This window comes from Haliotis rufescens, unplaced genomic scaffold, assembly GCF_023055435.1.
Source record: "Haliotis rufescens isolate VD_foot unplaced genomic scaffold, xgHalRufe1.0.p SCAF_10, whole genome shotgun sequence".
NCBI lineage: Eukaryota > Metazoa > Mollusca > Gastropoda > Lepetellida > Haliotidae > Haliotis > Haliotis rufescens.
The window spans coordinates 35,447,872-35,508,819 of NW_025963780.1; the positions used below are offsets into that span (position 1 = coordinate 35,447,872).

Consider the following 60,948-nt stretch of genomic DNA (forward strand, 5'->3'; position numbering starts at 1 on the left):
GATTGCTTGACCATATAACATTATATTGATGTCACCAGCACTTACTGGGCCAAAAGTCAATAGTTGGCTCTTGGAAAGGGAAGAAGTAAACCTCAGTTGTCCAAGATGTGTTTCACAAATGGACACCAATAAGATCAATGTACCAGGGTGGCCAGTGACCTGTGACGTCCACGAGGGGAGCTATTCACCTATGACTGCCCATTCTCCATGTACCAGGGTGGCCAGTGACCTGTGACGTCCACGGGGGGAGCTATTCACCTATGACTGCCCATTCTCCATGTATCAGGGTGGCCAGTGACCTGTGACGTCCACGAGGGGTGCTATTCACCTATGACTGCCCATTCTCCATGCACCAGGGTGGCCAGTGACCTGTGACGTCCACGAGGGGTGCTATTCACCTATGACTGCCCATTCTCCATGTACCAGGGTGGCCAGTGACGTGTGACGTCCACGGGGGGAGCTATTCGCCTATAACCGCCCAGTTTCCATGTATCAGGGTGGCCTGTGAGTGAAGAGGGGAGCTTTTCACCTACAACTGCCCATTGTAACATTGCATGAGAAGTTGTCATTTAAATATCTTGGTAATATTTGTCAAAGTTTCTGAAATTTAACAAAAAAGAAATTTGATGATAAAAAAACAAAGCAGATGACAATAAAACCGATAGCCCAAACGCATCACGGCAACGGCCATGGTAACCCGATGCACGTGAATTCCGTGCATATTGAAATGCACATGCGTTCCCCCATTTTTTGCCCGATAAAAATCCACCCAGATCGGACAACATTCATTCGTTATTGAATTGCTACCACATGCCAAGATTGACAAGAAATCAGCGACACCAAGCCCTTGGACGGTTGCAAGATTGCAAACTGGACAAATCACCCGGCAAGTAGCCAATGCATTTCAAGTCCACGTAGGGACCATATACAGGCTCCAGCAACGGTACCAGACCACCAACACTACAGATGACCGGCCACGTAGTTGAAGACCAAGGGTCACCACCCGACGTCAGGATCGTCAGATTGTGCAAGCAGCATCTTCAAGATCGCTTTGTTACTGCTGCGGAAACTGCTCGACAGACCATGGTGACGCCGTGGGGGACGTTATTCGGATGCTTGTGTTGTTGAGAGAGACTCGTGGGGTGGTCCGAGCATCATGGTGTGGGGTGGAATTGGTCTTGCACAAAGTGTCGGCCCTGTAGTCTTCCAGAACCTCGGTCCAGGGAGAGGCAATGGTGACAGCAGCTCGGTACATTGGTCTTGAGACCACACGCCATACCTCATTTGGCACGTCGCCGCAACCACGAGTTTAAGCATGGTAACGCCCGTGCCCACACTGCGAGAGCAACAAGAGACTTCCTCCAGCAGAATGGCATCAGAACCATACAGTGGCCTGCCCTCAGTCCCGATTTAAATCCCATTGAGCACATGGGGGACGAGATTCAAAGACGGCTGAATGACGTCCGACCAAGGCCGACAACTGCAGCTGAACTGCTTCAGGCGTTCCTCAGAGTGTGGGCTCAAGTGCCTATGGCCTTCATCAACCGCCTCATCCATTCAATGTATCGACGTTGCACGGCAGTCATCAATGCACATGGCGTACACACGAGATACTGAATTGTGATGCCATTTTCTCAGAGACTAGTGTTGTGTTTCACTTTAAGAACATTTGACAACCAATTTCAACCTTGATGATCAGTTTTGCCAAGTTACATCTTTTTAATATCTCTCATAGCATGTTTACAGTGTTAGGACAAATAAGGTTTCTCATATATCTATCCATGGTGACGTTTCTGTTGCGGTTCAATATATTTAAACATGTTTACATGTACTCAAAATATGCAGTCTAATGTTACGTCTGTGCCTGCTCACATGTCAGAGAATATAATGTTTCTTCACAAGGTCTATATATGTCCTCAAATGGAAGAGACCGTTTAAGGCATTTAATTTAAAAAAGGATCCTCAGTTAGATGGGAGATTCGGGAAACAGTGGACAATCTAGACGTGCTTAAATTTTGGCTTTATCATTACGGGAAAAGCGGGGCGGAAGAAAAAATAATACGGTTCAGGGACTGTGAAACAGGCTGTCTCCAGTGCGGCCCACACAAGTATGACAAGAGTTTTGAAGAGCCACATCCGCAACGTGTGACGAATGCAGCATGTGACGTTGGAGAGCGGAGATTGTCTGATGTAGGTAACTGTCAAGAGCAGAGATTGTCTGATGTAGGTAACTGTCCAGAGCGGAGATTGTCTGATGTAGGTAACTGTCCAGAGCGGAGATTGTCTGACGTAGGTACCTGTCCAGAGCGGAGATTGTCTGATGTAGGTAACTTTCCAGAGCGGAGATTGTCTGATGTAGGTAACTGTCCAGAGCGGAGATTGTCTGATGTAGGTAACTGTCCAGAGCGGAGATTGTCTGATGTAGGTAACTGTCCAGAGCGGAGATTGTCTGATGTAGGTAACTGTCCAGAGCGGAGATTGTCTGATGTAGGTAACTGTCCAGAGCGGAGATTGTCTGATGTAGGTAACTGTTAAGAGCAGAGATTGTCTGATGTAGGTAACTGTCCAGAGCGGAGATTGTCTGATGTAGGTAACTGTCCAGAACAGAGATTGTCTGATGTAGGTAACTGTCCAGAGCAGAGATTGTCTGATGTAGGTAACTGTCCAGAGCGGAGATTATCTGATGTAGGTAACTGTCCAGAGCAGAGATTGTGATACAGACAGTGTTGTGGACGTAGTGAGACTACCACTGTGATGTGATACAGACAGTGTTGTGGACGTAGTGAAACTACCACTGTGGTGTGATACAGACAATGCTGACGTTGTGAAAATACCACTGTGGCGTGATACAGACAGTGGTGTGGACGTAGTGAGACTACCACTGTGATGTGATACAGACAATGCTGTTGTGAAAATACCACTGTGATGTGATACAGAGAATGCTGACGTGAAAATACCACTGTGATGTGATACAGAGAATGCTGACGTGAAAATACCACTGTGGTGTGATACAGACAATGCTGACGTTGTGAAAATACCACGGTGGCGTGATACAGACAGTGTTGTGGACGTAGTGAAAATACCACGGTGGTGTGATACAGACAGTGTTGTGGACGTAGTGAAAATACCACGGTGATGTGATACAGAGAATGCTGACGTTGTGAAAATACCACGGTTGCGTGATACAGACAATGCTGACGTTGTGAAAATACCACTGTGGCGTGATACAGACAGTGTTGTGGACGTTGTGAAACTACCACTGTGATGTGATACAGACAACGCTGACGTTGTTAAAATACCACGGTGGCGTGATACAGACAACGCTGACGTTGTGAAAATACCACTGTGGTGTGATACAGACAATGCTGACGTGAAAATACCACTGTGGTGTGATACTGACAATGCTGACGTGAAAATACCACTGTGGCGTGATACAGACAATACTGACGTTGTGAAAATACCACGGTGGCGTGATACAGACAATGCTGACGTTGTGAAAATACCACGGTGGTGCGATACAGACAATGCTGACGTTGTGAAAATACCACTGTGGTGTGATACAGACAGTGTTGTGGACGTAGTGAAACTACCACTGTGATGTGATACAGACAATGCTGACGTTGTGGAAATACCACGGTGGCGTGATACAGACAATGCTGACGTGAAAATACCACTGTGGTGTGATACAGACAATGCTGACGTAGTGAAAATACCACGGTGGTGTGATACAGACAATGCTGACGTGAAAATATCACTGTGGTGTGATACAGACAATGTTGTGGACGTAGTGAAACTACCACTGTGATGTGATACAGACAATGCTGACGTTGTGGAAATACCACGGTGGCGTGATACAGACAGTGTTGTGGACGTTGTGAAAATACCACTGTGGTGTGATACAGACAATGCTGACGTTGTGAAAATACCACTGTGGCGTGATACAGACAATGCCCACGTTGTGAAAATACCACGGTGGCGTGATACAGACAATGCTGACGTGAAAATACCACTGTGGTGTGATACAGACAATGCTGAAGTGAAAATACCACGGTGGTGTGATACAGACAGTGTTGTGGACGTAGTGAAACAACCACTGTGATGTGATACAGACAATGCTGAAGTGAAAATACCACGGTGGCGTGATACAGACAATGCTGACGTGAAAATACCACTGTGGTGTGATACAGACAATGCTGAAGTGAAAATACCACGGTGGCGTGATACAGACAGTGTTGTGGACGTTGTGAAAATACCACTGTGATGTGATACAGACAATGCTGACGTTGTGAATATACCACGGTGGCGTGATACAGACAGTGTTGTGGACGTTGTGAAACTACCACTGTGATGTGATACAGACAATGCTGACGTTGTGAATATACCACTGTGGCGTGATACAGACAGTGGTGTGGACGTAGTGAGACTACCACTGTGATGTGATACAGACAATGCTGTTGTGAAAATACCACTGTGATGTGATACAGAGAATGCTGACGTGAAAATACCACTGTGATGTGATACAGAGAATGCTGACGTGAAAATACCACTGTGGTGTGATACAGACAATGCTGACGTTGTGAAAATACCACGGTGGCGTGATACAGACAGTGTTGTGGACGTAGTGAAAATACCACGGTGGTGTGATACAGACAGTGTTGTGGACGTAGTGAAAATACCACGGTGATGTGATACAGAGAATGCTGACGTTGTGAAAATACCACGGTTGCGTGATACAGACAATGCTGACGTTGTGAAAATACCACTGTGGCGTGATACAGACAGTGTTGTGGACGTTGTGAAACTACCACTGTGATGTGATACAGACAACGCTGACGTTGTTAAAATACCACGGTGGCGTGATACAGACAACGCTGACGTTGTGAAAATACCACTGTGGTGTGATACAGACAATGCTGACGTGAAAATACCACTGTGGTGTGATACTGACAATGCTGACGTGAAAATACCACTGTGGCGTGATACAGACAATGCTGACGTTGTGAAAATACCACGGTGGCGTGATACAGACAGTGTTGTGGACGTTGTGAAACTACCACTGTGATGTGATACAGACAACGCTGACGTTGTTAAAATACCACGGTGGCGTGATACAGACAACGCTGACGTTGTGAAAATACCACTGTGGTGTGATACTGACAATGCTGACGTGAAAATACCACTGTGGCGTGATACTGACAATGCTGACGTTGTGAAAATACCACGGTGGCGTGATACAGACAATGCTGACGTTGTGAAAATACCACGGTGGCGTGATACAGACAATGCTGACGTTGTGAAAATACCACGGTGGTGTGATACAGACAATGCTGACGTTGTGAAAATACCACGGTGGTGTGATACAGACAATGCTGACGTTGTGAAAATACCACGGTGGCGTGATACAGACAGTGTTGTGGACGTAGTGAAACTACCACTGTGATGTGATACAGACAATGCTGACGTTGTGGAAATACCACGGTGGCGTGATACAGACAATGCTGACGTGAAAATACCACTGTGGTGTGATACAGACAATGCTGACGTAGTGAAAATACCACGGTGGTGTGATACAGACAATGCTGACGTGAAAATACCACTGTGGTGTGATACAGACAATGTTGTGGACGTAGTGAAACTACCACTGTGATGTGATACAGACAATGCTGACGTTGTGGAAATACCACAGTGGCGTGATACAGACAGTGTTGTGGACGTTGTGAAAATACCACTGTGGTGTGATACAGACAATGCTGACGTTGTGAAAATACCACTGTGGCGTGATACAGACAATGCCCACGTTGTGAAAATACCACGGTGGCGTGATACAGACAATGCTGACGTGAAAATACCACTGTGGTGTGATACAGACAATGCTGACGTTGTGAAAATACCACTGTGGCGTGATACAGACAATGCCCACGTTGTGAAAATACCACGGTGGCGTGATACAGACAATGCTGACGTGAAAATACCACTGTGGTGTGATACAGACAATGCTGAAGTGAAAATACCACGGTGGTGTGATACAGACAGTGTTGTGGACATAGTGAAACAACCACTGTGATGTGATACAGGCAATGCTGACGTTGTGAAAATACCACGGTGGCGTGATACAGACAGTGTTGTGGACGTTGTGAAAATACCACTGTGATGTGATACAGACAATGCTGACGTTGTGAATATACCACGGTGGCGTGATACAGACAGTGTTGTGGACGTTGTGAAACTACCACTGTGATGTGATACAGACAATGCTGACGTTGTGAAAATACCACTGTGGCGTGATACAGACAGTGTTGTGGACGTTGTGAAAATACCACTATGGTGTGATACAGACAACGCTGACGTTGTGAAAATACCAGTGTGGCGTGATACAGACAATGCTGACGTGAAAATACCACTGTGGTGTGATACAGACAATGCTGACGTGAAAATACCACTGTGGTGTGATACAGACAATGCTGACGTTGTGAAAATACCACTGTGGCTTGATACGGACAATGCCCACGTTGTGAAAATACCACTGTGATGTGATACAGACAATGCTGACGTTGTGAAAATACCACTGTGGCGTGATACAGACAGTGTTGTGGACGTTGTGAAAATACCACTGTGGTGTGATACAGATAATGCTGACGTTGTGAAAATACCACTGTGGCGTGATACAGACAATGCTGACGTTGTGAAAATACCACGGTGGTGTGATACAGACAATGCTGACGTTGTGAAAATACCACTGTGGCGTGCAGGTGATACAGACAATGCTGACGTGAAAATACCATTGTGGTGTGATACAGACAGTGTTGTGGACGTAGTGAAACTACCACGGTGATGTGATACAGACAATGCTGACGTGAAAATACCATTGTGGTGTGATACAGACAGTGTTGTGGACGTAGTGAAAATACCACTGTGGTGTGATACAGACAATGCTGACGTTGTGAAAATACCACTGTGGCGTGATACAGACAATGCTGACGTTGTGAAAATACCACGGTGGCTTGATACAGACAGTGTTGTGGACGTAGTGAAAATACCACTGTGATGTGATACAGACAACGCTGACGTTGTGAAAATACCACGGTGGCGTGATACAGACAATGCTGACGTTGTGAAAATAACACTGTGGCGTGATACAGACAGTGTTGTGGACGTTGTGAAAATACCACTGTGGTGTGATATAGACAATCGAGTCAACGTGATGTTGCAAGACAATTTGACGTCCACAGAAACAACATTTGGTGTTTATGGCAACGTTGGCAACAGACGAATGCAGTCAGAGGCCATCCTCGGAGTGACAGGCCACGCGTAACCAATAATCGACAAGACAACTGGATTCCAACAACACACCTACGAAATCGATTCCAGCCAGCATCAGTGACTGCAAGAAGCATACCTGGCCTTCGACAAATATCTTCACAAACGTACGTCGCCGCCTCAGATGTGTAGGGATTGTCGCCAGACGTCCCATTTTGACAGGAAACCACCGTCAAGCACGTCTACAGTGGTGCAGACAACGTCTACGCTGGACGGCCATGCAGTGGAGACAAGTTCTATTCACTGACGAGTCTCGTTTTCGCCTCAGCCACAGCGATGGACGGATTCGAGTGTACCGACGTCGAGGTGAACGTTACGTCAATCATTGTGTCATGAATGAAGATCGGTTCGGGGCGGCAGTGGGATTACAGCAAGACAGAGGACCCGTTTGATAGAGGTAGAGGGAAATCTCAATGGACAGCGCTACCGCGACGAGATCATTGGCCCTGTTGTTCTACCGTCTTTGCGTCGTCATGGCCCAGGCATTACCTTTCAACATGACAACGCCCAGCCTCATATTTCTCGACTTGTTCAGGACTCTCTTCAACAAAAGAACGTTAATGTCATCCCCTGATCTCTCGTGACTGGAACATGAATCTGTTATATAGCAATCCAAATACATACACAGAACACACAATAACTTCTTTTTTTCTTTGTTTTTTTAACCCCGCACTCGATCTATATGACGGCGGTCTGTAAATAATCGAATTTGGACCAGACAATCCAGTGATTGACATCATGAGCATCGATCCACGCAATTGGGATCGATGACATGCTTCAACCAAGTCAGCGAGCCTGACCACCCGATCCCGTTAGTCGCCTCTTACGACAAGCATAGTCACCTTTTACGGCAAGCATTGGTTGCTGAAGACCTATTCTACCCAGAATCATCCAAGGAATACCCTGATACGAAAACAGGTGGAATAGGTATACAAGTTCGATTGTAGAAAAGTCCTATACCTCACCACATACATGTCACACTTCCATAATGCATAAAGCTTTGGGTGATAATCGATTTAAAAAAATAAACAATCAATACATCTTATCATTTCCCCGCGGATTTCATCATTTGTGTTTGCTAGATCAAGCGTCCAACATCTCGAGTAATTAAGCGTAGTGTTACAGGTACAGAAAAACATTCATCGCCAAGTGCGTCAGGTTAAAGTAATTAAAACCGGTTTGGTGTTGATGGCTTATCATTGATATTTGTTGCAATATCGATTCTTTTATCATGCTTTATACATGATGCATGTGGGCCAAGTGGTGAACGCGTTGGCTCGTTACACCAAAGGGTCGGGTTTGATTTCCCTCATGGATGGAATATGTCTCGTGTCCCCTGCCGAGATATTGCTGAAATATTTCTAAAAGCGTTAATAAAAGCGACAAAATCCTTTCTATGATCATAGAAACTAATAGACTAATAGAAACTTAGACTAATACAATAATAGTCTCCGAAATATAGTTGTGCATAATGTTAAATTAAAAATGTCTATAAAGTAACCCTCGAGTGTTATAGTATCATTGAATCTCTGAGATTGGGTGAGTGAGTGAGTTGGGTTTAACGCCTTCTTAACATTATTCCAGTTATGTCACAGCATGTCAGCTTAATGTGGGAGGAAAGCCCGAAGTGATGCAGGTCTTAGACGTTTACCACTTCGGTGAAACCCACGAGCACGGGTATGGTGCTGACAAACCCAAAAACATAATCGGAGCGAACCGGGATTCGAACCCACAATCATAGGTTTCTGGCGTACCCAAGGGACGCAACTCTGCACAGCGAATCGCGGCGCCTTAGACGACTGGGCCACCCATGTCCCCCTCTGAGATTGGTAAAGAGAATAGAATGAGTGTTGGTAAATGTTGCGTTATATATATGTAAGAGGGTCTGTACGAGCGACTAGACCATATCATAAGCACATGATTATGAATCAATAAATGATGGTACCAGGTGTTCCCCATCCGTGGCACCCGTCACAAACGCATGTAACGGCAAGTCAAGTTTTCACCTGAACACAATCCGTCACGAGATAGACCAGTGAAGATCTGGGTTAGAACAGGTCTTCAGCATCCCATGCCTGTTGTAAGAGGCGGCTATGTTTTTCGTGAAAGGCGACTAACGGGACTCTCTGACTTGGTTGATTCATGTCATCGTGTCCCACTTGCGTGGATCGATGCTCATGATATCAATCACTTGATTGTCTGGCCTAAACTCGATTATTTACAGACTGACGTCATATAGCTGGAATACTGCTGAGTGCGGCGTTGAATAACAAACAAACAAACTGTAACTAACTATAAACTCATACAATCCTCCAAAGCATCGCCAAGAGGAATATTAAGCTATTACTCAAGTGTGAATCAGTATGAGCGCACTGTACACCTTACAAAGCACACTATGTTTGCTTTCGGGTCTTTTCATAATGTACGAATGTTTTATTAAGATTCCCTTAAGCTGAAGGGTGAAGATTGTCATTCGCAATATAATTATCACCTCACCTAGCCAGATATTCAGTCGCCCGAGATATACTTGACAATATCCTTGTGATTTCATCAGCGCAGGAGTGTGTGACTGCATTGCCCAAGTGACTCAAAAACAAGCGTGTTTACTCGGTGCTGATGCAAACTGCACCCACGACGCCCTCTGAAACTTCACACACAATCAACAAAGACTGCTCGTCTTTTTAATCAAGACCAGTTTTGTTACAATATAGATCGTGATTATCGATCAGATCGTCTTCACTGAGCGCCGCCACTTTGTTTGAAGCAAATGCAAGTGATATCAGAGGTGCAATCTGATTGGTCAATAGGGGGACATAGAAGGGACATAACTCCCTACATACGATCGAACCCATAAATTCCAGCCTATTTCGGCAAGGGTGGAAACTGGACTTTAACAGTCAGTTAACTCCCTTGCCTCGGGAAGATGATTTATATTTTATAATATATCAAGTGTGTACATAGCAAATAATCGTGTATATTCTACTCATCTTAGTCTTCTAAACCTACGTATAGAGTGGCCCGTCTGTATTACATATCATGTTTACCTTTTTAATGTAATTGGGATGAAACTTAAATAAACAATGTCTGTCTGTAAACGTCTGCATCACTCCGTTTTCCTTCCACACTAAGCTGACACGCCGTCCTTTAACAGAAACACTGTTCAAAGCGGCGTTGATCCCAACTTAAACCGTAAGAACAATTACTGTTTGATTTAATAGGAAATGGAATTCAAATTCAAATTATATATCGTTTTACCTTCCCATTTGTTTTGAAAAACAGAATTTCATGTGAAACAGGGATATATTTATGTGGCTTGATAGGACATGTATAGCAGCCCATGGTGCCCAGTTATCTGTAAAGCTCCCGATCAATATAAGCTATTGATGTGTCCCATTGTAATAACCAAGCTATAGTTTTACATCAGGAATTCACAGGCAGTAGAGAGCGGCGGAGAAAGTAGTTGGACGTAGGTACAGTCGGTGTTTTTGCTGAGAGGGTAGTGTAGAAAAACCGATTGGGTGTTCAAACATTACCATTTGTGTTTGTAGTGTTTATGTGAAGTAGAAATTCAATAGGAGACCCATGGGTTGTTCAACATACAGTTCCAATGGAGAGGGCGTTTTAAGGGAAGGATACATAACACTTTGACAACGCTGTGTTCCTTAGATGTTACATTTCGACAGAAGACGGATCTAAAGTTTGGTTTCGAATCAGTGAATACGCCCTGGAATCTGACAGTTTGGCAACACTTTTTACGCTGACCATTGGTATGCTATCATGATGACGGCACTTACTGCCACTATTTGGAGGATACAGGGCAGTTCAGTGATTTATTCCTGTCGTGTCTTCTCTCTACTTCTGATACTCACTGATATGAACTGGATCTCAGCTTTTGTTCTACAACAATCCCCGAAATGTCGCGTCGACTACCGCAACCTTCCCACTTCCGTTAGCCTTGACCCTGGTTGTAGCCGTGTGACGTGCGGTTCCCAATGTGGCGCCCCCTGTCCCTCATCACGTGACTGTCAACAAAATGGAGTCCTGGTGTGTAAGGTGTCTGCCCTGCCTGTCGCCTTCACGTGTGGATACGATGACAAGAACTGCTATATATTTCAGAAGGTATTATACGGTGTAAATTAAAATACAAATTACAATAAGAAACAATTGTGTGATATTGGCGTCAAATTATTTAATCGTGATTTTTATTTCAGAATACTTTATTCTGGTTGACCAAATATGGCTTTCACATCACTCTCTCACTCATGCAACTGTATCACTTCCCAAATCCCGGTCGTCGAGCGGTTCCAAACAGCACACTTACCAAATATACATTGCGAAATGCAAATTTCTGTTCCTTGAATCGTTGAAGTATAATTGCCTACTCCTCTTGATTATAATAAATATGATAAACAAATAACTGGATTCAGTACGTTTGTATCAATGACAGTGATAACGTGTTCATCGTCACAGACTGTATGTGGTTTCTGCCTACAGAAACTATCCGCCCAAAAACTATACATTTAGAAATGGCTTTTATTCCGTCAAACTGAATTATATACTATTTCCTTTTGAATGATAAAATTACCAATATCCTTTGATACGTGTGTGCCATCACTAGGTGACCAGCTGCACTAATGGGGCCACGGCGGCATCTGACGGAACCTGTATCTGCCCTGCCGGTTTCATGGGGCACCTGTGTCAACACTACGTTCACAGTGAGTATCGCATTTATTCCGTTTCATAAGCATAACAACGCATAGCAACGTGTCATCTATTGTTCCTTAACTTGTTTACGGTTTGTCATCTTTAACCATTTTTCCTGCCCTCAACAGCCTAGACAGTTCATCAAACATCGTCTCTTTCGTCAACTATATACCAACGACATGAGAGTGAATTAAGTATATGCTTGTAGTAATGTTCTTAAATTGTCATTTGAGTGAGTGAGTTAATATTTAACGTCACATCGGCAGTATTTCAGCCATACCGTGACGAGAATTGTCATTTGAGGTGAAAAGGAAACTTGCAATATTCAAAGAATAACATATAGAGAAATAGTAGATACCTCTTCTTCATGAGCTGAGAACGGACATATGAGGAGTGTAATCCTGACATGATTCAATTTTTCAGCCTGTCACGATATCTACCAGCGTGACTCTAGCAGTGCTGACGGCGAGTATACTCTCATCACTTCCCAGGACGCTGTCATTAACGTATGGTGCCGTTTCAACAGCAACGTAATCACGACCTACTTCTCAAAGGCTGCTGTAGCTAGCCTCACCACCGAGGAAATACGTGTCCACTACAACTCCGACGCTGCAGTCGACTTCATCGCAAAACTGAGTGACGGGACGCAGTCAGAATCGACCTTGACCCAGCTGACCTCATTCTCCTCAGTCCCCCTGAGAATCCTAGTCAGTGAATATACTGACTATACAGCGCCCAGTAATACAAACTTTGGGGCCTATCTATACCTAGGGTTCCTTCCGAAAGCAAGTATACACGAAGATTTCAGGCATGGCTACAACGCCAATGGTGCCGATAAAGACTTCCGAAACTGTGACGGAAACCCTAACAATTATTTCACTCTCTTCACCAACATTAACAACCTGTCGCCACAGAAAGATAGTGGTGGTATGCCTTCAACCGGCATCATGGCACACTGGCAGACTAGTGCCCGGATCTTACTGCCTGGAGACTATCTTCCGGACAACTACATCTACGACACGGAAATGCACTTTGGCGGCTGTGGCGGTTTTGGCGTCACTAACAGCTGGAACAATGTGGATGGCTTCGGACTTGGCGTCAAATTTGGTAGGGTGTTTTCAGTTACATCTCAATTACTGATTGACCGTTTTCTATATATACTGAACCGCAAAAGAAATGTCACCATGGATAGATGTATGAGAAACCTTATTTGTCCAAACACTGTAAACATACTTTTAGACATGTTAAAAAGATGAAACTTGGCAAAACGGATCATCAAGGTTGAAATTAAAGTGTCAAATGTTCTTAAAGTGAAACACAACACCAGTATCTCCTGTGTCCGCCATGTGCATTGATGACTGGCGTGCAACGTCGATACATGGAATGGATGAGGCGGTTGATGAAGGCCATAGGCACTTGAGCCCACACTCTAAAGGAACGCCTGACGCAGTTCAGCTGCAGTTGTGGGCCTTGGTCGGACGTCATTCAGCCGTCTTTGAATCTCGTCCCCAAGGTGCTCAATGGGATTTAAATCAGGACTGAGGGCAGGCCACTGCATGGTTCTGATGCCATTCTGCTGGAGGAATCTCTTGTTGCTCTCGCAGTCTGGGCACGGGCGTTATCATGCTGAAACTCGTGGTTGCGGCGACGTGTCAAATTAGGTATGGCGTGTGGAAATCTACCGAGCCAATTCAATACCTCAACATGATACTCGGACCACCCCACAAGTCTCTCTCAACAACACAAGCGAATCCGAATAACGTTCCCCACGGCGTCGCCAGACTCTCTTTCTCTGCCATCTGCTGTTGAGATACAGTAAAGGCTCTTGTCTGAGAAGAGGACTCTTCTCCATTGCTGGTGGCGCCAATGCTGGTTCTGTGTTGCCCACTGAAGACGGTCCCGGCGATGACGTGGTGTCAGAATGGGTCCTCGGTGTGACCTGTGACAGTGGAGGTGTCTGCTCGTCAATCGTCGACGCACGGTGTCCGCACTAATGTGTCGCTGGTGTGTCCCCATGGGTTGTCGAGCAGTTTCCGCAGCAGTCACAAAGCGATCTTGAAGATACTGTCGCACAATCTGACGATCCTGACGTCGGGTGGTGAACCTTGGTCTTCCACTACGTGGCCGGTCATCTGTAGTGTTGGTGGTCTGGTACCGTTCCTGGAGCCTGTATATGGTCCTTACGTGGAATTGAAATGCATTGGATACCTGCCGGGTGGTTTGTCCAGCTTACAATCGTCCAAGGGCTTGGTGTCGCTGATTTCTTGTCAATCTTGGCATGTGGTAGCAATTCAATTACGAATGAATGTCATCCGATCTGGGTGGATTTTTATCGGGAAAGAAATGGGGGAACGCATGTGCATTTCAGATTGCACGGAACTCACGTGCATCGGGTTACCATGGCCGTTGCCGCGATGCGTTTGGGCGATCGGTTTTATTGTCATCTGCTTTGATTTTTTAGCCTCAAATTTCATTTTTCCGGACAAGTTAATGTTAAATTTTAGAAACTTTGACAAAATTTACCAAAATATTTAAATGACAACTTTTCATGCAATGTTATTTTTGGTGACGTGTTGTTTTTTTGCGGTTCAGTGTATTAACACATTACAAATGCGAAATAGTATTCTTCAGATACAAAAATATATAAATATATAAGTTTATATGGATTTCCTGTTTTTGTATAGATGAGTGTGTGAGTTATTTTTATACCGCTACAATTCCGATATATCCCCGCGGATCAACTTTATGGGGAAGGAGGAAATCCAAGTGACGTTTCAGGTTTAACAAATTTAATCAGCCCATTTATATGTGATCAGATGAACGTTTTAAATATTCTAAATATTCTAAATATGTAAGGGATACTGCAATCAAAAGGAATTTCATAACAAGAATTTCATTTCCACAGTTTTTCTCTGAAATAGTGTTTATAAATTTTCAGAAATCCTTCCGAAATAATTATTGCATGTTTGAGAAACTACGGCACGGGTATTTTTCAGAATTTGTGAGACCTTATCTATTATCAAAGTGATGAGCCGTGCTTGTTTATAAGACTAACAAGTCAAACAAATAACAAAAACATAATGCTTTCTGAACGTAAACAAATGGGAGGTATCAGCCAAAACAAAGTTTCCCAAAAAGTCTTACGTGATCTTGTATCATCACACATCATGTCTGTAACTAGAGTAGACTGCCCTTGTACCATCACACATGTTTGTAACTAGAGTAGCCTGCCCTTGTATCTTCACACATCATGTTTGTAACTAGAGTAGCCTGCCCTTGTATCATCACACATCATGTCTCTTACTAGAGTAGCCTGCCCTTGTATCATCACACATCATGTTTGTAACTAGAGTAGCCTGCCCTTGTATCATCACACATCGTGTCTGTAACTAGAGTAGCCTGCTCTTGTATCATCACACATCATGTTTGTAACTAAAGTAACCTGCCCTTGTATCATCACACATCATGTCTGTAACTAGAGAAACCTGTCCTTGTATCATCACACATCATGTTTGTAACTAGAGTAGCCTGTCCTTGTATCATCACACATCATGTTTGTAACTAGAGTAACATGTCCTTGTATCATCACACATCATGTTTGTAACTAGAGTAACATGTCCTTGTATCATCACACATCATGTTTGTAACTAGAGTAGCCTGCCCTTGTGTCATCACACATCATGTTTGTATCCAGAGTAACCTGTCCTTGTATCATCACACATCATATTTGTAACTAGAGTAGCCTGTCCTTGTATCATCACACATTATGTCTGTAACTAGAGTTGCCTCTTAATTAATTAATGTTTCTTCTTTCGTTTTGGGGTAAATTGGTTTTAGATAATGATTGCTAGTGTTAGTTATTAGAGTGTTACTTAGAGAAATTGGCTCTAAGGAAATGAATGTTTACAAAAGCAAATGGGAGGAACGGCGTAAGGTCAATTATTATGATTAAGCGAGCTCCACGCGTGTTTAGGGTTATTACTTAAGGAGTAATTACAATACAATTATAATTTATTTGCTTTGTCTCTGTAATAACTTACGACTACTTACAAGATACGTAAAATGACTTACAGTTACTAAATCGGGCTTATAAAGCGATTCATAAACACATGACTCAGACACAGTAAACTTTGTTTCGAGCCGACCAGTCCTTGTTTTAACCCCTTAATGCCGAGCGCCAGACAGGGTAACAACAAGTACCACATTTTAACGTCTTTTGGTATGACGCGGTCGGGGATCGAACCCCGGACCTTCCGCTCTCCGGGCGAACGCTCTACCACTAAACCACGGAGGTGGTCCTGCGGATATGGTTATACTTAGAAAAGCTTCAAAAGGTTTTCGGTAGACATTTCCACGTAAGGCGCGTCGGTAACATGTCTCATGCAGTTCCATGTTTTTTGTTGTACCGTGTGTTCCCGTGTATTTTTTCTGTTGAGCAATTGACTTGCCCTTGCACGTGTTTGTAATGGGATCCGCTGGTAGAGCAGGATACGCTCAAGCTTACCTTTTCGTGAACACCTATTTGATAGTAATTCTTTCTTGTAATAGAATAGGAATTTTACAATGGACTTGGAATGGAGTTTTGTAAAGGAGGTTTTGGGTTTTTAACAAGTAAATTAGACGTGAAACTGAGAAATGAAGGTGGCCAAGCGGTAATACATTGTTATTCACTGGGTAAAACCGAATGTCCTAGACATGACAGGATCCTTTGGTAGTGTATCGGATCCCAGAGTGAGTGGGTTGGGTTTAACGCCACTTTTAACATTATTCCAGTTATATCGCGGCGTGTCAGCTTAATGTGGGAGGAAAGCCCGAAGTGATGCAGGTCTCGGACGTTTACCACTTCGGTGAAACCCACGAGCACGGGTATGGTGCTGACAAACCTAGAAACATTATCGGGGCGAACCGGGATTCGAACCCACAATCATAGGTTTCTAGTGTGCCCAAGGGACGCAACTCTGCACAGCGAATCGCGGCGCCTTAGACGACTGGGCCACCCGTGCCCCTTCCGGATCCCAGAAGTAATTAGAACATGATGACTGCTTAACAGTCAGCACCAAGGTGCCATCGGTCCGGCAGGATGTTCCGTTTTTCACGAACACCTGGTAGTTACACTGTTTGAGTGAGTGAGTGAGTTGGGTTTAACGCCGCTTTTAACAGTATTACAGTTATATCGCGGCGTGTCAGCTAAATGTGGGAGGAAAGCCCGAAGTGATGCAGGTCTCAGACGTTACGGAAATGTTTTAGTCGCTTGTGTGTAAGTCATGCCAAGCAATTTATTTGGCGATGGAGATACAGTTGGACCCGGTTATGTCGAGATCCAAAATTATTCTCTGGTCCGAACACCTCACTGTAGGTATACATGTAAATTTAACCTTTTAGCTCGTATTCGAGATGAAAATATATAGCGGAATCTAGAACCATGGACTCGGGCCCATCTTGAAATGGTGTGCCTGTATCTCGAAGACGGCATTTGCCACTTTAACAGTTTTGTGAAGCGCAAATAGGCGTTTCACAAAGCTGTGAGCAATTCTCCTAGATACAAGCTGTGTAATCCGAAATGAAGTAAAAAACCGAGATCCTTGCAACATTGTCTTGCCTTGTTGCAACCACAGAAGCCATGGTATTAAGTGCAAACAATCATCTGCATAACGTAATAAATAAAAGTGCTACGTTCAACTCACTCAGGTGATCCTATGCGTAATTCACCTGTTCATTTGTCACACTTTTTATTGATCATTTCCTGCGAACAACAGTCCAATTAGTTATGTATACTTAATTAATGGTGTATGCAATCGTATTGCTATGGATCTATAATAAGGTGTTACTTGATCTGTCTGTCTGGCCGGTGTCACGAAATATATTCGCCCCCAGAATAAAATCTCCCCCCGTTGAATTTATACCGGTACAGTTCCGCCCCTCTGTTTGTTTGGTATGATTATGTCTTATAATTGTTTTAGGATGGAAGGTACAGTTACCAAATAGAATATGCTGAAATATCAATTCATTATGACCATATTTCATAATCTATTTTTTAAAGTAACCCTCCTTACATTAAAGATAACTATTTAAAGAATATAGTACTTAAAGACATTGCAACAAACCGAATAATCAGGGGGGAGACTTTATACTGAGGGGGGCGCGAAACATATCCGCCCGGGGGAGATTTTATTTCAGAACAGATTCTCCGGGGGAGAATCTGTACCGGTATAAAATCTCCGGGGGGAGAATTTGTACGGGGGAGAGTTTATACCGGGACACCGGCACTCGCTATCCCGAATGTCTGGATATCGAAGTAACACCACGGTCCCGCTAGGTTCGAGATACCGGGGTCCAACTGTAGTTTAATAGTAACAACCACAGACCTGGTGAGATGTCGAAATATATACAACTGCTTTTGTGGAATATCAATTCATTTATTTATTCATGTACATGTGTAGGCCAGCGGCCCATGGTACAATATTTGGTCCATCATTAACATTTATAGGCTTAGTGTTTGGAGTCTAACATTCATAGCATGGTATATAAAACTTGCAACATTTCTAATAACAGTTTCATTGTTTACCGCCATAAGCATATTGAATTTAGCAAGAGTAGGATGTACAAAATACTTCTGTGGTAAATACTGAAGACGAAGTTCATCATAAGCGTTACAAATTAATAAAAAATTATATTCATTCTCGGCATATCTTTGGTTGCAACTATTGCACAACAACTGCTCTCGTGGAGTATTAACGTATCTACCAGTCTCAATGTGGAGATATCTTTGCGATCAATGAACCCCATAAACTTGGTGTAACAATTGGTTATATGTCTAAAAGAGGATAAGCCACACACACGAATTCGATGCGTATACGTAGTCACTTCCAAAACCACGCTACGAAAAGGTTTAGATTCACGTTTCCAGATGCGTGAGTGTTCATGTTTTTGTTTGTTTGTTTGTTTGTTTGTTTGTTTGTTTGTTTGTTTGTTTGTTTGATTGATTGTTAGTTTTCATAATCCACGCAATTGGGATACGTTTTGTCTCTTAAGACAAGCATGGGTTGATGAATACCTCTTTTAACCCGGGTCTTCACGGGTCGAGTGTTTATGTACAAAAACATGGCTGCAAACAATTTGGCACTTTATATGTATAGGAAACTGAGCTATTCACTCAGGCATTGTATTCCTTAGGGATTTCAAAATTGACCTTAATCATTGCAAATATGCCAAGAATTTCCACCGTTTGTGAATGCATATCCCTGCCACCATGTGATGTCCACAACAAAATAGTTCATTCTTTCGCAATTCCTTCTATTCATATCAGTCAGCCTCGTAGTATGCTCCCCTGAAGCTCATGGAATTGACTGTTTCGGTTTACTCGTTTTAGCATTTCATACTTTTCATTCCTTGTTACAGATGTCTAATAGCACGGAACGGCGGTTCCCGGAAGCCTACTGTTGATACCAGTACGACCTAATGGATACCAGTACTGAACACACAGAATGGATTAACGACTATAGCTGTTATATTGAAGCTGACATTATCGGTGATATCAAATATCTGAATAGACACGCAGAAAATACTTCGGGCCCCTACGTCTATGAGGAAATCAATCAGCGATCAATCCTAACAACCAGCCCTTTGTAACGATCATTCATCACACCCATTTGTGTACATATTTACTGTATAGTAACGAGCAGGCTGTGTTTTAATTATTTTTAAGCACGTAGGATGACATGGTTATGTAACTGTTAACCTAATGCCCCCAGCGGGCCGCTTGGGTTGTATGGTCCCCAGGGAGCTGAGAATGAAAATTGTTACACACTGAACCAAGGAACGGGGAAATAATGTAGCGATTTGAGCAAGCTTTTATTTTCATGTAGGGATTAAAATATAACAATGCAGCACAGCGGTTTGGGGGTGATCCTCGTACAGTCAGGCTGGTTAGGCTCATCATCAGCTCAGGGTCCTTGCCCCCCTCTACACGAAGCCCAGAGAGCGAATGGGACTTCTCCCAGGAAGCGCTGCCTATGCGAACCAAACCAGAACTTTTCGGAGAATGTGAAGACTCCCCAACACTGCAGTCTTCTGCATTACCAAGATTGTCAGAAGGGATGTATTCCTGGTAGCAAACCCGGGTACTTTCCCAATGTCAGTCAACAGATTGGGAGGTACCAAACCTAAGGCATCGAGGACAATGGGGAGTTGGACAATTGCTACTTAGGGTGCAAGGGTGACATTTCGAAAGCGAAGTCTGCATATCTGCCATGTTTTTCCCGAATCTTGTCAATCACATCAGTGGCAATAGAGAAATAATAATATTATTCAATAATATAAACGATTTCATTGGATTTGTCAAAAATGACAAGATCAGGTTTGTTGGCCTGGATAAGTCTGAGGTTGTATACGGGCCCATTAAATTTTGTATTTATCACTTTCCATGACGCCCTCTACATATTCTGGGTCGTACCATGGATGGACCTCTGTGTCAAAACCACAAACATTGCGAAGTCGGTAATAAATTGAGTGAGCCACTCCATCATGTCACTTTAGATACTGTGTTTGTGCCAAAGCTGGGCATCCACTGACAATGTGTTGGACAGTCTCATTAAATTCATTACATAATCATACATTTCATACATTTTGATCCAAAATCATACATTGACGGTTTCGAGTGGGAAGTGACTGGTCCTGAGCAGGAAACAGAAAGCCTTCTGTTTCACTTTTCAGGCCAGTCGACTTCACCCAAGCGAAGGACTCTGCAGGGTTGATGATCTTCTCAACACGCTGCACATAAACTCGATGCAGTGGTCGTTCAGATAGCCTCTCCTTGAAAAACTGAGTCGGGGCCGACTTGATATGGCACTTCGTTTGTTTGACACTCATTTCTGTACCTTCAAACAGTACAGTACCATCAACTAAATCAACATTGACATTGAGATTGTGTCCCACATTTTTGGGTCGTTTACGAAAACTGTGGAATGCCTTGTTTTCATCATACATTATTATTATTGTTGTTCTTGTATATACACATCCAGAGAAGAACGCGATCTAACCTGTAGTGAGTGAGTATGGTTTTACGCCGCTTTTAGCATTATTACAGCAATATCACGGCGGGGACACAAGAAATGGTCTTCACACATTGTACCAATGCAGTCAATAGAACCGGGTCTTCAGTGTGACGAGCGAACGCGTAAACCACTGGGCTACCCTACTGCTTTATCACAGCTGGAGTGAAACGTCTGACAGGCCTTCTGTCGCCGGAACCAAGTATATTATACTTGACGTAAGGGCTGACAATTGAGGATTGTTCGTGCTTTGTGATTTGGCTGATGGTATGTTGGAATATCTGGAGTGCGGCGTCAAACGACATTCAGTCACTCTCAGAAGTTGCTCATCCTCTACATTGTGCCGTCATTGATTTCTACTTTGTCGGTGGATGTTCCAAGAGAATCAGCAACTGGACGAGACACAGAATGGATTTATGCTAAATGCAGTAGTTAGCGGGTTATAACTACCCATCATTCCGATACCCATTTCTTATTTTTCTTTTCTTTTCTTTTTTTTTTTTTGGGGGGGGGGGGGGGAGGGGGGGCAAGTTTGGAAATAGATGTTGTGATAATGTACGCACAAAATCATTAGCTATTAAATTTGAAGAACCGGACACATTCAGACTCGTCTCGAACATAGAATTGATTTAGAATGAATGCAGGCGTCAGAGGTTACACCCACCGGACCCAACCATTGGACAAAAGAATTTAAGGTCCGAGAAAGTGTTGAAATAGATATTGCCTCCGGAAAAAATATCAATAACTATAAAAAAGGATTATAATAACGTCCCGAGGAAATCGTTTTTCAATTCCGCTGATCAATTGGAAACAGCTCTGTTAATTACATTTCTTCTTAAAAGCTTTAGATCACGTATTGTTATTTTTCTAGGGAATCAAGAACGATTGGTTAGGTAACGTTCTCCAAAGTTACTCTCAGTGTGAATATCGACCAGACTATACAGAGATTAAGTCACGCGATGAATTGTCGTATCTCAAGTAGTGCTTGTCGTATCATTTTAAGCCCAGTCACAGTTTGATTCACCACGTGTCTATACACTGCTATACTATACTATACTATACTATACTATACTATACTATACTATACTATACTATACTATACTATACTATACTATACTTATTTCACCTCTCCTTGTATTGAATTTATTGTATTGTACCCTGATTTTCTACTTATACTGTACCATGTATTGCTTTGATATATACAGTAAACGAATTCTGTACCATGCGATAGATAACCTGTTATACCACATATCTTATACTATGACATAACAGGTTACGCCACGCAATCTATGCCATGTGCAAAAAGGGATATGTCATGTGTTTAATACCTTGTGATGCCCTGTTATACCACGTATTTCAAACCAAATGATGACCTGATACATAGAAGTTATCACGCGGGTGTGTTTGGGAATGGTAAATATCCTGCATTAGGAATAAATATTGTATTTAGCGAGCCTTGGCTGGTTGTCAGTGTATTAGTCTGTTCTTTTGATAAATTGAATGATATCATTTAGACTCCCGATGGTTAATTCTGACTCGATCGCCGAATGACAAGAGCGACGACCTGAGAATCTGTTGTTTAGGTACTGTCCCAATTTCATGTTAGGGGTTTTGACAAAATAATCTGCTTACATCTATAGAGTCTATCCAAAAGCGTTTAGTCTTGTCTATCGCTGTCTATCGCTGTCTATCGCTGGTCCCATGTGTCATCGCATTCCTGATAACTTTAACTTCCTCAATTGTCCAATTGTCGGAGCATAGACTTGCACTTTTTTACTTTCGCAGCCACGTGAACTGAGCCGTCTTTGTTTGGCTTCACCATTAGGAATGACGTATTATATATCTGACATGTACCTTGACGTTTAAGATGTATGTGCTTATTTGTAAAACATGTTTAGCTCATCTGGTCCGCAGGACCAAGGTGAGCATTTGCCTTACCGTGGCGACTTCTTCTGAACCACTAATTGGAATTTAGCGAAATTTGATTGGAAGCTGACAGAGTCCAAATTACGTAATATTTGCAGTATCGTATACATGTACAATGCAAATGTATATTTTCTCATGATTGCGTAAATATCCAGGTGAGCGACAAATGCCGTATTGGCCTCTTGTTTAGTTTGCGGTTTTCACTAGTTGAAGCTGTTTTCAGCTTCACATATGTTATGTGATTTAAAATTGCCAATCCATTATTTTCATACTATGTCGGGAAATGATACTCCAGTATTATGCACATTTAAAGACCTCGGCCATGTATTTCTAGAGAAACATGTTCGGGATGTAAACAACCTGTAAACAACTTGCAAAAATTAAAATATTATATTAAACTGTAATCTGGAAAAGTAAGATGCAAACACAGTAATCAGGGTAATCATCTGTGTTTATGATGATCATACAGTACCGTGTACATTACAAATTATAATTGTATAGTGTACAAAACACTTGACTTGTTATGGAATTATGAAGCGTGTCCATGTGACCTTAACCTTTTTACAATCGTATGTATACAATCAATCACTAAAACATATATAAAGTAACCTTTAACGCTATCTTCGATTAATTAACATATAGATCATGGTTACCATGGAAATACCCCACAAAATCTTATTGTTCGACACCTGTCATCGTATCAACATTAGATTTTTTAACGGACTCTTTTCTCTAAAACGATTATGCTGATTTTATATTTTTGATATTTCGAAATAGGTGCGAAATATTCAATTTGAGTCCAGATTATCTACACAACTGATGCATATGCCCTTTATCCTTAAGATGTTTATCCTTATGTCCTTATGAGTGAAGGATGACACGAACACTTGTAAACATCATTGAAAAGCAATATTTAGTTAGAATGTCATGATATGACATGATTTAATGAGGTTTCGTATGATACCATTGAATTGCAAGGAAGAATAGCCTACTTGTATATATACCTGCCAACCACACTCTGTATATCACTTGCTTGATAACGGTGTTAGAACCTACACCGAAACGTCGCTCTTGATTGTAATAAAGAAGTTGTTCATTCATAAATTCTTATCCTTACTTAGTGCTCCAACTTCCAAATGCCTATCAAAGAAGATACTTCTTTTACATGGTTCAAAGGAAAAGCAGTGCCAGGATTAACGCAAACATTCAAAACGTTAGTACAATATTTGTATATAATGGAGATTTATCCATGTATGTGTGGTAATGGTGCGCTTTCCAAAATAGCACGATTACCATGGAAGCGCCCCAAAACGAAATATTGTATGACACTTTCAGTGTGGATACATTGGTTTCGTACAACCAGAGATTCCCAGCTATCAAGCTATACCACGTACGTCGTGATATGCCTCCGGTAGACCTATTCCGCATTTTGACACCAGAAAGCACTGCTCTAATAGTGTCGCGTCTCAATGCTACGTTTTATGCACGTATGTTCACATGTTCACTTTGTACACGTCTTGATTGATAGCGATGCAAAACTCTACATTAGAAACGTGGCTTCAAATATAATAAAGAATTGATTACAATACAATCTTATCATTACTTACATACCCAACTTCTAGATGCATGCTCCATAGAACCCTACAAGAAGCTGACAAATCTGTGTCCAACTCAGATCTACAGCTTAAATACTGGCACTCTACCCAGATCTGCAGTTGAGATATCGACGATCTACCCAAACCTACAGCTGAAATATTGACACTCTATCCAAACCTACAGCTGAAATATCGACCCTCTATCCAAACCTACAGCTGAAATATCGACGCTCTACCCAAACCTACAGCTGAAATATTGACACTCTATCCAAACCTACAGCTGAAATATTGACACTCTATCCAAACCTACAGCTGAAATATCGACCCTCTATCCAAACCTACAGCTGAAATATTGACACTCTATCCAAACCTACAGCTGAAATATCGACGCTCTACCCAAACCTACAGCTGAAATATTGACACTCTATCCAAACCTACAGCTGAAATATCGACCCTCTATCCAAACCTACAGCTGAAATATCGACGCTCTACCCAAACCTACAGCTGAAATATTGACACTCTATCCAAACCTACAGCTGAAATATTGACACTCTATCCAAACCTACAGCTGAAATATCGACGCTCTACCCAAACCTACAGCTGAAATATTGACACTCTATCCAAACCTACAGCTGAAATATCGACCCTCTATCCAAACCTACAGCTGAAATATTGACACTCTATCCAAACCTACAGCTGAAATATCGACCCTCTATCCAGATCTGCAGATGAGATATCGACGTTCTACTAAGACCTACAACTCAAATATCAGCGCTCTGCCCAAACCTACAGCTGAAATATCGTCGCTCTACCCAGGCATACAGACAGTTGAAATATCGACGCTCTACCCAGCCCCGCAGCTGAAATATCGACGCTCTACCCAGACCCGGAGCTGAAATATCGACGCTCTACCCAGGCCTACAGCCAGCTTAAATATCGACGCTCTACCCAGACCTACAGCTAGTTGAAATATCGACGCTCTACCCAGACCTACAGCCAGCTTAAATAGCGACGCTATACCCAGGCCTACAGCCAACTGAAATATCGACGCTCTACCCAGACCTACAGCCAGCTGAAATATTGACACTCTACCCAGACCTACAGCCAGTTGAAATATCGACGCTCTACCCAGACCTACATCCAGCTTAAATATCGACGCTATACCCAGGCATACAGCCAGTTAAATATCGACGCTCTACCCAGGCCTACAGCCAGCTGAAATATCGACGCTCCACCCAGACCTACAGCCAGCTTAAATATCGACGCTCTACCCAGGCCTACAGCCAGCTGAAATATCGACGCTCCACCCAGACCTACAGCCAGCTTAAATATCGACGCTCTACCAAGGCCTACAGCCAGTTGAAAAATCGACGCTCTACCCAGACCTACAGCCAGCTGAAATATCGACGCTCTACCCAGACCCAAAAGCTGACGTCAAGTTCACAAATTCTCATCAACCTCAGACCTAACGCTGACAATGTACGTCATCTCCAGGCTAGCGTTAACCCTACCCGAGGAAATATCGACGCAAGCCTGACCCATGGACACGAGTGATGAATGATAAAGAATACGGAGCTTGATGTAGCTTGAGCTTAATGTAAAACAACTCCTGTCATTATACATCGATGACTGCAGTTGTTGTTGATCAATCTGAAAAAATAGTTCCTCTAGATCTTTGTTTAGTTTTCAATAGGATGACATCACGTTGCACAGATTCATACATTATTTATATAGGAAATTGAAAACATAATTATAGTAATCGGACACTGATACAAGCTTCCATTCAGCATTCCGTTTTTTGTGGTACATAATGTTTATTCTTGTCTAAGAAAGTTGTGAACAAATTATGTAGAAATCTTTATTCACGGGAAATCTTTTGTAAATGCAAAATGTCGACGCCAGAGAAACAATCAGTCTCGATTATCTCCCGAAACCGATCAATTTAGGTGACAAAGGCAAAAAAGTATTTGAATTGATCACTGAAAAATCAGGTGTTCGCAAGAATAGTCAGCGTGTTCTGCTTCACCGGTAGCATTTGCCAATAGTTTCATTAAATAGTAAGTGTTTATTTGTTGTGTAACTCCGTAGCCGTCAACCAAGTCACCAAATCTTGCCACCCGATCCATTAATTTAAGGACCAGAGAGTAAGGTGTGACAAGTCCCTGTAGATGTCACAATGTGGGATTGTACCGCCAACACAAACGGACCAAGCAGCTGTGAAGGGTCGCTGTTACGTAGTTCAGTGACGTGTTTCACTACACATCGGTGGGACGATGATTATGCTCGCAAAACAGACATTCAAACACGTATAGTTTTTAAGTGAGTGAGTGAGTATGATTTTACGCCGCTTTTAGCAGTATTCCAGCAATATCACGGCGGGGGACACCACAAATGCGCTTCACACATTGTACCCATGTCGGGAATTGAACCCGGGTCTTCGGCGTGACGAGCGAACGCTTTAACCACTAGGCTACCCGACCGCCCGTATAGTTTTAAAGACTCTACAGTGTAGACTGTGTTGTTTGAGGTGGTGTATCCCAAAGTAGGTACGTATCCCCTTGTTGGTATTTAATCACCTTTATAATTGTTTTAAGGATATAACAATATTCCAGGTTCATAAACTGTAGAGAATGTTTATGCGAAACGTTCCCTTCCGCCCGATGCCCTCGCATGTCGCATGTCACGTGACTTTGTCCCACACCTGTATTCGGCTTGTCCCGGAATAACACGAGTTGGTCACGAATGCCACACCTATAGCGGCTCAAAACTCCCGGCAGTCACGTGACTCTGTCCCACACCTGTGGTGGCGCATAATCTTTCGACCAACCGTCCCTCCCTTCCGGTGCTTTATATTATTTGAAGGGAGGGCGCTGTGTGCATTGTCAATTGATATACAGTCAGACTTACATTCTGCTCAATAACATCAATACCCAGGTTGTAATAGGTCTTCAGCTATCCATGCTTGTCGTAAGAAGCGACTAATGGAGCAAGGGGGTCAGGCTCGCTGACTTGTTGCATGTCATCCAATCCCAAATGCATGGATCGATGCTCATGATGCCAATCACTGGATTGTCTGATCCAAATTCGATTGTTTACAGACCTCCGTCTTGTGGCTGGAACATTGCTGAGTTACACAATTAACAAAAATTCTGTTAAAACAATGACATTGAAGAGGATAGCGAAACAGTTCGATTTAACTGGCTGGAGTATATGGGATCATCACAGAGTGAGTGAGGGAGTTTAACCACACTGTCAACAGTATTTCCGTTACGTCATCGTGTCAGCAGAAATGTAGAGGAAACCCAGATGACGCCGAGAGTGGACACATATATGACTTGGTCAAACCCACGAGCACAAACGTTGAGTGAGTGAGTGAGCATGGTTTTACGCCGCTTTTAGCAATATTCCAGCAACATCACGGCGGGGGACACCAGAAATGGGCTTCACACATTGTACCCATGTCGGGAATCGAACCCGGGTTTTCGGCGTAACGAGCGAACGCTTTAACCACTAGGCTACCCGACCGCCCCTCACAAATGTTGAGATGAAACCTGAGAACCAAAGACCAATCCTAAGTTTTCTCAGCAACTCTTTCCGACCCGTGAAGATCCGGGGTAGAAGAGTTCTCCAGCAACGCATGCTTGTTGAAACGGGATAGGATGGTCAGGCTCGCTGACTTAGTTGATGCATGTCATCGTATCTTAATTGTGTGGATGGATGCTCATGATGTCAGTCACTGGATTGTCTGGTCCAGATTCGATTGTTTATAAACCTCTGCCATATAGCTGGAACATTGCTGATTTCGGCGTTAAGCAACAAACAAACAAACAACTCTTTCCAGCACACTGTGGTACCGTGAACAATCTGTAACGGAGGCCGATGTAGGTAAAGACTCCAAATACCCAATACAAACTATCACGTGAAAGTACGTATATGGCGATCACTTATCGATGTAGTCATCGACATGTAAAATTCAACCAAATAATTTACAGAATTAGTACAGCATGCTTCTTTTGTTATTCCATGTTTCAGCTGTCCCTTCCGAAAACAGTTTTTAACTAAGATATAAAAATACAGTTCTTTTAACGTTTATCAATAATTGTACACTTAATATACGGCTGGTGCACTTCATTCATTCCACGTCCAGTGCTCAGTCTTCACAATTTGTTGTTTAGGAGCAGCCCGTCTATACATCCCTTAGGCTGTTACGTGTCGACCAGGAATATCCAACAATGCAACACTCAAACTACAATAACACATATCTATTTAGCTTTAACAAAATCTCTGTTTGTTTTATTGTTGTTTTTATAGGTGTTACACAACCTGGTATTGATCCTAATAGAAGAAAGGGAACATGAATACAGGGAGGCATTTGTTTCGTACAACATCTCGTATTTATTCGGATGATGACGCGAGCTTCCTTTGAATATTGTGAAATACTAGATACCATCTGATCAATCACTGTGGAGGAACAGGCTTCTAGCCGAGACAGCGCCTGCTCGGATTACGGGAGTATGGCAAGCCGTTTCCACATTTATTACGGAATTACAGATATCTTCAATTGTTTTAAGGATATTGGTATTTTATTTAAAGATATCAATAATGTTTTTAAGATATCAAAAAATAATTAAAGATATCTAAAATTCATTTCTGATGTCCATAATACAATTACTGATATCTTAAAATGTTACGGTGATATCAACAAATTAGTTTGTGATATCTCTAAATGTATATAAGATATCATTTAACAATTACCATCCTACAGTACATAAATATATTAGAAATAAATTCAAGATATCTTAAATTCAATTCAAGATATCTTGAAAATAAGTTATACATATTCACAAATGCATTACAGATATATTTAATTCAATTAGAGATATCTTTAATTCAATTCAAAATATCCTTAATTCTGACCGTTACTGATATCAAAAATCCAATTAAAGATATAATTAATAATTTGGATGATATCTTTATATCAATTATTGATATCAGTTATCTAATTTAAGTAACATTATTAATGTAAGATCTTTAATAATGGCAACAATTGAAGATATCAATAATTAATTATTGATATCTGTATTTAGTTTCAAGATATCAGGAATTGAATTATTGACATCATAACAAAACATGATATTTTGATAACTTTAAATCATATTTTGATATCAATAATCGAATTTAAGATATCAGCAATTCTTTTCAAGATATCAGTAATACGCTTCACCATATCCCTAATTCATTTGGTGATATCTTAAATTTTATTGCAGATATCTACAATTATCTGCATTAAAGATATCTTCAATTCCATTCAAGATATCTTCAATTCCGTTCAAGATATATTTAAAACAATTGAAGATATCTGTAATTCCGTAATAAATGTGAAAACGGCTTGCCATACGGGAGACGTTAAAAGATGGTATTTGTTTGTATCATGCCTGGTTCTCGGCATTCAATGAATAATCGGCTCGGTGTCAATATACTGTGTCTGGGTGGGTATTCACGTTGTTTTAATACATTTGTGCGCATCGTGAGTAATCTATAAGTAAGTGAGGGAGTTAGTTGGGTTTAACGTCGCTTTGAACAGCGGGTGGTTTGTTGTTTAAGGCCGCACTCAGCAATATTCCAGCTATATGACGGCGGTCTGTAAAGAATAGTCAGAAACCTATGATTGTGGGTTGCCGTAAAAGGCTATGCTTGTTGAATAACGGGATCGGATAGTCAGGCTCGCTGACTCAGTTAATGTATTTCATCGTATACCAATTGCGTAGATAGATGCTCATGATGTCAAGCACTGGATTGTCAGGTACATACTGGATTATTTACAGACCGCCGTTATATAGCTGGAATATTGCTGAGTGCGGCGTTAAACAACAAACAAACAACATAACAAAGACGCTCGGGATGTTAGCCGAGTCCTGATAAATCGTTTGTAACCGAACACTACTATGTGAGCAGACCCTTCAGCGTGTTGATAAACTGCGAATATATTCATCAACCAGAAAAAAAACGCAAGTCGTTGGGGAGGAATTTCATAAGCTGGCCTATTGATATGGATGTAATGTTGATTTTTGATTGGATAAAAGTCATAATTTGTTTCACATGAAAATTCTATGAGGTGAATCGAACCTGCAACCCCACATAGCCTAATAGTCATAGCGTGGTTAGTTACTAACCCACTGTTTTCCCGCTGCGCCACCGGGGCTGGTGAGATTCAATCTTACATGTCATGACTTCAGTTGTGTGCATGCTTGACGTGGTCCTTCTCTTGCACGCGTTCACCGAATTCCTTTTATACTCCGATGCACTGTATTGTTACACTATAAGGAATCCTGATGTTTTCTTATTCTTTCTAGTATTTATTCCATTTAAATGGCTTATGAGTAAAAACCTCCTCCTCTGTCTTGACTGAGAATGTATACCCGGGGTTTCGGGACAGTGGGTCGAGCCTTCGGCCCTCCCCAATATCCCTGTGCCAAATCCTCAGTCAAGACCTCGAGGCGGTTTTTGTCCGTTACATATCATACGCACGACGAAAACACAGGTTGCATGATTGCTGTGAGTGGTGTCAAACAACAAACAAATATAAACAAGTGACTTTACATAGTGTGCAGGGTGATACTTTGACATGACGTGCAGATGATGCATGTCTTTTGCTCCCACGATCCACCCCTAAATGCAAATTAGATCAGAATATGTAGGGCAATTACAACATATCACCTGCATCCGGAATATTCAAACAAACAACAGATGTTTATCCTTATGAGCGTCATATTATTCAAACTCGCAAAATCCACACCTCTCAAACAGTCTAAGACTCAATTTATAAGATCATTTATCGTGTCCGTGTGGTTCTTCCAATGAAAATAGCTTTCACGATTTCAGAGAATGTGTTCATTTTAATTCCATAAGAAAAAATATTGTCAACAAAGTTTTACAAGAAGGACGACAACCAGAATTAGTACATTATTATATTGCAATATACATGTTAGTTACAATAATAATAAAAGTATCTTTCAAACAGTTGTGAAATTAATGAACAGATTGTCTTATTGATTAATATCATGATCTAATACAACCAATTCATCAAATGTTAAAACATTGAATAATAGCGCTCTGTACCTTTTTACAGCTACCTGATTGTTGCAAATGTATGCAATTGCAAATTATTGATGAATAACATATATATATATATATATATATATTTGTGTTCACATACTATAAATTTACATATAATTATTGTGTATGTCTGTGTATATACTATGTATCTTAATTCAACATTGTTTGAAGAGAGGGCCACGTAAGTTAGGACGTTTTTCCCGATCTTTTTGTACAATATTATAATTTTGTTAAACCCACTCATCTTGATCCGCTCGTTTCTTCTTTAGCATCAAATAAAAATAACTGAATCAAAACATTGTTCCATTAAAATCGTAAAAGTACAAGAATGGGGAAGTTTTCGGTAAAGAATGAAAGTGTTACACTAAATATGTTATGGTGTTGTCGCTACGAGGAACTGTCAGAGCGACAAAACTTTAAAATATACGATGCATGGACCTGCACCATTGCTTTCGGTATGATAACGTCACAGGTCACCTGACTCCACCCACACCTGTGACGATGACCTGGTTTTCGCCAATGAAACGTTGTCCTACCCCCCGGCAATTTCCCATCAAATAAGAACCCCGCCCCCGCCCCCAAAATATCATGAAGTGTTTATTTGTCTTTTTTACGTTACACGAAGGATAAGAAAGTTTTGTGAAAACATCCTGTACAGTCAAAGTCTGTGTATGAATTGAATTATCGTAGTGACACTAAATAGAGAACTGCCCATTTCCAGGTTGACTGTAAGATGGTGTACTGAATGCCTGATGGGGAACTAAAACATTGTCCTATGTAATAAGGTGTTACATCATCAGCTGAATTAATTGCAGCCTTTTAGGGTCATTTGTTTTTTTGTTTTGTTTTTGTTTTAATCTTGACATTTCAAGATACTAAGTTCAAATTTCAAGATACTGTGTTGAGGTGAGGTGAAATTGGTTTCAACGTCGCGTCCAAGATTATTGCACTTACATAGGGACGTGCATGCACGTGTATGTGTGCGTGCGTGCGTGCGTGCGTGCGTGTGTGTGCGTGTGTGTGCGTGTGCGTGCGTGTGTGTGTGTGCGTGTATGTGTGTGACTGCTTTTGATAGTCTGGACAAATGTTGGTTTTGTTGTTCTAATCAAGTGAGATACCAAGTAGCAGTTTTAAAATCAGTCGCAGGATACTGACTCCGAGCCGACCAGTCCTTCATTAAAGTCCTATCTTTAATGCCGAGCACCAGGCAGGATACCAACAAGTACCATCTTTTAACGTCTTTTGGTATGACGCAGCCGGGGATCAAACCCCGGACCTTCTGCTCTCCGGGTGGACGCTCTACCACTAGACCACGGAGGCGGTGAGATGCTATGTTGAAATTTCAAGATACATACCAAGTTGAAATTTCAAGATAATAAGTTGAAATGTTAAGATGCAACGTTAAAATTTCAAGATGCTAGGCTGGAATGACTAACTTGAAATTCAAGATATATACAAAGTTCAAATTTCAAGATATATACAAAGTTCAAATTTCAAGATAATAAGTTGAAATTGTATGATTTTAACTTAAAAAATTCAATTTAGTATCTTGAAATTTCAACTTAGTATCTTGAAAAATCAACTTACTATCTTGAAATTGCAAGAAAAACTAATTCCGTAATGAATACCATGTGGATTCTCAAAAACTCAAATGATTTGTTTGATTTTTGCAATCTCAGAAAAGAACCAAGTTCAATTTTGTCAAAACATTTGATTTTTAAACTTTGTGCATCACTATCATGCACGGCAAGCCCGGGGAACAAATTCTTTGACCCATGGGGCATGATGCTCCAAACGTGGTGACCATCGTCATACTTGCATCTCTACCTCAAAGGTCCAGGGATCCGTGAAGTATCGGGGTAGAATAGGTGTTCAGCAACCCATGCTTACCGTCAAAAGCAACTATGCTTGTCGTGAGAGGCGACTAACGGGATCGGGTGGTTAGGCTCGCTGACTTGGTTGATGCATGTCATCGTATCCCAATTGCGTGGATCGATGCTCATGATCAATGATCACTGGATTGTATGGTTCAGACTCGATTATTCACAGACCGCCGTCATATAGCTGGAATATTGCAGTGTTAAACACCAAACAAACACAGGTTCAGGACAATTGTTTCCAAACATTAAATCAAAAGTGTACCGAGAAAACAATATTTGAAATGTTGGACTTCCTCATTGATAAAATATATATGGAATTTGGGGATAAGTCATTTAGGCAAGAAGTAGTCATCCCCATGGGTACCAATTATGCTTTCCTTAAGCTTCTTGCTGGTCGTTACGCAACTAATCTGAAATATCTGACTGACTGGCAAAATATAACACGAGGATTTGGCCAAGATGTTAAACTTAGACACAGTAGACATGTACAGGACATTTCCAAATTTGACGCTTCGGTGACAAAAATATGAATAATGCCATTCGCTGTTTTGACTTGTACCATATGTTTTCGTGATTAACCATTTGACTTGCCTTTGCATGTGTTTGTGACGGATGCCACGGGTGGGGAAGGATGCTCACCTTTTCGCAACGCCTGCTATCATCACTATCTGACAGCGATTCATAAACATATACTCATGCTACGAGGGCCATTCAATATATAACCAGCCTAACCTATTTGCTACTGCTCCTCACTTCTTCATTTTCCACATAACCACCATTGAGGTCTATGCACTTTGTCCAGCGATGTGCGAGAGCTAAAAGCCCGTTGTGATAGAAACCATGGGGTTGTTCGTGTAACCACCCCTCCACTGCTGTCGTGAGTTCATCATCGGACCGGAAATTATGTCCACGCAGTTCTTTCTTCAAGTTTGGGAAGAGAAAGTAGTCGCTTGGTGCCAGGTTTGGTGAGTAAGGTGGATGAGGCAATACTTTGAACCCGTTCCGCTTCACTGCGGCAACCGCAAGTCGACAGGTGTGCACTCTGGCATTATCATATTGGAGCAGCACACCTTTTGTGATCTTTCCACGACGTTTGGCAAGAATAGCAGTCCGCAAACGGTCCAGGAGATCGGAGTAGTACTCTCCAGTAATAGTCTGGCCACGTGGCAAGTAGTCAATGAGCAAGACCCCTTTGGTATCCCAAAAGATGGTTGCCATGACTTTGCCAGCCGATGGTTGAGTCTTAAACGTTTTGGGACGGGGTGAAGCAAAGCCAGTCCACTGTTTACTCTGTTCTTTGGTTTCTGGGTCATAGTGGTGTACCAAGGTTTCATCACCAGTAACAATTCTCCACATAAAGTTGTCTGCATCCTGACTGCATTGCGTCAAAAGTGCCTGACACATTGACGCACGTACAGCCTTCTGATCATAACTCAGACATTTCGGGACCCATCGGGCAGACAGCTTCCTCATACCCAGACGATCATGCAAAATGGTGTGGACACTTCCCTCTGAAATGGTTAAGGCGTTGGCCATTTCTGACACCTTCATTCGCCTGTCTTTGACAACCAGTTGTCTCACAGCTTCACTGGTTTGGTCATTGGTCACCTCTACAGGCCTGCCAGGGCGTGGCTCATCTTCCAGGTTCACCCGACCCCTCTTAAATTCTGCAACCCAGAATTTGACCTGTGCATACGAAGGTGCACTGTCACCATAAATATCTCCTTTCCCGGTTTCCCTTTTAAGTATAGGTACCTAATACCAGCCCTGTATTCAACCTTTGACGAACATTTGGCAGAATCTACCCTTGCCATCTTTATAGATCACGTGTGTGACTTCAAATACAATTTCCTCAGTGAAACTTTGTCTATGCACGTGGTGCACATACATTGGTGCAAAGCACGTGACGAGCATACAACCGTTAAGATCTGATAAATAGCTTAGGCTGGTTATATATTGAATGGCCCTCGTATATTATGAATCGTACAATGGAGTCTGCTTTTAGGAGAGATTTCTTATGATTATCGGAAAACCTTTAGTCGTTTGTATTTCGATAAACGTCCTGGGACTGTATTGGACTCTGGCTCATCATAATACTGCTCTTTGTCTTCGATATCCTTGTGACATCCAGTAACAACACGTGTTGCCGGTCACCAAGAAGGGACAATAGATATGTCTACTTGACATGGTAACACGATTCTCGGAGAGAGCTCCATCAACTCCCAAATGATAGCCCTGACTGTCGTTTCCTGAATGGACGTATACAGGTGGTCCCGATGCCACTGTGGTATGATATAGCCCTTGGGCGAGGGGCGCATCACCAGACTGTCCAGTTCAAACAGGTCCCGGTATTTCGTTTAATGGTAGACACGTGAAGGACATTTCCAAATTTGACACATCAGTGAGAAAAATGGTGTCCGATGCATTTTCCTATATTGATTTGTACCATATGTTCCCTTGTTTGTTTGCGAATAATTGACTGCCTTTGCATGTGTTTGTTGCGGGGACAACTGGTGGAGCAGGATACGATCGCCTTTTGCGAACAGCTGGTATCATCGCTTTTTAAAGTTGATTTTTAGACGCGTGCTTATAATATAGTCGGAATCGTACAATAGACTCTGTTTTTGGCAGATATTTCTGATGAATATGGAAAGGGTTTTGACGCATTTATTTATTATCATGGTGAGTGAATCAGTGACATTTTGCAACGAGATTAGCAGTTTTGTTATCCACCGTTTCCAATGCTGAGGCCATACGTATAAGTACAATGTTAAAAGAAACTCATTTTCTGTCGTTGTCAATATAAATAAATTGATATACTATTATTAAAAAACTATTGGAACAAATGTCTTAACAATTTACGTCTCCACTTTATTTTTTTCTATCTAACATTTTGAGGAAATCAAAGCAAAATAATTGGAAATTGGAAAAAAATGTACCCATCAAACTGAATTTTGGAGCCCAAAGCCGAAAACCAACAGAAAGGTCTGGCCTTACATGTATTTTGATTATGCCCGGATGCTATCGCTATATTTAACACGGGGCGGTCGGGTAGCCTAGTGGTTAAAGCGTTCGCTCGTCACGCCGAAGACCCGGGTTCGATTCCCGACATGGGTACAATGTGTGAAGCCCATTTCTGGTGTCCCCCGCCGAGATATTGCTTGAATATTGCTAAAAGCGGCGTTAAACCATACTCACTCACTATATTTAACACTGGCCTTTAGCTATAACACATAGCTCATTTAGTATATAATACTGGCCTGGGAGAAGAATAAAAAAAATATCTTGGAAAACATATTTATCTGTCGCAAGTACTTACGACCCGTGAAGATGAAGGTTAGAAATGATCTTCAGAAACTCATGTTCGTCTAAAGAGGGTGATCAGGCTCGCTGATTTGGTTGATGCATGGCATCATGTCATCGTATCCCAATTGCGCAGATTAATCCCTGGATTGTCTGGTCCAGACTCGATTATTTACAGACCGCCATGAATTGCTGAGTGCGGCGTTAAACAACAAACAAACAAACAAACAAGTGTGTAGAAATATTTGAAAGTGATCGGGTGTCTTCAAGACTGACAAGGGGAGGTGGGGTATCCTTGTTGCCCCATCACACACACAACAGTTCGTCTCCTACCATGGGTAAAATGTGCGACGCCTTTTCTAGTTTCCCACTCCGTTGTATTGCTGGGGCATAGTGCTATTCAAACGCGGCGTAACCCTCAACTCACTCACTCACTCACTCACTCACTCACTCAAGACTGGCGTGTACAACACGGATCGACTGGCGACATATGTACCTTGTATATAGCAAAACATTGCTGTCTGTCATTGTCACTGTCACGTGCCACTCAATCAATGGATAACTGTTGCTAATATTACAGTCAAACATTGTCTATTGTCCTCAACAAACAGAAATAATAATCTATAAATAAGGATTTTTGTAAAATCATTGACTGATTTATTTCGTAGTGGCGAACCAAATCACGACTTGTCAAATTTAAATTTTTAATCAAATTGTATTAAGAAAGAATGAAGATGGTGATGAATAAGGAGCTTAAGTGTTTTGACAACCCGTTCATCCAAAACGGATCTATTTCGATTCAATGGCGAAATGTTACAAGAGGCGCACGTGCAAGGGTTTTTCTTTTAATTTATGTATCTGTAACGAAGATCGTGCATTTTCGTGACATTGATATGCCAGTCTGCACCTGGCACGTGTCTACGACAATCACGGGCAGCCACTGGGGTTATCCCTCTAAATATACAAGCATAATAACGAGGCATATACACCATCCACGTATGAATGTTGAAGAACTATGTCTGTGACCATGTTAATTTCTGTATAACTGTAGATAATCAGTCCGTCAATCCCGAAACACGTGACGAAGGAGCCCACGACACCCGTGACGTATTAGGGATGTAAGGAAAGAATGTGTTTTCAAATTTAAAATGTTCAAGATGATATGTTTCAGCCGCTTTGAAGGGATGTGATGGGGGGGTACTCACCTCACCTCACCTCACCTCACCTCACCTCACCTTGGTGTTGAGATTACCTTCCCTCAGGGCGGGACCTGGTGGGAAAGTACAGGCACTCTTTTCACGAGCATCTGGACACTTGGTGTTGGTACAGCAAGCCGTGACAGTAGGTTTGTGAACTCAATGTGGGGGTCACGAAGGATGGGTGAAGTGTATTCTATGGTTTTAAGGACGATGTGGTGTCAACTTTTGATACTGCTCATAATTTCTCCTAAAAATATGACCTGTTGAACACATGAAACGACTGTTGAACACATGAAACGAGGCATGCGTCATGTTCTAAGCTTTGTCAGAAATATTTAGAATGTATTAAAATGTAAGATTCACAAGAATTTAATTGCTCATGTCTCAAACATTAATATGAAATATGTAAATGGCGGATGAATCATTTGATTTTTTTTGTAGCAACAATAAACTTCTCTTGAACTTTTTTTTTCAAAAAAGATGTCTCCATTTAACTTTACATGGCATACTCACTCATATCACCCAAGGCAGAATTCGTCAAACAAAAGGTCATGAATAAACATGGAAGGTTCCACGAGTTTAGATTTATTCTATTCTCAATGTGGCTGTGGGACACTTTCGAGAATAAGGTAGTTGTGTCACAACGTATAATGAAGAGCGTCTGTGGGGTTGTGGATATAGCGTCTGCATGGAGACCTGAAGGTCGAGGGGTCGATTCCCTGGCCGCGTCATACGAAAAGACGTTAAAATATGGTACTTGTTGTTACCCTGCCTGGTGCACACATTAAGGGGCCAAAACAAAGACTGGTCGGTTTGGAGTCAGTATACTGTGTCTGAGCGGGGTATTTATGATAAACTGCGGAACTATAAAAATCGCTATGTGAGTGCAATAATCTTGAACGCGACGTTAAACCCCATTTCACCTCATTGGTATCTGAATTGCATAGAACAATACAACCGCCGTTAGTCCAGACTAGCACAAGCTGCCACACACACGCTTATATGTGTGTGTGTGTGCGTGCATGCACGTACATCAAGATACACGGTGAATTCCCCGTTGATATAAGTCATCATTCTTAATTCAGTTAACTTTTCAACTGTATATACCAAATAACAGTATGTTTGTTAATCATGAGAAAGTCTTTGTATCTATCGTTCATTTGTAGTTAAACCATTGAGTGGTTGAGTATTGTTTAACGCCGCTTGTGGCAACAGTATTTCAGCTTGATGTGGAAGGAAAGCCCTACTTGATGCAGATCGTACCACTTTGATGATACACACAGTACTGGTATCGTGCTCAAAAACCAAGGATCATAATCAGTCCGATCCTGGGGTTCGAACCTACTTTCATGATTCAATGTAATGCACCATGGTGGTGCCACCAGTCGCTGTTCTACTGGTCGTGCACATCTTGGCGAAAGCCAAGGTCACAGATGTCCCCTGAACCATCCGAACTAAAACATATGTCCAGATTTCTCTTGCCAGATGTTTTCATAGGTCAAGGTCATGTAATACCTATTTCTCTTCTCACTTGAGTTGAGGTCTAATTTAACCTCTATACAAATAGATACAAAGAAAAATATATTGCAGGGTCCAGCAAATGTACCACCAAATCCCTACCTCAAAGAATAACGATAATACAATCTAAGAATGATTTTCTCCATACTCATGGAAAATATGCAAGTGGAATAAATACCATGTGGGTTCTCAAAATTTCAAAGGATTAGCTTGAATGTTTGTAATCTCAGACAAGAAAGTTCTATTCTGTCAAAACATTTGATTTTTCCACACTATATACCACAATCCAACACTTCAAACTTTAGGACACACTTCATTCCTTGACCATGGGACATTTGTCAAATAACGTGGTGACCACAGACATAGTTACATCTCTATCTTCAAACTTCAGCACATGTTTTTTTTTAAAATATAAGCAAATATCATCTATTGTGTTCTTCCTTCTGTTTTGTTTCGTGATGCATATGAACTAGTGGTTCTGCTTGGATTAGCACAATCAGCACAAGGGGATTTTGACAAGAACTTTAGCTTTTTGAAGCAAAAACTAAAGTTCTTGTTCTTGTATATCGATGATCAAATATCGTTCAGAATAATGGTCAAATAGCATTCTGCTGATTTACCCACCCGATCCTGTGAAATCGCCTCATCTGTTTCACGCTTAGATACACTACTGGCCAGAAGTCCATTCCCCTTACAAGCATGGGCAGCGCGTGACGCAACCCGTGTGCAACCCGTTGGTCACTCGTGTGGAACCCGTCCGCCACCTGTAACACCTGTGTGCAAAGCGTTTAGATATAAGCACAAATATATACACAAAGATTCAGACTGACAAAACCTCCCCACAAGACAGGAGGGGTGACATCAAATTTCCAACAGCCAACTTCCCTTTATGTCGAGAAATATTCAAGCAGCTCCTTCTTTGATGTCCACATTTCAGAACTGTTTTGGTACAATTGAGCATACTCCTTCTACGACGATTTCAAAAAGTGGTATATCAGTCTTGTCCAAAAAATGTTTGATCGGGGTTACAACATTCAAGACCTTAATAAAGCTTTTAAACAGTTTATGGTAGACATGTAAAGTACATTTTCAAATAAAACGCATCAGTGATAAAATTGGTGTCCGATAAAATTTCCTACCATTTGTTCCCGTGGTTTTTTTTCAGGTGAACAACTGACTTGCCTTTGCATGCGTTTGTGACGGTTGTCCCCTTTTGGGCGGGTCCATTTCGCAAACACCTGGATCATTGGTGATCATTTGTCATAAAGACATGCGTACTATTAAATCGGAACCCACAGTGGACCTTTTTCATTATGGAAAGGGTTTGGTCGCTTTTGTTACTATGGATTCCCATTACTAACCTGAGCGTCACTCTCCTCCGGTTGTACGCCCCCATAAGAACAGACCATGATTGATCACGAAACTGATGATGTGACATCCAGTGTCATGTACAAACAATACCTTTTTCTTAAGAGCAATCAATTAAAACTGAACATCAAACAGAGAAATATAATATTAAGTGGATATAAAAGCAATATTTCATAACTTTTTCAAACTCAAAAAAGTGTTCAAGGTGCGCCAACTTACTCATGGGGGCAGCTTATATTATTAGACAGGTATCAATCTTGTCTGTCACTATGACAACACACACGATGTCAATGTACGTCATCCCTTGTCAGTCACCTTATGTGATGTACGAGGGTATATAATAGGCTGATTAAGACCTGAGCGAGGCCGCTAGGGGGAGCTGTGCAACGTCAAGCACGACCCACATACACAAGTGAGTAGTTTTTAGAAGTTCAACTGTGCATTCCTCTCACTGACAAACCTAAGTACGGGAAGCAAGGAAGGCGGCCAGCACAGACAAACGGCAGTACTACACACAGGTATGTTTTGCGGGGATTTTAGTGCTGGGTTTTATGTAGTTGCCATTTTATTAAAAGGGTGCCTTCGTTACATATCTCTCAGAGGAGCACGTGGACATTGACCATCGTGTGGTGTACCCTGATGAGAATCGAACTCACGGGCTGTGCGTATGAAATCAACGCATTACTGTGTTAACGCTGTGTTATGATGGCTCAAATGTGTTTCATATATTAGTGGAGACTCCATAAACTGGACTGTATGTTGCTTCCGTTCAAACCGTTGGATTTACAAATTACAAATTAATATCAAAGGATTTACATATACAAGAATTTAAAAATGAGTTACCGTTACAACGGAACTGGGCGTGCATCTTGAACGTCGACGCTTCTATATAACCAGGATGTATGGTTGCGAGTACGAGTCTCCGTTACGTCAACACAATATCTAACGTCTTTGGTAACGTCAGTTGTACATACACAGACAGTTGAGAGGTCAAGTGGAGTCACCATCCATTGTCAAGGTCAACTCACTGTCGTGGTTCAAACCCCTGGGGGGCGGTCGGGTAGCCTAGTGGTTAAAGCGTTCGCTCGTCACGCCGAAGACCCGGGTTCGAATCCCGACATGGGTACAATGTGTGAAGCCCATTTCTGGTGTCCCCCGCCGTGATTTTGCTGGAATATTGCTAAAAGCGGTGTAAAACCATACTCACTCACTCTCTCACTCAAACCCCTGGAAAATAGCCACGTCATGCCGTTGTGAAGAAAGAAGACAAATCCATTCCCTCAAAGTATTATTATATTATAATAGGTTTATTATCCATACTAAGGAAGATATTGGTGAGACTTATTTTGAAACACTTCCACAACCATTTTCATATAAATCAGTTTTTATAAAAGTTACAATCCGGATTTGTTCCAGGACACACCCCAGTCTCGACATTACTTGAACTTTCTGATAACATTCTTTCTTATGTTGACAAACATGAATTCTATTGTATGATAATCTGTGATGTCTCTACAGAAATCCTATGGAGTTTTGCATAGAGGAATATTATATAAACTTGAAAATATAGATTATTCGATAACTCTTACCATGGTTGAAAAAAATTACATTTCTATTTATCTTCAATAAACAAAATGGGTTTTTGGCAAATGGTACCCCATCCGCATTGAAATACACTTCAGCTGAAATAACCCAAGGTGCAGTACAATGTCCCCTTGTATTGTTTGTATTAGATATAATATATGGCTAAAATCATAACAATTCAAATGTTGTTGTTTTCCTGCTGAACTTCTGTTTGGACATCCCCTGTCAAAATAACACCTGGACAAAGCTCTCACAAAAGTGTACCCCAAAACTGAATAATTTTAAATTCTAACCAAACCTATGCGTGAATGACTAATGTGTACATACTTATAAGAATGTAGGGCCTGTGTACCATTTAATTATGTTCTGTTCTGTTCCTTTCCTTTCTGAAGAAACTTTCAATCTTAACCTCACTTACCTCTGAAACTTGTCATGCAATTGGCTTGTGAAATTAAACCCGGTCAAAACAGCATACATATGATATAGTCTTTCAGACATATACACTCCCCTTGTCTCGAACGCCTGGTGTTATCAATATATAATACAGTAAACTACGTTTATAACGAACATGCTTATAACGAACGAACTGACGGATATACGGACATATTTTTATCCCGGCCATTTGCTGTACATATGCTTATAACGAACTACTGTTATATCAAACTAATATCAGTGGTCCCTTTGAGTTCGTTATAACCGTAGTATACCGTAGTTACACAAATAAGAGCTACAAAAAATATGTCCACTGTCAGTAGAGAGTCCAATACCGACAAGGACATGAGCGTGTGTTTATGAATCACTATCAAACAGTGATGATACTGGGTGGTCCCGAAGAGATGGGCGACACCTTGATGGCACATCATCTGTTTCGTGATCAATCATGGTCTGCACTAATGTGGGCGTACAACCGGAGTAGTGTGACGCCGAGGTTAGTACTGGGTTCCGACTTAAAAGTAAGCATGTCTTTATGACAAGTAATCATCAAGTAATAATGATGACACGTATATGTGAAATGGTCAGCATATCCTACCCCACCGGTGACAACAGTCAAAAACACATGCAAAGGAAATGCATGAGCTCACCTAATAAAAACGCGGTATGGTGAAAGTCAAATAGGGAATTACATTGGATGTCATTTTCGTCACCGATCGTAAAATTTGGACTTGTCACTTATCCTAATAAAAGCATATTTGACATTGTTTTCAAACATAATAAGGGCTGTTCACGTTGTATATATTTTTAATCGTTTATAGAAAAATATGTGCACGAACAATACTGACTGTTTGAACAGCTTCGTGTCTGAGTCTCTTATATGTCACCTAGTAATGAAATGTTGTGCTGACATTTATGTGTCGCGTTGTTTCCTGGTGGAGAATGTCTGACGTCTGTGATTGGTATGTCTCAGTTGTTGAAAGACGGAGTTATATATGGGTTCCCTGAAAGTGAATAAATATTATCAGAACCATAAAACTGGTTACTATATATGGATATGAATGTATCACTCTGTCGTTTACGTGTTCATGACAACTAATCACACCAGCTGTTAACAAAACGTATTTATTACCTCATAAAAACGTGTTTTGACAGTTCCACAGATACAAGAACTAATACTTAACGTCGGTTACAATATAACATTAGTTATTTAGAGCTATTCTGACAAAGCAGTTAAGAGAGAAAACTATAACAACTGAAATGAGCAGATGCACATAGGAAATTAAAACAAGGTTTCAGTAAACGCTTACAGTAAAATAGTTAAAAATAGAAGAATAAAAAGCGGAGAATCATTACATACATACATACATGCATGCATGCATGCATGCATGCATACATACACATACATACATACATACATACATACATACATACATACATACATACATACATACATACAGAACGTCGCGCTCAAGATTATGGCACTTTAGCCTCAGTCACACAGACAATGCGACCGCCATGCAACCTCCTGGCGACCAAAATATTTGACAATCGCAGTGAGGTTTCATGGGTCTCTGAAAGGTTTCACTGAGGTCGCTACAAGGTTTCAGAGCGGTCGCAAAACCCATTCGGTCGCAACCAGTCTTTTGAACATGCACAAAAGACTGGCTGCGACTGCTTTGATCGCTCAGAGGTTTCATTGGTATCCATTGGTCTCCTAGAGGTCCCCGGGGTGTTATTTTAATCGCAGATTTGTTTCCACTGTGCGGCGATCGGTTTCGTCTACACAAAGGTGTTGACCCTTTGCAACCTTGTGGCGACCTATCGGTGATTGATCAGTGATGAGGCGGTGATCGACCGGCGCTTCATCGGTGACTGGTTGTCGATCGGTTGCAAAGTGGTTTCCAAGCGTGCGTCCATCATTCGCCGTTGGGTTTGCAACATGTCACCGTCTATAAAAAGACCAGTCTGTGCATTACAGCATCATTTTGTCATATGTACTCAGAGAGTTCACATCAATTATTTCCATTCATCACTATGGTCCGTAAAGGCAGGAAAACAAAAGAACCAGAAACTGTAGACGATGCAATAGAGACAACTGCTGTGGTGCACAGGTCTGCCACAATTGAGGCAAAAGAAGAGGCAGATACCTGATGAGGAGGAAGAGCCAGAGATGCCAGGTGTTGACAGGCTCCATTCTGAGGAAGCCCACGAAATGACCACGACCTTCTCTCTCCAACTCTGCCATCAAATCCTCCTTGTCTCCTAGCTATGGCCTTCTCGCGATCCAAGATCTCAGCCAATACTGCCTTCATCTTCTCCTTCTCATTCTTCTGTACATCATCATGGCAGCAACTGCAGCATTTTTATTTATTCTTTGCAGGCGGAGCAACTGTTCTGCTGTTAACATCTTGACAACTTGCAAAGAAATGATTTGATTAAAAAAATCACGCTTTTTATATGCATTATGTTTGGATCGGTGATCGATCGACAACTAGTCACAGACCAGTCTCCGTTCCATTGCAACAAGTCACCGAAGATTCGCTGACTGGTCACCGATTGGTCTCAACCAGTTGCAAACATCTCGCCGTATCTGGGGTGAACAGATGCCGATCAATCACTGACAAGTTGCAAAACCTATCGCTGATTGATCGGCGATCACACGCTAATTCCAAATATGGGCAGAAGTAGTTGCACCGGCCTCAGCGATCGCCAGTCGGTCGCTAGGGAATTCAGTCGCCAAGAGGTTGCATCGCGGTCGCATTGTCTGCGTGACTGTAGCTTTACATAGCGACGTGCATGCACGTGTGTGTGTGCCTGCTTGTTCTAGTCCAGACTAATGCTGATTTGATAGTGCTAGCATACTGAGATACCATGCCGCAGTTAAACATGAATACCCTACTCAGACACAGTATACTGACTCCGAGCCGACCAGTCCTTGTTTTAGCCCCTTAATGTCGAGCGCCAGGCAGGGTAACAACAAGTACCTTTTACTTCTTTTGGTATGACGCGGCCGGGGATCGAGCCCCCGACCATCCGCAGTCCATTAAAAGAGTAAAATGTTGGTTAGTAAGATGTAAATACTCCACGAAGCGTTGGATAACCGCGCGCATCATAACAAGCCATTTTTTTACAACCATATATATATTTTCTGGAATGACATAATAAGGCCTTTGATGGTAAAACTATGATTGATAAGCAAAATGTGTTTTTCTGCAAAAAGTGGTTAAAATGCACATGCAGACGTACGTAAGCTACTGGTATATTCTAGACGCCACTACTTGGATCTGACTGTCAATTGCCTAGCAAAAGAAGTATACATTTGAAAACTGGATTTGACCAAGAAGATTAGAAACGTTATCAAAACGTTACAAGGCTGAAAATAGTTACCGAAATACTGCAAACTTAAGGTCAAAAACAAAACTAAACTGAAAGGCAAAAGAAAGTATACACTCGAAATTTTGAATTGCACAAATCACGGGAACGTTTAGGCTGAAAAGGTTCACCGAAACATTGCAAACTTGACGTCCAAAACACCAACCCTGACACCTGTATCAAATACATTATGATTTCTTGTTGGTTTCATTTTAAGCCACCATCAAAGTGCCCGGCAAAGTATATCAATGTGATTTCATTACTTAACGACATGAGCAGACAAACTGTTACATATAAATTGCATTTTGTGGTGAATAGTGCAAGGAATGTGTTTTAATATTTATTAGTTTTTTGCTAGATTGTGTTATAAATATGACAACTGGCATTGATGGGAGATAAAAGCTAAAATCCTCATTTGAAATATTTAATAAACAGAACCATAAACAATTATCAAACTATTTTTGTACTTGGTGCATCAATAAATCAAAGCACATTCATGTTTTAGACATATTCTCTCCCTCAGACAGTTATACTCTGGAGACAAATGAATCGGTTTGAGTTTCTTAAAGACTGCACTGGATCAACCGGTCATGACAATGTTCAGTGACAGAAATCCCCGTGATGAATGTATTATCAAATAAACTGAGACGTGATGGCCGACTTGACATATCATCAAAACTAAAAAATTAACTGATAGAAATCACAAAACTTTCACAAATTAAATCTTTATTATTAATACATAGAAACGCGGTGGCTTAGACTCAATACTTCTGACATTGTTTGTCTCACTTCTGGACAAATTATTTTAAAATAATAACAATTAATCATTTACAAATTTTGTCATGATTTATTAAATATCATGAATCAAAATATATTGAAATTGATGGAAACCTTCTGCATTTTCTTTCGCAATTAAACCGCTCTGGTTAAAACGAAACAGAAAAAGGAATTTAAAATAAACCTCATTTATCAATAATTGTCTGTCTTGGAGTGATTATAAACTAAATTCCAGTGACATGATATGACATAAGATTACCAATCAATCATGGGTTTAATGTTCCTATCCTACAAGCCTGACACTGAGTGTACACGCTGACAAGCCGACCTATAAATCATACACAGAAGGCACGGAGCTCACGCTTCTGTCTTGTCATCTTTGAAGGAGTTTGGGAGACAGCGCAGTATTTAGTCAGTTGCGGTTGTCAGATGTATATTTTATTATATACAAGTATGTTGATTTGATTTGATATGTTGATTAGTTAAGTAATTGTAAATGCGAGTGTTCAATATCACTTTGCACATTAAAATGTCGTTTTGTGAGTGATGTATATCGAATAAATGTTCAACCGTGTTAAGTGAAGGTTATTGGGTTATTTGTTTTCGGGTATTTTTTCGCTATTTTTTTTGTTTTTTTGGTTTAGCTTCTTTATGTTAGTTATTGGTTAGTTATGTTTCTGTTTTGTTTGGTTTGGTTTTGATGCTTGGATGTTGTTTGTTTTTGTTTCTTCTTTGGTTTATTTTGCTTTTTCTTTCTTGTTTTGTTGTTGTTGTTTTTGTTGGGTGGTTTGTTTTGTTGTTGTTGTTGTTTGTGTGGGTTTTTTTTGTTGGGGGGGGGGGGGGGGGGGGGGGGGATTTGATGACAGTACGACTCTAGTAAGCAAATCGCACTTTGGGTGTTCATTTTAAACATTAAATTGTTTCAATTAAAAGTATACAAATATGTAAATATGTTGATATCCACTTTCAATTGTTTTATATATGCATTTGCATTCCTAAGTTGCGGGGAAAACTTTCCCTGATATATCTAATGTATCTCAAAGAGGTTATGCTGTCTTATTAATTAATTAATATATATATATATATATATATATATATATATATATATATATATATATATATATATATATATATATATATTGAAAATACAATATAAAAAATTAATCAAAGTAATCAAAAAATATATTTATGTATAGTATGACCTTGAAAAGAAAGAAAAAATATTTGAGAAGCTATGGAAGGTAAATGTTTGTCCGTGTATCTTCCAGGATGCAGGCATCAGTGTGGACCGGATGTGCCGTAGGCATGGTCTTGGCTGTGACCTTGACGTTGACCTCAGCACAACCGAAAGGTGAGTCGAGTATGGGAACACCATACATGATAGTACTGCGTATAACAGTAATAACATCAAATAGGAAGACAGTGGGACGCTGATCTCCTGCAGACTCTAAGAAGATCAAATTCCGTAGAAGTTTGGCGGTGGCTTCTGTGATGACACGCTGATCTAGAGAGGTACACAACCCTCTAAGTTGTGAAGCACACTAATCATGTTGAAGTATTAAAAACATATAACTTGATCGTTCGGTAAAATGTTTTCAACAAGCAAACAAGAAGGCCATGGTCATCTTCCTGAGGCAAGGGAGTTAAATGTCCAGCTTCCATCCTTGCCGAACAAGGTTGGCATTTCTGAGTTATATGGTTACAGGCCTAATGGGTATATGCATAGCCCAAACAAAAATCGCGTAACGAAATCGACATCCGGTTTTTAAGCAACATGGCGACTGCCAGGCAGATATCGGTCGATTGCAGCATTTGCAAAGTATGTGAACCTTCAAAAGGGCGTCGACAGATATTTTTCACGAACATTGACGAAACGAGGCATTTTCCGTGAAAATGCTATTCATAAAACGTAGATAATATAACGTCAGTGCATTGGAGGTTTTTATATTCTTTTCTCTCAAAATAAGGAATTTGTTCCAAACGAAAAGTGACAAACTCAAAAACCCACAGAACAATGACACCAGACGCTCGCTAAACTAGTGAGCATTTCCGGCCCTACCGGAAGTTAACGTCATGGGCCTATTAAATCTGACTCGGCTTTGAAAGATATCGATTCAAAATGTAAAAACTGAACAAAGGAAATTCTGGAATGTCTGATACTGTATGGCAGTACGTACCATGAGCTATGGCAAGTCTTTTCTGTTTCAACTGATTGCACCATTGAAGCGAGAGACAGACGATGAGTTTGACGGAAACAGTCGTAGAGCCCGTCCTTCGGAATAACCCGTGTTAACCTTTAAGAGGGTGCATGATTAAAAAATTGATTACGACTGTTACTTTCGCGATCTGGTAAGCATGGCTCTGATCGATTGGATGAAAGGAGGGTGTGACGTGACCCCAAATGTCCTCAGATGTTTGCTCAGCGGGTAGCGAGAACTAGGATTTCATCTTAACAAGATTGTACCGAAGCCTTTTAGGGCCACTTGTGTAAATATTGTACATAAGATGCCATGTTGAAATTTCAAGTTACACACTAAGTTGAAATTCCAAGATGATGATCTTGAAATTTCAAGATATTAACTTCAAAATTCAAGATACCAACTTGGAATTTCAAGATATTAACTTGAAATTTCAACTTATTATCTTGAAATTTCAAAATACCATCCAGAAATATTAAGTTGGTATCTTGCAATTTTTAAGTTGGCATCTTGACATTTCACGTAAAAAAAGAGAAAAACAAATGGCCCTAAAAGGCTTCCCTTATTATCATGGGTTTAACTTATGCTTTTATATTTCCCTGAGAGACACAGGCGCGCAGTGCAAGCTCTAGGCTTCACAATTTCATCGGTCGATTAATTGCTTTTCAACGTGTAATGGCATATTCCCATGGCAAATGCATGTTCATTTAATGCAGAATGCCAAGTCGTGAACGAACATCGTGATGTTGATGACATCGTGAATACATGTGGCTGATTAATAACCCCCCGGGAAGATGCATCATTCTGTACGTGATTGTCAAGTCAGCCATGCAACAAATCTCATGACAATTGAAACGATCAATCCATGACAAATCCATGACAACTTTTTTGTACATATTATTTTAAGCTGTCCGTTGATGCATCTGAAGGTTACACGGAGCGTGTCAATGATTTGTCGTGTGAAGTGATCGTCAACTTATCATTTCCAGAAAATGAATGAGCATACAGAAATAATAAATGATGGGACATAAATAAGCCTCCAATGTCTATTGTGGAAGTGTGGAGTATAAAACCTGTATGAGTGTCAGTGACAAGTTACACAACTGTAAAGGGCTAATATGTACACGTGTCAATGTAAGAGTCATCAATATAAGTACAGACTATGCATGACTGCACGTGTCAATGTAAGGTCGTGTCAATGTAAAGTACATTGATATAAGTACATACTATGTATGACTGTACACGTGGCAGTGTAAGAGTAATCAATATAAGTACAAACTATGCATGACTATACACGTATCAAAGTAAGAGCCATCAATAAAAGTACAGACTGTATGACTACACGTGGCAATGTAAGAGTAATCAATATACGTACAAACTATGCATGACTATACACGTATCAAAGTAAGAGCCATCAATAAAAGTACAGACTGTATGACTACACGTGGCAATGTAAGAGTAATCAATATAAGTACAAACTATGCATGACTATACACGTATCAAGGTAAGAGCAATCAATATAAGTACAGACTGTATGACTACACGTGGCAATGTAAGAGTCATCAATATAAGTACAAACTATGCATGACTATACACGTATCAAGGTAAGAGCAATCAATAAAAGTACAGACTGTATGACTACACGTGGCAATGTAAGAGCCATCAATATAAGTACAGACTGTATGACTACACGTGGCAATGTAAGAGCCATCAATATAAGTACAGACTGTATGACTACACGTGGCAATGTAAGAGCCATCAATATAAGTACAGACTGTATGACTACACGTGGCAATGTAAGAGTCATCAATATAAGTACAGACTGTATGACTACACGTGGCAATGTAAGAGTCATCAAAATAAGTACAGACAGTGTTTAACTGTACACGTGTCAATATAAGTACGGACTTATTTATTTATTTTTTCATTTTCAGATACTGCAGTAATCTAGACTTGCTCACAATTATAGACTTGCATGGGCTGCATAGGATAAATTTGCTTCAGGGTCCGTATGACAGACTATTGAACACGGTGTGTAGTTTGTATTACAAGTTAATAGTTAGGATTATGGCATCTTGGTGTACGTCACAGATCCATGGCTTCTTGTTATTTCTTCAAGCAGGCTGTTACTTCGAGCAAGTGGCCGGCAACAACACCGTCTACCTCGACACCTACTCCGGTAGCATCATGCCATGTGCTAGTGGCACCGTCTTCAACGTTAAGACATGCACATGTGTGCATGGAGAAAACAAATTTAAATGTGAGTAATGTGTCTCTTGCTGTAAATACCATTCACTTTTATTCTGGAATGTGTATTGCTTTTGGGTGATTTCTTATGTATACGTTGTAGTTTATATCTTATTTTCATTTCATTATCAATAGTGAGTGAGTGAGTGAGTGAGTTTGGTTTAACGCCGCTTTTAACAGTATTCCAGTTATATTGCGGCTTGCAGCTTAATGTGGGAGGAAAGCTCGAAGTGATGCAGGTCTTAGACGTTAACCACTTCGGTGAAACCCACGAACACGGGTATGGTGCTGACAAACCTAGAAACATAATCGAGGCGAACCGGGATTCGAACCCACAATCATAGGTTTCTGGCGTGCCCAAGGGACGCAACTCTGCACAGCGAATCGCGGCGCCTTAGACGACTGGGCCACCCGTGCCCCCCATTAGCAATAGCGACCTGTGAAGTTCCGGGGTAGAATATGTCTTCAGCAAACCCATGCTTGTCGTAAAAGGTGACTGTGCTTGTCGTAAGAGGCGACTAACGGGATCGGGTGGTCAGGCTCGCTGACTTGGATGTCATCGTATCCCAACTGCGTGGATCGATGCTTATGATGTCAATCACTGGATTGTGTGGTCCATACTCCATTATTTACAGACCGCCGTCATATAGCTGGAATGATGCTGGATATGCCGTTAAACAACATCAAACAAACAAACAAACATTTCTAATATGTGACATTATCTTCACGGAAAATATGATTGGAGTGACGGTTTCAATGTATATATATAAATAGATATATTGTTAGGGATCATTTATAGCATGGCTACAACAAGCCAGTCTGTATGGTTTGCCGATAAGGATCGAAAAAATATATATGACAAGACATTGTTTCAGTATAAACTTCAATGATATTCTCACAAAAACAGTTGATACCAGAATTGTCTCCTCCCCCACACGAACCCGCACCAACAATAAAGACATGATATGTTATGTCAAGTTCTTCATTATATCATGATGCAACATCTTGTATCGATCCTTTACCGTTGTCAAACAAAAGCGATGTAACTGACTAACTACCTCCTAACAATGCCAATTAAACAGTTCTGCAGTAACAAATTATTTAAAGACGTAGTTTAACCACTAGGGTGCAGACCACGATTCGCAATGGATTTTAACTCTAAAACCGTCAAGAACAAGGTGATACGCTATAACATCGGCGGTGGCGAGACGCTGGATCTGTACAAGGGATTTGCGCACTTCACTGAAGATTCCTCGGCCATCTTCTGGACCTTCAAAGACAGGCCCTTTGACCCCAATCTTCAGGTTCAGATGAGATTTAAGGATGATCCTACATCCAAGGCAAAGAAACAGGTATGACCGGTGCCTATATCTGCGCCCAGAATGGCAGTTAGGTATGCAAATCGAAAAAAGTTCAGCACCACAATTAATTTCGCTTATTCCGAACTTCCATGTAAACTACTTAAATAAGTTAAGGGTCATCCGATTCTTTAACATAACTATAGCTAATCTATCATGCCATGACATATTAACTATAATAATATGAAAGAATCGGTGGTCCCGACTTTTTTTAGTAGAGCATCTTTTGGAAATAACCTGTGAAGATCCGGGTTAGAATAGGTCTTCAGCAACCCATGCTTGTCCATAGAGGCGACTAACGGGATCGGGTCGTCAGGTTCGCTGACTTGGTTGATACATGTCATGATGTCAATCACTTGATTGTCTGGTCCACACTCTATTATATACAGACCGCCATCATATAGCTGGACTATTGCGGCGTTAAACTACAAACAACCAACAAAACAAAACTTTATGCAGATTCACAGCTGTCTCTGTATCCACGCACTGCTAACTTGACACGCGCGCAGTTACCTGATCCGCGCGGCATTGAGGGCCTAAAACAAGGACTGGTCGGCTCGGAGTCAGTATACTGTGTCTGAGTAGGGTATTCATGTTAAACTGCGACATGGTACCTCAGTGGGCTAGCACTATAAAACCGGCATTAGTCCGGACTAGTACAAGCAGTCACACAAACACTCGCGCCTGCATGTACGTCGCTATATGAGTGCAATAATCTTAAAAGCGACGTTAAACCCCATTTCACCTGACCTTACCGGGATTATAACAACGTGATCAAAACAATGATGTTTATTGCTAGAAAAATGGATATTTCCTGAAATGCGCACTTTGCAAGTTTTTTCATCACTGTAAGTATTATTCCTTATCGCCAGAATGGCTTGTTTTCACTTTATAATTATTAGTGAGTGAGTTAAAATTTAACGTCTCATCGGCATTATTTCAGCCATAAACAGACGAAAACAAGTTATTATATACACAATTCACTTAATTATTAAAGCACACTTGTAGTTACTTTCGTTATGTAATGTATATTTATTCAATCGCGATATTTTGTGTATATATTCCAAGTGGTATAGGTTCTGTCTTTATATGTTTAGGTTTTGCTCACCAACTGTGACGCCAAAGACCCTCCCGGTAAACCCTCACTGCTCGTCTTTTTGGACAAGACACAATTGAATCACGCGAAGAAAAACCTCGTGAGAGTTCGCGCGAGAACTTACAATATGTCTCAAGGCGTGGAGGTAGTGGTGCCGTTCAAGGTAAGACAACGTACTTAACCTAGGTGTGATAAGCATGTCCAGTGGTATAATCCTACTTTCATGTGCGAGATGTACAAACTAGACTGAACCCAGTTCATGGTACCAAACGCAGCGCCCCGTGGAGTTCCAGTGTGGAGAATAGAACCCGGGCCTCCAACAGGACAGGCAACCACTACGCTACCCCACCCACCTTGTACATCATGAATATTACCCATGCTTGCTGTAAAAGGCGACTATGCTTGTCGTAAAAGACGACTAACGGGATCGGGTGGTCAGGCTCGCTGACTTGGTTGATGCATTTCATCGATCCCAATTGCGTGGATCGATGCTCATGACATTAATCACTGGATTGTCTGGTCCAGACTCGATTATTTACAGACCGCCGTCATATAGCTGGACTATTGCTGAGTGCGGCGTTAAACAACAAACCAACCAACCAACCAACCATCATGAATATTGGTGTGTTAAATAAAGAAAGATATCGTGAATATATTGTGTTCGAAGCAGAGATTCGTCGTGATTAACTATACCGTCCTCGTGGGTTTCAGCAAAGCGGTAAACATTTAAGAGATCCATCTGTTCGTGCTTTCCTCCATCGAGTTGTCATGCGCGGTGTGAATTACATACTGTTAGCGTCACGGTGAGTGAGTTGAGTGTACCGCCGATTTGAACAGTATTCCAGTTATATCACGGCTGTCAGCTTAATGTGGGAGGAAAGTCAGACATGATGCAGGTCTTAGGCTTTAACATCGTTGGTGAAACCCACGAGGATGGTGCTGACAAACCTAGAAACATAATCGGTACGAACCGGGATTCGAACCCAGGATCATAAGTTCCTGGCGTGCCCAAGGGACGCAACTCTGCAAAGCGAATTGCGGCGCCTAAGGCGACTTGGTCATCCGTGCCACCAAATACTGTTAGAAGCGACATCTAACCCACCCCACACGTGGAGATTTCACCCGCCATCGACTGTTGTAATGTATACCTTTCAAGTTTTCATAGGGATAGTCAGCTATGTCATTCTATTCCTTTACACACTTGACATATGAAATGAGTAATGTGTATCAGGGAAAGATAAATATATATCCCTGTCAAAAGTAGAGCAGTATATGATTGTCATCGTTGTTGATGTTGACAGTCGGGGGAGTTCAACACACTGGTCGTCTTAAAGGCAATGGACACACTGAGCGTCCGGATAGACTACGAGCATGGCGGTCGTACCATCAACAGTAACGGCCTCGTCGGTAAGTCCCTGTCATTTGATATAGAACTGTCAATCATGAAATTAATGCGAAAGTGCGAGTGTCCCTTGCTCGCATTAGGAAAGTGACATAATGCATTCCAACTGCTAGCACCCCATGCTGTAACTTTGAATTTTAAGTCCACAGTCTTGGTGTTATCGTTCACTAATTAGTGTTTAAAGTTCAAAGGTATGACTATTCGCATTAATTTGATTTTCGTTCAGGGTTCTCTGTTAGTATTGTGTCTAATGATCATGGATGCCCAGATGCAGATATATGACGGTGATTTCGGGGTCTCTCCACGGTCAGCTTCCGACATCCCCAGAAGGTCCTTGAATTAGTCTCTCGTGTGGAGGTGACAATATGTTTGTAAATTAGGTCAGATTGGTCAAGGTGTTAGATGACCGAAGGCGAGTAAAGTGGTATCTGAATGATCTCATGCAAATTTGCTGGGAATGCATTTTATCAACTCCTACTATCTATTTCAATATTTCGCAAAAGCATTGCCAAATCTTTGGAAATTAATAACTGGTTTAATGTACTTTACCCACATGGAAGTCAGTAGTAACCAGAAGTAACCAGTCCAGTCAATCTTTATTTCTTAAGACTTAGACGACCATAGGCCATAGTACATGTATACAAACTAGCTACGGGTACAATATAAATTATCATACCTCCTTGTCAGAATAATGACATCAGATTGCTCCCCGTGATCTTGATAACATACTATTTATCCCGCCTCGGAGGGACAGAAATTTCGCAACGGGTAAAAAAATCCCTTATACCCCGCCACGAGCAAGTGGATTTCTTAGAGGCAGAATAAATCTCTCACATCCCGCTTCGATGCAAAAGGCCTCACGCTTTTTCCGAATCAACGAAAGTCACGTGATATAGCACAAGTTACCTTCAGCTCAATCGAACCGCTGTTTTCTAAAATTTTGAATTTGAGTAATTCTTTTACAATGTCATATTTAAACATGTCGGTAGGATACATTCGCTGTACCAGGACCACTCGGGGTACATGGGGTTCTATTCGTGATCCTGCTACAACTTATAATACATCACTAACCATGCTAACTAATCAAATGCAGTCGTTGAGGATGTGTATGCTTTCCGAGATTAAATATTATGGAAAATGAACGTTGACAATTTTTGTAAAAATGACATAATATTTAGTCTTCATTCGTAGGTAAAATATGTAATTCGTAAGTTAAGTGAGGATGTTTGAAACATAATCGTTGATAAAGGTTTGTTTTATATATCGACATTCCATGAACAAACAAGTGAAAAATGATATAAATCTTCGAAATTATTTAAGCTTCATAGTTGACAGGTACTACCTGATTTAATGAGATGGTGAGATCGGGCCGACGTCACTCGGAATTTCTTTAAAATTAGTTCAAACAAATAGTTTTCTATATTTAAATCTGTTTTAATACCTGAATACTGATTTATTTTTTGGACAAAGGTAGATAACCACTTTTGGAAGTACAGTAGGACTATATTATCGCGGGATCTATATTATCGCGGTATCGATAAATCTCGTAATCCGCACACCCCTGTCGATCGTTTACTTATGCAAATCTAAGCAAGATATTTCATCACTTGATGGAATACAGGGCTCATTAAGGTATGTCACGGCTACTGGTAAGTATACACGTTAACTTATTTATGATAGTTTCTGGAATGTTTTTGAAGTGGAATTACCCCTACCTCTATTCAAAATTGGTTAGGAAAGAACCCATTTGATTGGACGAAGTCCCTTGACCAAACCTAGGTTGTGTGGATACTGATTATGCATAATCTAAAACAGGAAGTGATGTAAACAGTATCACACTAGAATATAGTGAATATAGTGATACCACGATAATATAGAGTTGCCGACTTTGAGTCGCTAATGACAGGTACTTTGTTTAGCGAACTCGGTAAGAAAATCAACATCGATCAATTCTAATTGACATGTCGTAGAAGTTGAACAAAGAACAAAAACTATTTTGCTTATGAAATATTTAATAGAGTACTAAGCGTGCGCCATTACGACACATAATAAATTTGAATTAATTACCGTGTGAAATCAATCCTAAATCGTTCTGGCATATCTACATTTTGATCAATCCAAACCAGTCCAGCCCCAAACATTCATTTATGAAAAGATATTTTTTATTATATGGGAGAGCGAGTTGGATTTAACGCCACTTAAGAACAGTATTCCAGTTATATCACGGTGTGTCTTCTTAATGTGGGAGGATAGCCTAAAGTGATGCAGGCCTCAGACGTTTACGACATTGCTCATTCCCCCGAGCACGGGTGTGGTGCTGACAAACCTAGAAACGATTATATATGTTTCCGCTACAGCTACAAATCCAGATATGTTTTATTAAATGTATGCGCCTGAATAATTATTTTTAAGACCAACACCTTTCAACAATGTAATGTTCGTGGCAGGCAATTTCTTTTTTTAAATCTGAAGCATAATTATTTTTTTCAAAAAAATTCCGCGACGTCCTTTTTTTGATAGATTGGGGTTTGACATCACAATTAATGCACTCATAGCAGCGTGCATGCATGCGTGTACCATTCCGGACAAATAGGCCTTCATAGTGCAAGCCCATTGCGATACGTGCTGCAGTTTTACATGAGTATCCTACTCAGAAACATAATTATTTTTTTCAAAAAATTTCGGCGACGTCTTTTTTTCGATAAATTGGGTTTTAACATCACAATTAATGCACTTAATGCTGCAGTTTAACATGAGTACCCTACTCAGAACCAGTAAACCTACAGCCGACCAGTCCTTGTTTTATGCCCTAAATGCCGAGCGTATGACGCGGCCGACCTTGCTCTATCCACTTGACTACGGAGACACGTACAAGCCATAGTTATAGTTGTCCAGGTATTCCGGGACTGATAAAGCCCCCAGTGATTCATGCTGGCTCTTTGTTTGTTTGTTTGTTTGTTTGCTTGTTTGTTTAACGCCGCACTCGGCAATATTCCAGCTATATGATGGCGGTCTGTAAATAATCGAGTCTGGGCCAAACAATCTAGTGATTGACATCATGCGCATCGATCCACACAATTGGGATACGATGACATACATCAACCAAATTAACGAGTCGACCAGCCGGTCCCGTTTGTCGCCTTTTACGTCAAGCATGGGCTGCTGAAGACCTATTCTTACCCGGATCTTCTTGTAAGAGCCGACTGAAATGGTGTACCGTGTGGTCAAGCTCCATGGTACGACTCATTTCGCGTCATCGTATCCCAAGGTCGTGAACCGTTCCTGGGGTTCATGTCCGGTTTGGCTGTTCCTACACCATTACTTAGGGTGCAGGCTAAAACGGCACCTCAGCAAAACGTCACCGATTTCTCTGGCGAAAACGGCACCGCATTTGGCGAAAACGGCTACTATGTGACAGGCGAAAACGGCACCTCTATTTACCAGGAGGGTATTCTCTTGGCCTCAAAAAAAATGTCCTGGACAGTAGGGGGCTAATTTCTACTGTAAACTTGTTTAAACATTTCACTATTATTAGTGTTTGTAAGAGGCGATGTGAGTTTAATTTCATTATTTTACTTCAAGGCATGTTATGTTTTCACAATAAGTTGAGTTGCGTATTGGCTAAGTTGGAAAATAGTTGGAGTAGAGGCTAAATTCTAATGTAAACTAGTTGTAACATTTCACAATTATTGGTGTTTGCAAGCGACCATGTTAGTTTTATATCATTTATTTTATCAAGGTTAAAAAAACATAAGGTGCCGTTTTCGCCAGGCATTAGTAGCCGTTTTCGCCTGAGGCGAGGTGACGTTTTCGCCAATCGGTGCCGTTTTCGCCAGGTGACGTTTTGCTGAGGTGCCGTTTTAGCTATAACCCATTACTTATATGCCGCTATGACATAGCTTAATTACTGGCGATTGCGATTTATTTTCTCATCTAATTTGTGATAACTTTACATTCAAGGTGACTTGGTGAAGAGCAATAGCGCCCTGCGCCTTGGGTCTTGTCCAATGCAGAAAAATGGATTCGTCGGTGTGTTGGACTGGGTACGTTCCTCGGAATATTTGGCTTCCTCGATTATCCAGAATGTCACATATTCATTCTATAATGAAGGAGATATATTGAACTTGGTAACCCAGGACTAATATATGGAACATTGATGCATCAACATTATGAATTATTAATTACAATTTCTGAGGACATCCCATTAGGGGTCACGTCAGAACGACCTTTCATCCGACCAATCAGAGCGTCGCTTACCAGATCATGAAAGTGACATTCGGAATGTGAAGTCTGATAATGCAACCTTGAAAACTTTAACACGGGATATTCTGAACGATAGTTACGGGCTTAACGACTGAATCTAGACCATCTATTAGCCATTCCAGAATGTTCTTTTGTTCAGCTTTCAAATTTGTAATCTAGAATTTGTCAAAATATGTTTTGAAGTCGCCAATTTGAAATTAGTGCCGTAAAGCACGAGAAAGCTGCTTTCTGATTGTCTAATGTCGACTTCTTGTCTTTCTATCGGTCGGTCAAAGTTCGCGCAAGGTCGGTCTGACGTGACCCGTAATAGGATGTCCTCAGACCTTTGTTCAGCGGTAGCGAGAACTAAGATCTGATTTTAATGATATTGTATTAATTATCAACGGCAATTGATCTAGCTTGATTACCGTCTTCAAATGTTGTTGTTTTCTGTTTTACAGTTCGATTACTATCCCTGCTGGCCAAAAGTTTAAACAAGTCAGACAACTGCTGCACTGTCATCACAGCCGATGTCCATGTACTGATCAAGTTTCAATTATATTTGTAAACACAAACCTGTCATGTAAAAGTCCAACGAATCTAGTGCCATTTCGTTTTCTTTTGTCACAAAGTGCTTTACCAACATGGAGAATATTCTTTTTTTAACTTAAACTGTTTCTTCATCAGATTTCCATTGAAACAATTGTAATAAAATAATACGAAAATTAGTTTCACAGTTGCAGTCAGGGACAGTGGGGTAGCCTAGTCAATTGTTCGCTCGTCATGGCAACACCCGAGTTCGATTCCCAACATGGGTATATGCATGAAGCCCAATTCTGGTTTCCATCGCTGTTTGCTGGAATATTGCTAAAATCGGAGGAAATCCATACTCATTCATTCACTCTGCTGTCAACATTGTTTCAGCTTTGTAAGCTGAAGGTAAAATGGGGTTTAGTTGCGTCCAAGATTATTGCACTTATATAGCGAGTGCTGTGTGTGGCTGCTTGTACAAGTCCAGACTGATGCCGATTTAAAGTGCTAGCTCACTGAGATACCATGCGGCAGTTTAATATGAATACCCCACTCAGACACAGTATTGTGACACCGAGGCGACCAGTCCTTGTTTAAGCCCCCAAATGCCGAGCACCAGACAGGGTAAAAACAAGTACCATATTTTAACGTCTTTTGGTATGACGCGGACAGGGATCGAACCCCGGACCTTCCTCTCTACGGGCAGACGCTCTACCACTAGACCACAGAG

The 60,948-nt window shown here is 41.2% G+C and overlaps 3 protein-coding genes across 4 annotated transcripts; 2 read left to right on the forward strand and 1 right to left on the reverse strand.

The window, feature by feature from the left end:
- The first annotated feature begins 10,768 nt into the window (after nt 1-10,768).
- Nucleotides 10,769-20,617, forward strand: LOC124131142. Its single transcript, XM_046494235.2, has 4 exons — nt 10,769-11,436; nt 11,936-12,032; nt 12,445-13,128; nt 19,420-20,617. The coding sequence occupies exons 1-4, from the start codon at nt 11,095-11,097 to the stop codon at nt 19,425-19,427; spliced, it is 1,131 nt and encodes a 376-aa protein (XP_046350191.2). The 5' UTR covers nt 10,769-11,094; the 3' UTR covers nt 19,428-20,617.
- A 13,703-nt stretch (nt 20,618-34,320) lies between these two features.
- Nucleotides 34,321-45,307, reverse strand: LOC125374691 (histone-lysine N-methyltransferase SETMAR-like). Its single transcript, XM_048385941.1, has 2 exons — nt 45,143-45,307; nt 34,321-35,274 (listed from the first exon to the last, which is right to left on the reverse strand). The coding sequence occupies exons 1-2, from the start codon at nt 45,305-45,307 to the stop codon at nt 34,321-34,323; spliced, it is 1,119 nt and encodes a 372-aa protein (XP_048241898.1).
- LOC124131143 lies at nt 41,325-60,291 on the forward strand. Of its 2 annotated transcripts, none has more exons than XM_046494236.2 (8): nt 41,325-41,494; nt 48,413-48,495; nt 51,462-51,602; nt 52,715-52,941; nt 54,045-54,206; nt 55,345-55,450; nt 59,406-59,488; nt 60,149-60,291. In XM_046494236.2, exons 2-8 carry the CDS (start codon nt 48,414-48,416, stop codon nt 60,179-60,181), a joined length of 834 nt encoding a protein of 277 aa, XP_046350192.1. In that variant the 5' UTR covers nt 41,325-41,494; nt 48,413; the 3' UTR covers nt 60,182-60,291. The 2 variants fall into 2 exon arrangements, with proteins under 2 accessions (XP_046350192.1, XP_046350193.1); XM_046494237.2 differs by having other exon boundaries at nt 51,465-51,602.
- The last annotated feature ends 657 nt before the right edge of the window (nt 60,292-60,948 follow it).

Excerpts from the sequence above, each read along its gene's own strand:
- LOC124131143 (XM_046494236.2), top strand. The coding sequence starts at position 48,414 with ATGCAGGCATCAGTGTGGACCGGATGTGCCGTAGGCATGGTCTTGGCT. Across the intron at positions 51,603-52,714 it reads TGGAGAAAACAAATTTAAAT|GGTGCAGACCACGATTCGCA; the intron begins GTGAGTAATGTG and ends TTTAACCACTAG. Across the intron at positions 55,451-59,405 it reads CAACAGTAACGGCCTCGTCG|GTGACTTGGTGAAGAGCAAT; the intron begins GTAAGTCCCTGT and ends TTTACATTCAAG.
- LOC124131142 (XM_046494235.2), top strand. The coding sequence starts at position 11,095 with ATGATGACGGCACTTACTGCCACTATTTGGAGGATACAGGGCAGTTCA. Across the intron at positions 11,437-11,935 it reads ACTGCTATATATTTCAGAAG|GTGACCAGCTGCACTAATGG; the intron begins GTATTATACGGT and ends TGCCATCACTAG. Across the intron at positions 12,033-12,444 it reads GTGTCAACACTACGTTCACA|CCTGTCACGATATCTACCAG; the intron begins GTGAGTATCGCA and ends TCAATTTTTCAG.
- LOC125374691 (XM_048385941.1), bottom strand. The coding sequence starts at position 45,307 with ATGAAGGCAGTATTGGCTGAGATCTTGGATCGCGAGAAGGCCATAGCT. Across the intron at positions 35,275-45,142 it reads TGGCTCTTCCTCCTCATCAG|GTCAAATTCTGGGTTGCAGA; the intron begins GTATCTGCCTCT and ends TCGTATGCACAG.